Source organism: Telopea speciosissima, chromosome 9 (assembly GCF_018873765.1).
Source record: "Telopea speciosissima isolate NSW1024214 ecotype Mountain lineage chromosome 9, Tspe_v1, whole genome shotgun sequence".
NCBI classification, from domain to species: domain Eukaryota; kingdom Viridiplantae; phylum Streptophyta; class Magnoliopsida; order Proteales; family Proteaceae; genus Telopea; species Telopea speciosissima.
The window spans coordinates 58,202,255-58,262,428 of NC_057924.1; the positions used below are offsets into that span (position 1 = coordinate 58,202,255).

Below are 60,174 nucleotides of genomic sequence, written 5' to 3' on the forward strand. Positions count from 1 at the left end.
AAACAACTTTTTGATTTGTTTACCACAAAGTGCCTCCCCATAATCCCCTGGAACACTATCACTAGTTTTTTGGAACTTGCTGAACTCACAAAGAACTTTAGTACTCTAACTTTTAAGTGGTGTCATACCCCCAACTCTATGTACAAACTCCTACCCTAGGGCTGTTAATATATGGTGGTTTTTTTCATCAAAACCAAAAAAAAAAAAAAAAAAAAAAAAAACCAGCTTGTTTAATAAGATTATGAGCATAAGAAAAATATAAGATATCTAGAGGAGAAGCATTGGGATTCCAATTTATAAAAATAATGATGATATTCAAAGCTATAATAACTGTAGACGAATAAACTAATGAGTCATACTATGAAATTGTTCAGTATGGTGGTTTAATTTGGTGCTCAGAGCTAGCACCAAACCACCAGACCTAACCATAAAGCAGGAGGCATCCTTCATGAACAACCATCAGATGCCTTGCCTACTTAAAAGCACTTAAAGCATCTTTCAATGCCTCCAATAGAAACGAGCTGAGCCACCAAAGCTAGCACCAAACCACCAAGAAAGAACTACAAGAGAAGATTTCTACGATGCACCAGTGATCTGTGTAGATCTACATCTGTATACTATATATCTTCCGAGTTCGAAAACCCACCTTATCCGAGAGAAAATGTGCATCTATTGCCAACTACCTTCAATATCATCTCATTCGTATTTTTGCACAATTTTATCCCAAATAAATTATGCTCCAAAACTTGTCTCTGTGAATGCGAAGGGTGAGTTTTGATGGAAGCGGCATGTCAATACACTACACTCTTCTTACACAAAAACATGCAATTACTAAAGAACATAAGTAGGCATTTTTTTGGGTGAAATCATCTAGGCATCAACGTCAAGCACACAATGGAATGAAATTAAGGAAATCTTAACTTTGCTTAGAACTAAATAGCAGTTGTGCCTAATGCCATGGGTAGGGGTGCAAGTTGGGTGGACATATATTGGGGAATTTATAAACTTTGAAGCAAACTGAGCTCAAACCTGACTTAGTCCAACACGATTTGGTTGGAAGTAGAAAATGTTGGCATGGGTTACACCGTAACCTTGACCATTTAAAACAATTCATTGTATAAGAATTTGTAATCTTCTTAACAAGTGTGGCAACAAGTCGATTAGGGTTAAGTAATGGCCTTTACGTACGTACATTCTTTGTTGTGGTAAAAGTCTTATGCTTTGATTGTATAGCAGGTTTACCATCTCAAATTTCTAAAACTTTAAAAAATTGTCAAACTTTCCTTCACTATTTATTCTCAACCCAAATACTTTCCGCTAAACAAATGAAGCATTAGACAAGTATTACTGTATGATAGGGAAGGCTTAAACATTCTCAGGTTGCCTTTTTACCTAATAAAATACTAATGATGCCTCTCTTTTTTGGTAAAATGATGCCTCTTCTTTAACTTAATAAACAACACAATATTTTTTTTAAGCATAAAATTCAAACACAATATTGACCTAAGCATATAATTCAATACAATAGTTACCTACAACACATAATAAAGATGATAAAAATATAGAGAGCGTCATATCTTGTCTAACTATAGGAAGAGGGCTTCCCATGATGCTAGTGTGGAGGGGGGGAAGTTTTGCATGCCACACCAATGGTAGTGTCGACAATGTTATCATCTACATGAGATCCACAATTCCACATAGTTAAAGCAGGAGTGAAAAAATAATAAAGAACCTCATATGAGACGGAAATAGTACTTTGGAGTAGTTGCGATTCTTTTCCCTTAATTATATTTATACCTCTTTTCAGGCGGCTGCATTAGACAAGAAGGTTATAATATAAAGGTAGAGGCTGGTCATCCTTACCCTCCTTGTTTTTTTGTTTTTTTGTTTTTTTTGTTTTTTTTTTTGTTTTGTTTTTTGTTTTTTTTATTTTTTTTTTGGGTAGAAGAAACTTACCCTCCTTGTTTGCTAAACAAGTTTCGCTTCTCCACCCTTATCCACCCAACAAATCTTGTGTACAGGGTTAGAGGTATCAGTATTGATGACCATAATTGATGAGCACATTTATATGTTAATTTAAGCATTTATATTCTTGTATTTTTCATGCTTGAACAAGTTCTCGAGATTTTTATGTTTGGGTTTAGGTCAATTCTTGAAAGAAAGCCCAAATTATGCATAAAAGCCTTTGTGGAGCTGAAATGCAAGGAATCAAGTTTTAAAGAAGCCCATGTCCATAGACCTAAGAATTAATTTCATATATGGGCTGAACCATTGGGCCATGAAGACCCAAGCAAGCAAATTCAATAAGGGCAGTTCATATTCCCATAAAAAATTCCAAGGGTTATTTTTGTCCAAATGCATTGTTGGTGACAATTAGCATTTTCAGTTGTGGAGTAGAGCCCAAGTCAAAGCAAGTTACTCAAATCTTGGAAGATTGGAAAGATTTTCTTGATGATTTGATTGAGATCTTCTATTTTTAGAGTTGTGGATCCAATCTCCAACGCCCTCTCTATTTTTTGGATAAAAATCTCAATCTTTCTCTATTTTTCTTTTTTAAAATATCAAATTTAGAATTTCTTGGCTGGAAAAATATTGATCAAGGGAATCTCTTCCTTGGCTGGCCGAAATTCGAAAAGAGAGAGGAAGGCTGTTCAAATTTTGCAAGGGGGATTGGGGGTTGTGTGTATAAATAGGGGGGTCTCTCCCCCATGGAAAGACATTCATTTTCTCTTTAGTCTTTTATTTTAGCATTCTTTCTCTTGTTTTTTTCTTTCTAGTTTTTTTGTCTAAGCTTCAAACTTTGATGTAATTTTATCTTTTTCATTCCTAGATCTAATGTAATTTGAGATTTTTAATCTTCATCCCCTTCTTACATTGGTGTGATTCAAGTTGTTGATTCAAGGTTAAGATTGAAAATTTTTCTTCAATGGTTTAAGTTCAAGTTCTACACAAGCTAAGTTTTTTAATCTTTTAATTTTATTTTTATAGTTTAGTTTTAGGAAAAATTACTCTGTCACCTCCTGAGGATTGTACTAAATACAGAGCGACCCCCTGTGTTTTTAAATTATATAGCCACACCCCTTGAATTTCCACTCTGTTAGTTAAGTGTTACGGTACTGGTTAATTTTTCCCTCAAATGACTAATATATGCCTTTCAGGGTTTCTATTCATTTCCTCTTAGATTGTCGATACGTGGCAGATAAAAATCCGACGATCAAATCTGAGTCATGACTTTCACCCATCCAACCCTAACCTAACCCTAGTTACCCATCCTCTCTCCTCCCTCTCTCTCTACTGCAACTCCTCTCTTAGTGTTTTTATTTCTCTCTCCTCTGCACAAAAAAAAGGGAGAATGTTCTCTGTACCGCAACGCAGCCTGTGCCCAGGCACATGGATAGCCTATGAGGGGGGCAGGATGGTCATTGCACCCACCCCCAAGTGCCTGGGTGCAGGCTGGCTGCAACACAAAGAACAGCACCCAAAAAAAAAAAAAAAAAAAACAGAAGATGATGCAACAAATCCAGGAACTGCCTGACCCTCCACCTCCTCTACTCCTGTAGTTTCATGTTGTTGCGGTTGCTATTGGTATTGGTACTGGAAGCTTGGGAGAGTAGAGGTCTTTTTTCAATGGTTTTCTCGCCCCCAAACAACATCGAGGAGAGGAAAAGAAAACGACCCTGATTACCACGTCCTCTAAATAACATTGACTTCTTCCCCATAGTCGAAGGAGAAGATGGATGAGAAAAAGAAGAAGAAGTGTAAGAAGGGGCAGTCTCAGAGATGGGGAGGATCTGAGTTTGCATGTGGTATTTATCTCGGTGGATGGGGAGGATCTAAGTTTGAGGGGCAATCAAGAAAATAATCCTAATTTTGGTTTTTTTTGGGTCAATTGGGTTTAAAAGGGAAGCGTAATTTTTTTCATCTTCTAGATCTTTTGATGATGTCTGCAACAACCAGCATCCAAGAAACCCTAACTTCCCCCGGCTTTCTCATCTTTTTTATTTAATGATTTAATCTATTGAAGCACTTATCTTGTTATCCTTCAAGAAACGATCGATCCACTGCCACACCCCTTTTTCTCACTTCCATAGGTCTTACCAAAAAAACAAAAAAAAATTTCCACAGGGACCGGGATCAAGAAAAAGCCCCAAATCGACATTTATTTGTTTGTCCTCATTCTCCCTTTTCTTTTTTTTTTTTTGAGAAAACCCTAAAAGAAGAGAACATCGGCATTTGGGGGGTTGTTAGGTCGATTGTGCGACATCCGTCGTTCCTGGATTTGTTTCATCATTTTTTTTTTTTTTTTTTGGCAGAGAAGGAGAGAGAATAGAAACACTAAGGAGTTGCAGTAGAGAGAGAGAGAGACAGGGAGGAGAGAAGATGGGTAACTAGGGCTAGGTTAGGGTTGGATGGGTGACAGTCATGACTCAAATCTGACCGTCGGATTTTTATTTTCCACATATTGACAATCTAAGGGAAAATGATTAGAAACCCTGAAAGAGGTATATTAGTCATTTGAGGGAAAATTAACCAGCATCGTAACACCTAACTAACGGAGCGGGAACTCAGGGGGTGTGGTTGTATAATTTAAAAACACAAGGGGTTGCTTTGTATTTAATACAAACCTTAGGGGGTGACAGTGTAATTTTCTTTTAGTTTTAATGTTCTCTTCATCAACCCCCCTCTCCTTCCATCGATTTTTCCATTGCCAACTAAACCCTCAACTCTTGGGGTAGGATGAAGCCATGAGGGAAGGATGAGTTGATGATTTGCATGCTTATGTATTAATGGACATGTTCATTGTTTGGGTTTACAACTATTGACCGCCGCATTGTGTGCATGTCATTCTAATGGACTATATGCAATATTGCCACCGTAGCCATTGTGACACGTACCATTCATGTTCATGATTTTTAAGATCTAATTGTGTATTGAATGTGTATTACTCATAGGATATGTTAACCATTTGCGCCGCATCTCATATAGACCACGACCATGATATATGCAATGCTTTGATGTGTTGATCATTGATTTACCTTAACCTTGTAGTGGATTCCATTCCCAAAAGCCCATCTCAATTTGAATCTATCAATCTCATTCTCTTACTTTTTGTGTTAATTCTGTTTGCCCTAGTTTAGCCTAGTTTTCTTAATTTGATAGTTAATCTTGATATTTTTCTTAGTTCAAGTTTAGAGATATAAATTGCTTGTTGAGTACACTTTGCCTAAATTGAGAATAAGATTTAAGCAACTCGACCTCCCTGAGTTTGGCCCGTAGCTACAGTTGATACTGTGCGTTTGCGGTTATTTTTCTTGTCAAACAATAACATGTTTGGGTAATACTGATATTGATACAAATTGGACCATTTTACCCCTAATGCATCATTTTACTTTTTCGACGATACCAAACTACCAATCTGTATCAATATCATATTAATGTCGATATCTATAGGGAAATTTACGAAACACCCCCTGAAAATGGGTCGAAACTCGGATCACCCCTTGAAATTTGAAAATACTCAGATCACCCCCTCTACACTAACGGTGTTAGTCTGCTGTTAGTTATTGGTGTAAAAGGACTAATTTACCCTTGTAATAAATCATTAGAATTAAATTTACAATACTACCCTTTTCTATTCTTCTCATCTTGTGTTTCTTCGAACCCTAACCGACGCCCGACGGTGATACCCTTGCCCCGTTGCTCAACGGGAAAAAGCCATGAAGATTGTCTTCAACCTTCAGCCAGGAACAAAGCCAGCGGAAGGAGAAGAACTCCAATCGCATAAAACTCCTTCAGCAAGGCACAGTTGGATCTGAGATTTTGAGACAATTGTCGAAATTTCAAGCTTTCTTGAATGCAACCATCGATTAATCAACTCAATTAATATGTGAAAAGGGACATTCAACTCCTGCAACCCTAACCTGACGGTGAATACAGTTTCAAGCTTGGTTATGGTGCAAAATCTCACAGCAGAGAATGATTCTGGGGAAAAAAACTCCTAGGGCTTGGGTCTCCGTCTCCGTTCATGGTGGCCGCCACCAGGTGGCCAGGGGGTGATTGCAAGTCCAAACCTTCGCCCTTCATAGCTTCACCCCTACCCTAACTGTTGCGTCTGCCGCCCCTTCTTCTTCTCGGCTGTAGATTTTTGTTTGTTTTCGGGTAGATGGACTGGAAGAGAAGAAATTGATAAGACGTCAAATAAGGCAACAAATTGCTGTAAGAAATATCTTCGTTTGCAAAAGAGAGAAGCTCTTCGAGTACTTTTAGTGGAATCGAACCCAACCCCTGAAGCGAACTTTTAGAAACTCTTCGAGTACTGTTCCGATTGCAAGAAAAACACAGAGGTGGTCGTCGACCACTCTGCCGGCGACTCTCTCTAGCCCTACATCGACCAATTTGAAAATACTACATGTTGGGATTTAAGATTTGAAAATACTTAATGGGTCGTCGACCAATTTGGTTTTAAGATTCTTAATGGGTCGTCGACCAATTTGAAAATACTAAGATTTCTCACTGTCTCTGATTTTTCTCACTCTCTTTCCTTGATTTTTTTCTTCTGAAATCCCTCCCCCGAAATCTCTCTTTCTGTTTGGGGTTCTCGGTTAGTGGAATCGAACCCAACCCCTGAAACGAACTTTTAGAAACTCTTCGAGTACTGTTCCGGTTGCAAGAAAAACACAGAGGTGGTCGTCGACCACTCTGCCGGCGACTCTAACTCCATTCGGTTTAGCAATTTGGGGAAGAAGGAGAGGGAAAATTCCCTCTCCGATTCCTTAGACCCATTAAGAAAGAAAAAAAAAAGACTACATGTTGGGTTTTAAGATTTAAGGGTAAAATAGTAATTATTTTCTTCTCAAGGGTAGTTTAGGGTTTTCAACAAATTTAACCAGTTGACTTCATCAATTAACTAACGGTAGGGTCTAATTTGAGTATAGGGCTCTAATGCAGGGGGTGATCTGAGTATTTTCAAATTTTAGGGGGTGATCTGACTTTCGATCCATTTTAAGGGGGTGTTTCGTAAATTTTCCTATCTAATAATACCAATATATCAATATGTAACTGATACCTAAATCCATGGACTTGTGTAAGGCAGGTAAAATAATTGCTCCAGTAAAATTAGTAGCCCCCTTTTTTCTAAAATAGTAATAAAAAGGGAGAAAGTTATCTGTCCGCTCCCATGAGTCTATCTCTCTCTTTCCCATTTGAAAAGACACCTCTGCCCCCTTATTTTGAGAAGAGAAAAGATAGATACATGGGAGTGCTGGCGTAGGCCACACTCTTGACAAAAAACTACTTCCCTAATAAAAAATATATAATTGCAAAAATTCTTAATTTCATAAATGATAGATGTAGAAATACGGAAATGGTCCACTTGAGACGCCCCTGTTGATGTTTTTAAGGTTGGATTCACAAGTGTGGTGCAATTGAGAGGATGATATCCGTAGAAAATCAAACTTTCGAGGGCAAAAATGTAAATTAACTAAGATACGCTGCACCGTGTAAAAAAGCTTTCGTGGGAATCAAGTGTATACCATGACTTTATAAGCTCTTAAATTTCTAAAAATCAACGGTTCAAAGACATTCTTTAAATCCGAATCCAATGGCTGGGACCTATTGGAGGATTTGGAGCACCGCACCCGGTAGGATGAAACCCGTCGAAAATACAAACATTCGAGGGTGAAAATGTAAATAAACTAAGATACGCGGCACGTTTGAAACGCTTTCGTGGGAATCAAGTATATACCATGACTTATAAGCTCTTAAATTTCTAAAAATCAACGGTCATAAGACATTCTTTAAATCCGAATCCAATGGTTAGAATCTATTGGACGCAACGATATTAGGGTTTCTCCGCTCTTGCTCTAGCTTCGCATTTCATAATACCATATCCTCAGTCACCCGGCATTTGTGACTGAGAGAGCTTTCTTCACCTCTCGTTCTCGTTCTCGTTCTCGTTCTCTTTCTCGTTCTCGTTCTTGGCATTGCTTCTTCTCAGGTAACCTTCGATCCTTTTTTTTCTCTGATTCTTCCATTTCTTCGTTGGCTTTTCCGATTAATGCTGTTGTGTAGTTATCAAAATTATTAGATCTGGTTTATTAGTTTGAACTTAGAGCTGAGGATTTTCTCTTTTGGTTTTGTTTAATGTTGTTTGATCTATTGATTTCTATGTTTCAGTTTATATTTACGTTGTAGATTTCGTGTTGAGGTGGAATTCTTTTGCTGATCTATTACTCTGTCTAAGTTTTGTACTTTTGTAATTTTATTATTATTATTTTTTACTAGTTTTAATTTCAGGTTCTCAACAATGTTGCTGTAGATTAGAATCGATTATGCTTGTTACTGAATCTTGCCGCATTTTTATCCTGTTCTTGATAAGGCATTTTCACGTGTGTAAATGAGGTTGATGGAATTTTTTTTACGTGCATATTCTGAAAGACATTAGCTTTAATTTGTGTTTGTAGGTTAGATCTGATCTGAGTTTGTTTGGGTTATTAGGGAAAAGTTTCTATTTTATTTATCTTTTTAGTTTCCCAATCTCTGGTTACTAATCTGTTATCTTCCATTTTCTGTTTATTGATGTATCCATGCAGTTTTTGCTTTTATTTCATCGTCTTCTTGTTTTGATAACTATTTCTATTTATTTTTTTCCATATATTTGATGTTTGCTTTATTTGTTTATTCAAGGTTAATTTTAGGGTGAAGTTTTTCTTCACCATGCGGTGAAAGGAACCGTACAGCATAAAGCTGTACTTCTCTGCTCTCTATTTACAAATGGTGCTCTCCCCCCAAGTGTAGAGTGATACCCTCCCACACCTCGGTTTGAGAAGTACCCTCCCAACTAGGGATGTAAACGGATCGAATTCGGTCGGATAGTGGCATTATCATATTCGTATCCGATTATATTCGGACGGATTCCGATCATATCCTATCGGTTTTCGGACGGATTCGGATAATTTTCGGATAGTGATTTTTTGAATGCAGGTTCTCCTAAATGGATATGAATACAGACCAAATACAATTTTTCGACTATCCGTTGACATATTTACCGTTTTTATGATGAGGGTTAGGGTTGAGACTTGAGAGTTCAGTAACTACCCTTTCTTCTACTCTTCTTAATCTTTTATTCTCTTACGTTTTTTACTTTTGCTTTTTTAATAGATATGTAATTCCATGAATCACATTGCATAAAACAATATGTATAAACCAATAGCTAATCTAGAAAAAGAATTACATTATCTTAACTTATAAATTTATAAAAATAAGACAACAAAATCCGATAAGGTAACTTCAAAGGATAGGCAAACACAGAGTTATATTTCAGATATTTTATTACCGTTGGACTGCTAAACGAATCGGATAATAATCGGTCGGATAGGGGGATTATCATATTCGTATCCGATTTCGGACGGATTCAAATTCTCCTAAACGGATGCGAACTCGGATCGAATACAAATTTACGAATATCCATTTACATCCCTACTCCCAACGCCATTGACCATGGCTGAAGGAAAATCTGGTCCTTTTTTGTTACTTTTTTTTCATTTTTTTCCTAGTAAATTGTACCCTCTTATGCTTTTTATTGCAAAGATTAATAAATTATTAAAGTGTTTTCATATTAGCAGACCAGCATTAGTATATATTGGAAGTCTAGTTTTACAGCTGGTATTTTAAATCAGCCTGTGTAGAAAGTCAACCTAGGTTTTGGGATGATACCCCACATGAAGGGTTAGTGGGCTCCTTTTTTCTGATGCAGTTGCATTAGGTTATGATCTCTTATGGAGTTCTAGACTTAAAGTCTAGGAACCCCACAAGGGAAGGTGGCGATCCAATTGTCTGAAAACAAGCTTTGGGTAGTTAGAAATTGGCATTCCTGTTCCTGTTTACGTTATTTCCTAAAATCTATCTTTAGCTACTAGATCTGGTTCTATGCTCAGATTTTTCTACTAGAATTTTGATTTACCTGCGCACACCTTTCTTGTTCTCAGATTTTTGTGAAATTAAGCTGGTCAGTAGAGTTTCTCAATTATTACCTGACCTGAATTTTTAGGTCATTCCAATTTGTCCTTTACAAGACTCAAACAGTCATATGTCATTAACTCTGAATTTTCTTAGCTATTTCTCCATTTCTGATGATCCTTGGTCACAAATCACTATAATTTTCATAGCTTGGTTTTGATTTGCACTATTTTCCTATGAGATGATGTGAACAAAGTTAGAATTTTATTGATTTTTATGTGTGTTTTTATTTGTCTGTGGCATTCTAGTCCTTGTATGTTTTCTTCCAGTTAAATAAACCTTTTTTTCTTACTAATCCATGTGTTTATGACTTGATATTTCCTCTCCAATTTCATATGCTAGTTTATGAATTACTTTGTATATATATGAGACTATGTGATTGAATTCTGCAGTTGATCTCTAATCTGTTTTCTATAATATTTTTAGTCATTGTATCATGTGTGGGATAACGCTGACATAATTAGATATTCTCATTTGCATGCATTGTCAATCTATTTCTCATTTGATGTTTATTCCATTGGTTGAGTTTGTTGGTTCTTCCTAGTTGTTTGGAATCTGACACCCCCATTATTGCAAATTATGAAGAAAAAAATAGTTGGACAACGATTTTTTGAAGAACATGAAAAATGCTATTTTTTTGTTATAATGTGGCGGTTCTTTTTGTTCTCACATGGTTCTTATATGGATTGTATCGTGTCCCTTCTGATGGACTAGACTGAAGTGCGTCCTTGCATATTCCAGTGTTCAGTGTCTTTTCGATGTTGTCATTGTTGGTTAGTTTGTGATATTTTGTTGTGTTAGTGACTACTGGCTAATTATTATTTTCTGTTTATAACTTTTACAGGAACTTCTCCTTGCAATATCTTAATTTTTGAGGTTGCTAACTAAGAACAGACAAGATGGTAAGACTACTGTTTCCAAATGAGTTTGTATTTGCCATTCTGAAAATTCTTTTTCAGCCACTGATTGGGAAATTAATTTGATTCGTGCACAGGTGAAGTTTACTGCAGAGGAGCTTCGCAGGATTATGGACCTGAAACACAACATTCGTAATATGTCTGTGATTGCCCATGTGGATCATGGTATGAATTCTCTTGTAGTTAACTCTTGGCTGTCTTTTCTCTTATGATTTCCTATGATTCTCCATTTTTGGGGCAAAGCAACTCTCTAAATTTTGTTAACAAGCTCATTTTCAGGGGCATTAAAAAGCATCACGATTTTGTGTTTGATCCTTAATTTGCTCAGATCTGGTTGGATGATGTTGGCCAATCATGTTGGGGGTCAGATTCTAAAAAAAAATTCTGCGTTTTAAAGCAAATCTGTATTTAATGATTTTCATACCCTTCTAGTAGCCTCATTCAGATATTCACATCTCCCTGAAGGGGCATTTGACAATTTTTTGTTTAAAAACAATTATTAATATCTGTTAAATACATTCGGTAATTCTTCAAAAATTGTTTGTCTAGTTTTGGCACCTCTCTCTTTTGTTCTTGCTCGCTTGTTAATCTTATTTAGAAGTTATGGATGCCATTGTGTTCTGACATTGTATGTTGAACTTTGCAGGGAAGTCTACTCTTACAGATTCTCTTGTGGCAGCTGCTGGAATCATTGCACAAGAAGTTGCAGGAGATGTTCGGATGACTGATACCCGCGCAGATGAGGCAGAGCGAGGCATTACTATTAAATCAACTGGTATTTCTCTGTACTATGAGATGACAGATGCTGCTCTGAAAAGCTACAAGGGGGAACGTAAGGGGAACGAGTATCTGATCAATTTGATTGATTCCCCTGGGCACGTTGATTTCTCATCTGAGGTCACAGCTGCTCTCCGTATTACTGATGGTGCACTTGTAGTGGTGGACTGTATTGAGGGTGTGTGTGTTCAAACTGAGACTGTGCTGCGACAGGCCCTTGGTGAAAGGATTAGGCCTGTGTTGACTGTAAACAAGATGGACAGGTGCTTCCTTGAGCTTCAGGTGGATGGAGAAGAGGCTTATCAGACCTTTCAGAGGGTCATTGAGAATGCCAATGTGATTATGGCCACGTATGAGGATCCACTTCTTGGGGATGTCCAGGTTTACCCTGAGAAAGGTACAGTTGCCTTCTCTGCTGGTCTGCATGGTTGGGCTTTCACTTTGACCAATTTTGCCAAGATGTACGCATCCAAGTTCGGTGTAGATGAGTCAAAGATGATGGAAAGGCTCTGGGGTGAGAATTATTTTGACCCTGCCACCAAGAAATGGACCAGCAAGAACACTGGGTCAGCAACCTGCAAGAGGGGTTTTGTCCAGTTCTGTTATGAACCTATCAAGCAGATTATCAATACTTGCATGAATGATCAAAAAGACAAGCTGTGGCCAATGTTGCAGAAGCTTGGTGTGACCATGAAGTCTGACGAGAAAGAATTGTGTGGGAAAGCTTTGATGAAGCGTGTTATGCAGACCTGGCTCCCAGCTAGCAGTGCTCTACTTGAAATGATGATCTTTCACCTTCCATCTCCTTCCACAGCCCAGAAGTATCGTGTTGAGAACTTGTATGAGGGTCCTATGGATGATATGTATGCTAATGCAATTAGGAACTGTGATCCTGATGGACCTCTTATGCTTTATGTGTCCAAGATGATTCCGGCCTCTGACAAAGGTAGGTTCTTTGCTTTTGGTCGTGTCTTCGCTGGTAAAGTCTCTACAGGTTTGAAGGTTAGAATCATGGGACCAAACTATGTTCCTGGCCAGAAGAAGGACTTGTACGTTAAGAGTGTGCAAAGAACTGTTATATGGATGGGAAAGAAGCAGGAATCAGTTGAGGATGTGCCTTGTGGTAACACAGTCGCTCTGGTTGGTCTTGACCAGTTCATTACAAAGAATGCAACCCTGACAAATGAGAAGGATGTTGATGCTCATCCAATTCGTGCTATGAAGTTCTCTGTGTCACCAGTTGTGCGTGTGGCTGTACAATGTAAGGTTGCTTCAGATCTTCCAAAACTCGTTGAAGGTCTGAAACGTCTGGCCAAGTCGGATCCTATGGTGGTGTGTATGATAGAGGAGTCTGGAGAGCACATCATTGCTGGTGCTGGTGAGCTCCACCTCGAGATCTGTTTGAAGGATTTGCAAGAAGACTTTATGGGTGGCGCCGAGATCATTCAATCTGATCCCGTTGTTTCTTTCCGTGAGACTGTCCTTGAGAAGTCATGCCGAACTGTCATGAGCAAGTCACCAAACAAGCACAACCGTTTATACATGGAAGCAAGGCCCTTGGAGGAAGGTCTTGCAGAAGCCATTGATGATGGGCGTATTGGTCCAAGGGATGATCCTAAGGTTCGTTCAAAGGTCCTGTCAGAGGAGTTTGGGTGGGACAAAGATCTTGCCAAGAAGATCTGGTGTTTTGGACCTGAGACCACAGGGCCAAACATGGTCGTTGATATGTGTAAGGGAGTACAGTATCTGAATGAAATCAAGGACTCAGTTGTTGCTGGTTTCCAATGGGCTTCGAAGGAGGGAGCTTTGGCTGAAGAAAACATGAGGGGTATCTGCTTTGAGGTTTGTGATGTGGTGCTGCATGCTGATGCCATCCACAGAGGAGGTGGTCAGGTTATTCCAACTGCTAGGAGGGTCATCTATGCTTCTCAGCTCACTGCCAAACCCAGGCTTCTGGAGCCAGTCTACTTAGTCGAGATCCAGGCACCAGAGCAGGCACTTGGTGGTATCTATGGTGTTCTGAACCAGAAGCGTGGCCACGTCTTTGAGGAAATGCAAAGACCAGGTACCCCACTCTACAACATCAAGGCTTACCTTCCTGTCGTTGAATCATTTGGATTCTCAAGTACGCTCAGGGCTGCAACCTCGGGTCAGGCCTTTCCCCAGTGTGTGTTTGATCATTGGGACATGATGTCTTCTGACCCATTGGAGTCTGGAACCCAGGCTTCACAGCTGGTTGCTGACATTAGAAAGAGGAAAGGTTTGAAAGAGCAGATGACTCCACTCTCTGAGTTCGAGGATAAGCTATAAGCTATCAAATTCACTGTTGGTGAGGCAAGTTTAGCTATTGATTGAGTGATAAAGATAGAGAGGTGAGCATGAGCAGGAAACATTTTCCTTAGGTCATTAAAATCCCCTACCCCCCCCCCCCCCAACTCCCTTTTTTTTTTTCTTGCCCCCTTGTTTTGTTTCCTCAGTTTTCGTCTTGTAGGTTTGTGGAACTTGGTAATTGGTTTACATTTTGAAACTATTTATTCCAGCACTTAATGACGCCAGATAATTAAATATGGCTGCATATTTGCCTGGATAGAAAAGATGATTCTGAAATTTTTTTCTTTCTTTTAAACTTTTCAGACTGTTTTACTTCTTGTCTTATGTTCACTTGCAAATCATTACATGGTGTGTCTTATCTGATTAGCATCTAATTTGCTTTGCAAAAGAGCATTATTGTGGGTGGTAGGGTATAGGATAACATATATTTGGTACATTTGAGTGAAAATAACTTCTTGCTACTTCTCTGTCCACAAGTGCAGGGACGGAGAGATAGTTAAATTTCACTTTATGATGTTAATGCATACGTCACATTTGGTGATACTGAGTTGAATTCTCTTGCTGATATCTGAATGGTGAGTTGTGGTTCTAGAAGTCATTTTCCTCATTTTCTAAGGTTGCTGTGGATTGTGAAGGTTTTAAAGATGCCTTTATTTTTAGCTGATTTGATTAGGGACCGAGGTTCCCACTGGCTTGAAGGATTCATCTGCTGCGGGCTGAAGGAAGGGCTCTTAGGGTTGGAGAACCTTCACCTTGCTGAAGGGTACCTTTCTCCTGGGAGAGCATTTGACGAGATGATGGTTAAATGCATCAGAATATAAACCCTAATGGTGAAATTCTGAAAATAGAAACTACCGTTAGATGCATGAGATTACAAAACTGTAATTTACCAAAAAAAATAAGTTCTGAAAACTAATTATGATCCATGAAAACCAACTCTTTTTCCTTACTATCCCTGACCTCTTTCCACCATTTGTTCTTTAATCTTGACAATGGCATCGTTTTGGTGAACAGCCCCTTCCTTTTATAAGTTTTTGTTTGTTCATTTTTTTGGAGGTTGTTTTGTGGGGGTGGAAATGACCACCCTACCCCTTTCCTGAACACACTACCCGGGTGGGATTCACCCCCTTATTAGATAGAGGAATTCTTATCACCTGTGGTTCCCTTGCTCGGTACGGTTCCCTAGTGCCTCTAATAAAAGGGGGGTAGATCTCACCCGGGCAGTGTGTTCGGTCAGGGGGTGGAATGGTCATTTCAGCTCTCCTATGAGAGGAATTGCACAACTGTACCGGTCAGCGAACCTCAGGGGATAAAGGTCCCTTATTAGAGGGACTTAGGGAAATGGACCGGGCAGAAAGGTTAGCAGATAATTTCCATTCCAACGGTAGCTCTGTCTTTATCTCCTATGCTATATTTTCTTTGTCAAAATAGGAAGAGAAATGACGAATCTTGGCATCAGGGAATGCCTAAGCCGGACAACTAAGATCCCAAGATGGATTAAACACAAGAGAAGTGCAATTAAGCGGCAAAATGGCACTGCCTGCTATCAAATCGTGGAAAGTAGGAATGGTGTCCCCTCCTTATAAGCCTAACAGTCTCCACAAAACCAAACTGAACAAGGACATGACCCTAAAAGGAAACCGTAAGTCAGATCCAAAGAGTTGTTTCTTTGATTTCGTCCTACCTGTTTATTGATATTGACAAGCAAACAACAAGAACAGAGAGAAGCTTTGCTTTAGAAATTGAGCGAGCCATTCTGAGTGGATGATCAAAGTGATATCTAAGTAATAGAGGAAGAACACAGAGTAAGGAAAGAGGCAGAGCATAGTGCGGTAGGGGTTGCAGAAGAAGAAGAACGAAGAGAATGTATTCGTGTTCGAACAAGAGGAAAGAAAATGAGGGAGGGAGTAGGTGAAAGGGGGAAGGGGGTGGGGAGTATAACCCTTATGTATTGTTGCTGCATTGGGGCAATGCGTGGTCTTTGGTTGCTTTCATCTGAATCTTTTTATGCAAATATACTACCTTCTAGAATTGGAGAATTGGTAGAAACTCCAATTTAGCAGCTATTAGGGTTCTTCTATGTTTGGGTTTCCCTTTGTTCATTCCACTAAGAAACTATGAATCGTTATCGTCTACGGTTCCCTAGTGCCTCTCACAAGAGGGGGTGGGACCCACCAGAGGCACTTGACTGAACACTCTGCCCAGGTGGGGTCCACCCTCCTCTTGTGAGAGACACTAGGGAACCGCACCGGTCAGGGAACCGCATACGATAAAAATTCAAGAAACTATCCCACTTTCAAGAAGATTGGTTCTTTCATCCTGCTATAGCAACACCACCTTATGTGTTTTCCAGTTTTTTTTTTCTTCTATTAATAGTTTGTTTCTATTATTAAAAAAAAAGAAATTGTTGAATTGGATGGACATGGTCTAAAATGACCATATGCCAATTTTCACAACAAACCTCAAACATTTACCCCATATATTGGCATTTTCCCTCATATTTGTAGCCATCTATTTTTCCTTCTTTTTTTTTTTTTTGTGCATACAAGTAGTTCCTTAACCCCCCCCCCCCCCTCCTCCTCTCTAAGGTGAAGGTGTGACTAGATTTGTAAGACTAGGCATCACCAAAATAGGGTCATTAGAAATCCTAACTAGCTAAGGTTGCTGACATCTTCAATTCTTGAAGGATTGACTGGCAATATTGGCATTCTTAGATCAAGGAGACTCAATATGGAGTAAAAATCAATGTGTCATTTTGGCATTGAAAACCCTGTAAATGGAGGAAATTTATTAGTCCTCATTGGGAAAAGAGTACCTAAATCTTAAGAAGATCCTTAGGAAAAAGGACTTCTGAAGACCTACCTGAGGGTAAGAGAGGGCCCATTTAGCAATAGAGCAGGTCTCAAAATGACTAACAAGGGACTGGACACCCATGATGATAGAGGACACATCCATAGGGAGAACAAAGGCATCAGAACCAAACAATCTGAGGGACAATGACACATCTCAAACCGTTTTCCACTACCATCTTCAACCCAACACGAAGGACCAAGGCTTCACCAACAACCGTCGAGCTAAGGAACATATGATTAGTGGCCACCAGCACAAGCATACCATCACCATCTAAGATAAGAGTACCTAAACTCATAGCATGAAGATATCGGGAGATAGATCCATCTATAAAATATATGAAAAACCACAGAGCTAGGGCTCCCCCATAGTCTTAAGAGGCTAGGGGAGGAGCATCAGAGAGGTCAGAAGAGGAAGCAGGGGATACAAGAATTGATATTGCAGTTTTATGCTTCCAAATTTCCCAAACAATCACTGCTTGCATTGTAAAACTTATATTTTTCTCCATTTTTGTTGAATCTAGAGGACACCCCAATGAAAGACCCACTCAAAAAAAGCGCACCGCAGATGGGCTGCTGATCACATAGATTCATATGAGGCAAACCTTGCCTATTGAGCATGAGGGCAATAAAAAACGAGCATGCTAAATCTATTAGAATGAGTTTTACTTCACTGACGATGAAGAGAGAACCTCTTAATCTATTTAATCTTAACACTGATTGAACTGAGAAAAGATATTTCAGGCCTTCAACAATTCATCATTTCTGAGCATGTTAAATTCGAGAATGACAACAATACGGGAACATATATGTTCGGAAGTTAAATGGACTATATGAAAAAAAATACTTTTCAAAATCTGGCACAACAAGCATGTACGACAATGATACGATTGCTTTGTTAAAATCTGGGAACAAAAGCAACGTGTTTAATATGATTGCTCTGTTAAAATCTGGGAGCAAAAATATGGGTTTAATTGGGTATTAAGAATGAACTGAAACGGATTGTTTGCAACTAAATTCTGATCTCCCATGCTTTTATGAACACTTAAATTCAATCTGACTTTTCAATTTGAAATCATTTCTCATTCTTCGGGTTTCTACATCTAATATAAATTAAGTTTAGCCCCTAAAGAGGGTAAGAGAAAGTTGAAAGGAAGTAAAATGATAAAGAATGCAACAAGCTCTTTTTTTTTGGGTAGGAACAGATAGTGTCTATTCAGTAAAACGGATTACACACCCACTATCGACCACCTGAGGGGTAGTGAAACAGGCATCGGAATTGAGCCAAACAATCATATCCATTGATCAAGCTCTTTTAGAATCAAGTTTTTAAGAGGTCATATAAGTTACATTCAGTCCTTATGCTGCTAATTCTCAAACACAAATGAGGGGCAAAGGGCAGAAGCGCACAATGTGTCTTCCAAAATTCTTTAGGACCAAGTCACAACAATGAACTTTTATGACCATGTCTAATATTAATTATGGGGAAAGAGAATGCCACCTAGGCATGTGCTGTGTGTTGCCCCTGCACCCAGACATAGGGGTATGCAAAATAACCATCGTGTCTCGAGAATTTTCACATTTTCATGGGGGCACGGCGGTCATTCAGTGTGCACCTCATTACCTGAGTCAAGGGCAGCGCACAGCACGCGCCCAGGTAGCAAAAGTAGCATCGATCAGAAGAACGGTCGATTGGGGTTGCCGAACAGAACTCTCTCACCTTGTTCACGGAGCCAAGTTTTTAAGGTTGAATCTGGCAGATGCTCTGTTTTGATCCTCTCGACTCTATTTTCAGTAAGTAACCATACCTGGAACCTTAAACTTCTTTGTACTCTCTTTCTACGCTGTGCCAATGCCCATAAGTATTATTTTGATTGAAGGCTTCAGGGTTAAAAAACCTGTGAAGCTTTTTTAATGGTGGGAGTGATCTTATATTTGAGGTGCAGAAATTTAACAACTGATCTATAGGCTCCAAACTTAGAAAACCTTAAGTCTGAGAGTTTGCTGATGGCTTTCAATAAATCGGTGTTGCTGTGCTTGGGTGCCATAACCACTTTCTATACAGCTTGAGCCTACATTAGTGTATGCAGATTGGCCAAAAAAATGCGCATTCTGAAGCACCAGGGTTCCCAACCCCACATACGTGCTCTCCTTTTCTCAAATGCTTCGTTTTCATCTCTTAATTCTCACTCTGATGCTTTCCTCTCAGACAAAGCCTTCACTCTTCTCAAGAGGTACCCCAACCAACTCGACTCATTATCTTCCCAATTCACCCCACAAGCAGCTTCCCTCCTTCTCCTCAAATCCCAATTCGATCAAACCCTAACCCTGAAATTCCTCAATTGGGCTCCCAATCATTCCTTCTTCGATATTCAATGCAAATGCCTTACCCTTCACATCCTCACTAGATTCAAGCTCTACAAGACTGCCCAATCCATTGCCGAAGTTCTGGTTTCTGAGGAGGATGACTGCTCTTTAATTTTTGAGTGCCTGAAATCAAGTTATCATCTTTGCAGCTCCAGTTCCTCTGTCTTTGATCTGCTGGTGAAGTCATATGCTCACTTGAACATGGTTAGGAAAGCCTTAATTACTATTGGTTTAGCAAAATCTCATGGATTTATGCCTGGCATCTTGTCGTACAACTCCGTCCTTGATGCGATGTTCAGGTCTGGGGATTCGGTCTCGTCAGCAGAGGAGTTTTATGGGGAGATGATCAGATGTGGGGTATCTCCTAATGTGTATACTTATAACATTCTGCTTAGAGGTTGTTGTGGAGAAGGGAAATTGGAGAAGGCTTTTGAAGTTTTCCGTGAGATGGAGAGAAAGGGTTGTGCCCCAACTGTAGTCACATTCAACACTATAGTTGATGCATATTGTAAACTGGGAAAGGTCAATGAAGCATTCAGGATGTTCGAATTAATGTCTCAGAGGGGTTTGCAGCCAAATTTGATTTCCTATAATGTGATTATCAATGGATTATGCCGAGAAGGTAGGATGAAAGAAACACGTGATGTGCTTGAGGAAATGGATAGGAAGGGCATGGTTCCTGATAAGGTCACCTACAACACACTTGTTAATGGTCATTGCAAGGAAGGGAACATCCATCAGGCACTTATTTTACATGCGGAGATGATCAGGATGGGGGTAAGCCCGAACGTTGTTACTTACACAGCCTTGATCAATAGCATGTGTAAGGCTGGAAATCTAAATCGAGCTATGGAATTCTTGGATGAGATGCGCCTGAGAGGACTTTGTCCCAATGAGGTAACCTATACCACCTTGATTGATGGTTTTTCTAAGCAGGGATATTTGAATGAAGCAAATCAAGTTTTGATGGAAATGACTGAGAATGGATTCTCACCTTCCATTGTTACTTTTAACGCACTTATCAATGGAAGCTGCATCTTTGGAAGAATGGATGAAGCTCTGCAGGTCATCCAAGAAATGATAGCAAGGGGTTTGGCCCCAGATGTCGTTAGTTATAGCACAATTATAACTGGTTTTTGCAGAAACAGGGATTTGGACAAGGCATATGAAATCAAGCAGGAGATGGTTGGAAAGGGTGTATTAGCTGATGCTGTCACTTATTCGTCACTAATTCAAGGTCTCTGTGAACAGAGTAGACTTGTTGAAGCTTGCAGCCTTTTCCACGAGATGTTGAGCATGGGCCTGCCTCCAGATGAATTTACTTATACGACTCTGATCAATGGTTATTGCATGGAAGGGGATGTAAATAAAGCTCTCATTCTGCACGATGAAATGATACAAAAGGGTTTGCTTCCTGATGTTGTCACCTACAGTGTGCTTATAAATGGGCTCCGTAAACAAGCTCGGACTAGGGAAGCAAGGCAGCTTTTGTTCAGGTTGTTTTATGATGAGTCCGTTCCGAGTGATGTAACATATGATACACTAATCGGTCATTGCAGTAATGTTGAATCTAAGAGTATGATAGCTCTCATAAAGAGTTTTTGTATGAAGGGATTGATGGATGAAGCAGATCAAGTTTTTGAATCAATGACTCAGAGAAACTGGAAGCCTAATGAAGTAGCCTACAATGTAATTATACATGGGCATTCTAGAAGTGGGAATGTGCGGAAAGCATTTGGACTGTATGAGGAAATGATAAGATTAGGTTTCATTCCTAACACTATTAGTGTTCTTGCCCTGATAAAAGCTCTTTTTAATGAGGGAATGAACAATGAATTGAGTCAACTCATTAATGATATCTTGAGGAGTTGTAGGCTTGCTGATGCTGAGATTTCGAAAGTTCTTGTTGAGATCAACCATAAAGAAGGGAACATGGATGCTGTTTTTAATGTCCTAACTGAAATGGCTAAGAATGGGCTCCTCCCTAATAGTGAGGAAACAACAATATCAACAGGATAAAAGGTGTGGGTGTTTCTTCATTCATTGTGATTTCAAACAACAGCATTCATTAAGCATCTTTCCCACTGATGTAGAAAAAAGACCACCAAGAGCATCTATCTCCATGTATTATAGTACAAAGTGTGATAAAATTGAGAAAATGGAGAGCTTGGTCTTCAATTTTGATAGCATATGCTTTCAGGTCCTTGAATGTTGACCAAGCATACATGTCATATAACGTAAGAGTGGATATAATTGAAGAAATAGATATGAGCAGCTGTGAGAGTCTAGTGTATCTCCCAATTGAACTTTGTCAGATGACTTCTTTGGAAACACTTGATTTAAGTTTCTACTCGAGCCTAATGCATCTCTCAATTGGAAATTGTCGTGGCTTTTCTGTAAAAACTTGATTTATGTGGCTTTGCAAGTTTTGTGGATCTTCCAAATGAAATTTGTCGGCTTACTTCTTTCCAAGAACTCTATTTAAGGGTATGTAAAAGTCTAAATAAGCTACCAGAGAAATTGGGCTGCATGATATCCTTTGCAGAACTTAAGTTTATGCAAGGGTCTCGTGTGTTGTTGGTGAAGCCTGATTTGGTCCAGAAAGTGCGGTTGAGACCTTCGGAGGGCCGTTTTAGTCTCGAAACGATCTCGGAATGCCGAAAAATGGCGGGGCTCCATGCCAAAGGCTTGGAGTTGTGTTGGGCTCGTCGAGATCTTCAAAATGAGTATCTTTTGAGCCATGTGTTATGTTTTGGTCCGGCTCACTTTTTTTGGCAAGTTTTGGGCTAGGGGCATTTGTGTACTTTATGGGGTTAGGGTTTTCTTATATATTTCTCCTTATCTCTTTGAGATAGAGATATGAGGGTTTGTAACTTTTCCAGAGATAATAGGGAAACCTGTTCTACTGCTCGACCGTGGATGTAGCTTCCATACCGGAGGTGAACCACATAAATCTCTGTGTTGTGCGTTGTGTACTCTCTCTCTGTTCTCGTTTTCTTCTGCAAATCGCCATTCTGGGCGTTGTTTTCTTAACATAGTGGATCTTCCAAATGAAAATTTTCAACTGATTTCTCCCGAAAGACTCGATTTGTGAGGATGCTAAAGCTAGAGAAATTTGGTAGCATGACCTCCTTGACAAGGCTTAAAGTATGTAGCTGCAGTAAACTTGAATAGCTTCCAAATCTTCCTTCTAGTTTAAAATCTTTTGATGCTTCTTCTTTTGTATTGTTAAGATCACTCTCAATGCTTACAGGCCTAAAAAGTCTAGAAGTATTGCACCGTCGATTTTGCAAGAAGCTTCTACACATCTCAGAGAGAGGTGATTCCTATAACAAACTAAATGCATTTCAAGTACTTAAACAAATATTTTTATTCTAATTGAATAACAACATTGAATCAGATTAACTTGATTCAATAAAGTGGGTCTGAAAAAAAAAAATATATATATATATATTAACTCATCTATCACACCATGGTAATCTAAATAAAGCATTGGTCATGCTCTAAATGAAGGCCTAACTTATTGGAAGGTCATGCTTGGTTCAAGGACAGGATTTCCAATCAAAGCTGTGGATCCCATGATATGTAGTGGCTCTGATCAGGACAACATACATATCTGTAGTTAAGTTTATCACAGCACAAAATGGAGCATTAGTTGATGCAGGATCAACAAAGTTGAGCGCATTGAAGCTAGTTTGTCCATTGCATCTCTGTATAAGAATGGAAAACATCCAAAGTGGAAAGAAGAGCAATGTCACAATATGACTAACAAAATAACAAATACAAGTCAACCTGTTTTGAGAACCAGAAAGCTGATGACTGGTATGTCAACTTTTAGCCTGCAACAGCTTACAAATGATGTAGTTGACATTTTACAGCATCACCTCACTGTACAGAAATGGTCAAACAGATATTGTAATAATGTAATGACATAATAGAATTACTTACCCTCATGCATTAACATCGGCACCATCAACTTCCTCAACCTCTTTATCTCCATTTGCTCTGCAGGCTTGTTTTTTATTTCCCTTTTTTGTTCACATTCTTTATGTTTGCTGCTACTGCTTTCTTTGCAGCATTCTTTCTTACAAAAGCTAAGACACCATGTAAAGAACAATAATCAGCAATTCTAAAAGAATTCTCTCTACACATTAGATAGGGAGGATCTGTTAGAGGTCAAATTACATGTAGATTGGTAAATGATACCTTTCTGGGCTAGAAATGGAAGCTGCAAAAAAAATATCACACAAACTAAGCAAGATGCACAAATATCGATGCGATGTGGCTATATTTGTATAGGAAGCATGGTAAAGTATCCCAATACCCTTAAAACAGAAAGTTTGAGTATGCAGTCCAAATTAACAGATGATATGATACTGGAAACCTTTCTTATAGTAATATCTATCAAGGTAATTATTTGAGGACATAGAAGGAAGCCGACCCCAAACCTGATTTAACTCAAGTGCAGTTACTCATTCTACATGATCTCTCTCAAGAAAAAGTTGAATATGATTTCTCCATCCTCATGTTTATAGGAAAGTTTGGCTTCTGCAACCCTCTCTGCCTCCTGCCCTGTATTTAATAGTTACTGATCATCTTCTTCCTTCCTTAATGCATCCGCCCCATCCTAAATATATTCACTGAATCACCTTCACATGCTGGCATGGATCTCCACCTTACTCTGCTTTCGGTCTGACCTGTTACGCTAGTTCTGTACTCTATGCGAACGATGATTGACAATGATTTCATACCAATTGAGGTGTGAAACAATCAAAAGTTCATTCTTTAACAAGGTATATATTATTTTAATTTCAATATTATGTAAGGGTTACCTTGCATTGTCATGATGGATAAATAAGGTTATAAATCCTCCAAGAATCTTCCCGAAATTTATCATTCTGGTTTGGAGTTAGTTTGGGGGAGATTTCTCTCTATATAGTTCATCAACCTGTTTACTGTTTGCAATAATGTTAAGAAACAAGCCATAATGAAAGAATATAAAAGCGTCCATTTGAATCTTTGAACTCTTTCCAAGTATCTATTGTTCCTTAAAAAGAGTTTATCCTAAAAATGTAACCAATACCTAAGGAAAATATGAATTTCAAAAAAACTCCTTTTAAAAACTACAATAAAAATCAAAATTTTGGTTTGGAAGAAGATGAAACCAAATGGAAAAACAAGAACAATTTTCCTTCCAAACAAATCTGACAAGAAACATACTACCCAAATCTCTGACTACAGACAAAAAATTATATGGTACACAAACAACTGCAGTATTCTATACAGAATAAATCAACAGATTCCAGATTCCAGAGCTCAATAAAAAAGGTTATATATCCGTATGGAACCATTTGTTGTATTTAGCAAATCGTATTTTCAGCTAATACTTATTTTATTTTTTGGTAGAAATCTTCTGGTAGTACTTTACATGAAGCCTCTGAATCGTTTAGGAAGCAAGTTGGGTTACATATCTAGTTTTCCCCATGGGTTACATATTAAGTTCTACCACTTAATAGTTGAACTGAAAATCATTCATAAAAAGACTTGGTTTATATATCTTAATGGAAAGGTGTTTCCAGCCCGGTGGCAGAGGCTATGCAAGCAAGCAAGAGCCAATGAGGGCTCCCGTATCGGTTCAAATAATAGAGGGCAGAGAAGTCATGTCATGGGGAGGGGGAGGAGGAGGAGAGAGAGAGAAAGGAGCGGTGCTAGCAGAGGCTATGCCCCTGGGCAGGAAACATTCTCCCATATCTTTACATTCAACTAACAGATGGGTACTACACTTCTTAGTCAACTTTGCTTTACAGATGGTTACTTTATCTCATTAACCTCAATACCTTATAGGATTACTCAACCTTAATCTCTATTGCTTGGGTTCCTCCCCTAAGTAATCACTTGAAGATTAACTTTGATGGTGCTGTCTTGAATAGAAGTGCAGAAACTGGAATTATTATTAAAATTCTTCAGGGTTTGGTCATTAACTGTCAACTAGGTGTCTCTTATGAGTTCAATCTCTTATATGTGAGGTTATTGCCTTGATGGATAGCATTTCACTACTATAATGCTTGGTCTTCATTCTGTTAATTTTAAAAGGGATTCACTTAACTACATTAACACACTATCTTCCTCTATTGATCTTTCATGGACTATCAGTTATATTATACAGGTCTGTAGATTGATCCTCCTGAAATATCGTTCTTTTTTGGTCAATTAGAGGCCAACAAAGGTCTCCATTGCTCATGTTTATAGGCTTAAACAAACCTCTTCATGTTTCCAAATTCAACTACAATTCAGAGTTAGAAACTCCTGACTCTAATTTTATGGAGCTAGCTCTGGTTCTGTTGAAAGAATACAATTATATACTTATTTAGGGAAAAAGTTCTCTGTCCGGGAGTGTGGCCTATACCAGCACGCCCATGAGTCTATCTCTCTCCTCCCCATGTGAAAAGACACCTCTGCCCCCTTGTTTTATTGAAGAGAGAGATAGACACATGGGAGTGCTGGCATAGGCCACACTCCCGTACAGAAAACTGCTTCCCATTTATTTCTTATTGTTGCTTGTCCAGGTTATTATTGTTTGAATTGAAGTTATGCTTTTATGGGAGTTTGAACTTATGTATTGTTCCTCTTTGGGGTTTTAATGATTTCATTCCTAAATCATGAAAAACTGCTAACAGTGGCATTAGGGAGAGGAATTATTAATCACAGCTTTAAACACCAAATTGGACTGGCCAATTACACCAGATAAACCTGAAAGAGACACACACCCCTTGGGTTTCTGATTTCTCTTTTTGATTCCTGATTTTTATTGAAAATGGTTGTTGAACTCCAAAGATCAGATGCCTTTTGTTTGGACGGCAATTTGTTCAAGACAAGTTTGGCTTGCTTCTCATTAGGCACTAACAGTTGGAATCTAATAAGTGAGATTTTCAAAAAGTGTTTCCATATTCTGCTTATTACCAAAGAAATAATTCATCGAAATAATGAGACACATGTTTTGTTACGATTCAGAATCTGAAAAGGGATTCAAGAACCGTAAAGGGGAAAAATCTCACTAATTCGAGTGTAGTGAGGGACTCCTAAGAGGGGGGAAGAGAGAGAATTAACAACTGAACTAATTTCTTTTCTTTTTTGATGCCTCAATGATCCTTAGCTACTATTTATAGTAGCAATACATGTAAGTAGTACAATCTTAGGCAATTGAACAACTTGACTAACCAATCTAACTAACTAACAAATCTAACTAATTAACAAACTTCAACCCAAAAAAAATAAAAATTAACAAACAACCTAACTAACAATCTTATCCTATCTCTTGATTCCACATTCATAACATGTTTTGTTGATATGGACACACCTGAGATCACCAAATGCTCTGCAGTTCCTCTATTTAATCCCTCAATCATATATATACCCTTCTACCTAGCCAGCTCTATTTAGGTTGAAACATGACATTTGAGCAGGAGATCTTTGGGTTTATATCTGTCCCCAAAATTCCATCCTTATCCAATGTGCCAAGTGGCATAACTTAGGATGTTGATTTAGAGAATCCAGATATGCCCTCTACACCGCTGGTGGAAGGACCCTGCCCTCCCTTTAGTTTTCTAATTAATTTTTTATATGCTGTATTAACAGCCTAGTCCTTAATCTAGGTATACTACTTACATAGTACACTTTCACTTGTGTTACTGTCCACTCAAAAAATGTGCACCACAATGACAATACTTTGAAAATGATATGATGACAAGTCATTTTCAAATACTTTTGAAAACCCTATTTTACCCCTTAATAAATTTTGAGAATAAGACAAAGGGCAATCAAAAGAACGTTTCATGTTCTAAATGAAAACGTGTGCTATCATAGAAGTTGCTCTTGTCTTTATATTATAAACATAAGGAAGTGAGATCTGATGATTGGTAATTTCTCCTCCAACTAGGATAAAAGATCTCATTGAAGCGGCCAATCCCATGCATATTGTATGCACATTTGGTGGCACAAATTGCATAGTATCATAAATAGCTATTCCGGGTATTACCCATCTGCTGGGAGAGTTTATAAACAAATACAGATTTTTGGTATCATCCTCTATACTGAAATATACCATGAGTCCAATAAGTTGATTCGAGATCTTGCTATCAACCTCTTGGTCTAAAAGGGCTTTGAACCCAAATACATTATCCACAATCGAAGTAGACATGTTAGTAACAGAACCTTCTTCAAAAAGGTCTAAAGGATAAGCTACATAAGCAATATATTGATTTTATTCTCCAACAACCAGCTCAACTTGGATGATTCATATCTCCGGGCAGACGTTGATGAGCACATTGAACTATCCATGTGACTGAGAGGCCTCACAGCCAAGGCACAACGATGCAATTATCAAGGGCGCGCTCTACCACTGAGCTAATAGCCTGTTGTGCGGGCCTCCCACTGGGAACGATAATGTTTTAGAATAAGCATGGGTGATCAAATGAAATAAAGCAGCTCGATAAGACCTCATACCTTAAGCTAACATAGTATAACCCAATTGAGAGGATACTCACATGCTCACTATTGTAGTATAGCAACAAATTTATGAAACTTACACCTTGCTTTGCAAGATTTTTGAATAAAAAACTCCAAAATTTTATGAATATGTGAAAATTTTTGCTTTTTTTCTTTCACATCTATTTTCTAAGGTTTCAATTGATTCTAACTAATTATGATGGAGATCAATCTCGAATATGATTCCGAGTTTTTAAAAGCCTTGATGTAAAAAGAAACAAAACCTACTGTTCTTGTGTGGTGTTTTTTTTATGATAAAGAAAATAAAACTATTAATAGAACCGATCGTAAACCTATGATAATTGTGTCCCTAATTTTAGCAAATTTGGCTATGGTAGCCATCAATATTAACAACCTATCTTTCTTCAATAATGTTATAGATCCAATAATAGAAACAATGTTAAGAAACATCAAGTAGCAAAGAAAACAATTCCCATGACCATCATGGTCTCTTTTTCTAGGTCAAACGATCTATCAAATCCTGGCAATTAGTCTATACTTGTAAAATTTTCCACCTCATTTCCAGCGTACTTTGCATTCCTAGTTGCATTTTTCTAGTTTTCCATTTCTTGAGCGTACCTTTAAAATCCGAAATCCATATATGCCACAATAAATTGATAGTTAAATAATAAAATTGAGGCCCAACATATTTCGTTATAATTGGATCAAAATAGCCATAAAAATAAAGTATATTATAATTCTTCTTTTTTTTTTGGTAAGTGGAAATATATTATAATTCTCAATAGATAGGAGTTTGTAATCAACCAGATCTAAATAATTATAATCAAGTGCCACCTACACAAACTCTACAGGACTGATAATCTCCAAGTCATAAACCCATTTATGAATATTTTGGATGATAAACACAGGTTTAGGATGAAGATTAAGGAATGCACATTGATTATGAGTTAACCAAATAAAAATAGCAAATAATTGAAGACATTTGCAATATAATATTTCTCTCATATTTAGACAAACAAATGTAGAAAAAAGATTCAAATAGAGTAAGCAAGGATGAAGCCTAGAGGAATTCAGTTCGCAATCCTAAAGTCACTTCCACCCAAATCCGCTTAGACTACATTTGGTAATCATTTCTAGGAAGACTTCTTCTGTTCTTCTGAGTTGTGGGGGGGTAAAAGAATAACCAAAATGCATTTGGCATTTCCGGTCTGTTTGTTTGTTCCCAAATCACAGACCGGAATAAAATGCTTCCTAGGCACAGTTTTTGAAGATAACTAACAAGATATAAATAAGTGTTGATATGATTTCACTTCATTATGACAAAATGCACACTTGGGGTTCACATTCATAAATTGAAACAATATCTTCCTTGTTTTAAGAACCCTACTAAAATTCCCCATAAAAGAGTTTAAATTTAAAATGTACTTAAATTTTCCATACAATAATTTCACAACTTTTTATTTATCACTGAGTTATGGCTAAGAATGATGTTGCTGCTTTAGTAGTAAGGCAACTTGTTTTGATCAATAAACAATTCCAAAAATCCCGATATGGAGAGTTATAGAGCGGAATTTGAAAATTCTTATTCACAACATTTAAAAAAGAAAAAGAAAACAAGTAAGATTATGATTTCATTCACCATTACAAATTAACTCACTCACTCTTGAGAACAATGTGTCAGGAGGTACTGGCATCAGGGTTTTAGTAATCATTATATCGAAATGATATCGATCTAGATCGCCCAATATCGATCCAAATCTGATGGTTTTACCCCTAAATTTCAATGAAAATCAATGTTATTTACATTTTACCCTTGCTTAGGACTCCTGGATTGGTATCGTATTGATTTCTATCGATATCGATATGAATCGGCCGATATAGCCAATCCAATACCGATTCCTTGAATCATAATTGGCATAAATGACATTTAAGTAAAAAAAAAAAAAAAAAACAACACCACAATTACTTACAAGTCAAAAACATTTCTCTTTAAGCACATCTTTATGCATAAGTCAATAAGAGGAAGAAAGAGAAGGTAAGATGGAGAAAAGTGGAAGATGAAATAAACAAAAAATAAGAATAAATGTGGATCGTTGGCATTTTTAATTTGAAGACATAAATGAGACCATTGATTATTTCTAACGCTACTGGCATGGAAAAATCTCGCACCATTCGTGCCAAACCAATTAAAATATTAAAATCAATTTTATCAGTGAAACCCACATGATTAGTGAAAAGAAAGAATAACAAAATGTGAAATAGCGTGAGAAAACCAGCTCACATTGATGGTGTGGAGATTTTTTTCCTTTCTAATATAGATTTCCAAAATACAACCTAGAAATTAAAACTCAATCTTCGGTGGCCCGCTCCGTACCCGACCCGATGAATTAAGGAATGAGTTAGGGTTTAAGAGAAGACCCGACCACCCCCCCCCCCCTTCCTCTCCTCCCAAAGAGAACTAAACCCTCTATTTGTTCTCGTGGTTTTTCCAGATTTCAGCGGCTTCTGTTCTGCAGTTCTCCTCCAGCAGGCGAAGGTTCCCCCGGCACCAGCGCAGACCTGTGGTACTCTCTCTCTTTCTCGCTTTCTTTCGCTCTCTTTCGCTCTCTTTCGCTGAGGTTGAAGTTTTGTATTTAGAGGTCAGTTTTGGTTGAGTGGCTAAAAGGTGGGTGAAGATCGTTTTTGCTTTGGGGAAGTTGCCCTGGTTGCCGCTGGCTGTACTTCATCATCTTCTTCTCATCTACAAATCAGATTTATCCTTTTCTCTCTCTTGTATTTTTTTTTTTTTTAATAACTTCTTCTGATTTGGAAGCCTTTCCACTTAGGATGGTGGGTTCTTTACCTCCTGCAGCAAACATCCAATGCATCTACGCATCTATATTCAGTTCTATTTGTATTTTTTTTTATTTTTAAAATTTTATTGGTGGGTAACATGATCGTGCGTTCACATGAGAAAGAACATTCTACAGATGGTTATGAACCTTTGACGCATAATCGGTCCCTCTTGATTATTTGGGAACTCTTAGAACCCTCTAGTTTTATGCAATGGTTCTTCGTGAGAGCCTACATTTAGATATTTCACTACTTTCCTTTGCAGGTGGAACTGCTCATTTGGTGTGTGTGTGTGTGTCTCTTCAAGTTAAAACTGTTTTGCCCAATGTAGGTTCCTAATAAGGGCAGGGAGGCATTGAAAGAAGCTTTCTGTAAACTGTGGCCTATATCTGCTATTTAACAGGTTACTTGGCGCTGAAACTTTGTCGGAATGTTTTGTGCACTAGTCTCTGCGAATGTGACAAGTTTCAGCTTAATTTTTTTTTCTTCCATTTTTCAGAAAAAGTATAATGGATTAAAGTTTAATGGGAAATGTTAAATGTATTAATATATGCGACAAGGTTATGGTTGTTGTTGTTAAATGTATTAATATAAACATGTTTTTATAAGTTTTGCTATTTCAACCTGTTGGTGGGTTCGAAACTTGGAAACAGCCTCTCTTGCGAAGCAGGGGATAAGGCTGCGTACAGTTGCCCCTCCCAGATCCTGCAGTAGCGGGAGCCTCGTGCATGGGTTGCTCTTTTGTAATATGAACATGCTTTTTATCCATTAGTTTTGCCCGTTCTTCTATTAAAATGCATTTAACATTCTTAGTTGTCGGGTTCTTTCTATTTCAGAGCTTTTGAGTAGCAGTGTGTGGCTGGTCCTTTGTGTTTAGGTGCGTAAGGTTTGAAAATGCTCGTGCTATTTGAAACCCCCGCGGGTTTCGCCTTGTTTAAAGTATTAGATGAAGGAAAGATATCTAAAGTTGATGTAAGTAACCTTTGATTATATTTGTTTCATGGTCATTCTCTGTGTTGTGTTGGGTTCCACTTTTAAGTGAATAGAATTCAACATTATTGTATGCTCTGTGTTTCAGGACTTGTGGAAGGAGTTTTCCACATCAGAGTCAGCTAGACAGGTGATCTATACTCTCCTTTGCTTCTCGAAATGATACAATTTTTGGCAAATATATATCATCGTTGCTGTAGGTCAATAATTGCTGTGTATATGACATGTGGGATATGATTAGCTTTTCAAGCTTATCCTGATCATGGTTGTCAAGTTGGCGCTGCCTAGGCATCCAAGCATCTTCTTGGGTCCAAGGCAACAAATCGCCTTGTTTGATGTTAAGAAAGGAGGGCACCTTGGATGCCTAAGTGGGGCCTTGTGGGTGGCCTTGTGATAACATGTCTAATATTGTATCAGTTTTTTGATACTTCACAAGTTTATGTTGATTTATATTTATTGCTTTATTTTTTTGATGACTATGTTTATACTAGTAAACATGCACGTGCAAATGCACCTGTGGACAAGAATGTGTGTGTGAGATAGATATGTGAGGGGGGGGGGGTTTAAGTGAGATGTATACCATATGAATTGAATTTGAAGTTTTTTCCCTTAATTAGGCTGGTAATATGAATTCATATATTGGGAGTTTCCTAATTAAGATGGTAAAATTATTAATGTTTAAATGTATTAGATTATTCCTAGTAAAAGTGAGTAGAGTTACTATAGGGAACATGGAAGAGGGGGAAAGAAAGATAGATACACGGGCAGAGATGAAAACGAAGCCTCAGCCCTTGCCTGAGCTCTGGCCTAAAATACTCGACCCTAGCCCGGCCCTTGGGCTAAAATGCCCAGCTCAGAACCTGCCAGGCTCAGGGCGGGCTTTGGGCTTCAGACTCACTGAGCCATACTTGCACAGTTGCACCTGACTTCTTTTTATCTTTTGTTTCTGATTTTATCTGGGTTGTCTGACTTGTGTTCATCTTATGTTGTTTCTGATTTTATCTGGGTGCCTAGACAGGTTACCCCCGGTTCATCTGATTGCTGCGTAGCATTTAATAGGAGTGGTAATTGTCAATTTGATTTTCTCTACAAAAAACGAACCTAATAAAACAATTGTCCCATTTACAAATGTAGTAGGGATCTCATATTAGGCCATTACTAGTATAATTATATCATAATCATATTGCATTGATATGACTTCCATCTTGTATATGAGCATAATTATATAAAACTATCAATGCTGTATTACATATCATAGTTGTCGTGGCGTCTAGGCGATTCAAGGCGTTGGAGAGGGGCCAAAATCTAGGCAACACCAACTAGGCAACCAAGCCGACCAAGGCCACTGGACGCCTAGGTGACGCCTTGACAACTATAATACATGTACTGCACGCCTAGGTCGCCTAGGTGCCCCTCCAACATCTTGGGTCGCCTAATTGCCTTGACAACTATGACCTTGATGATTTAGTACCAGATATGAATAGAATTAGAAAATGATTTACCAGTGAGAAAATAAATGTGCTGATAACATTATGTTTCTGTAGACCTAATTCTTTGGTTTGTCGGCAAGAAACTGTTTGCTTGGGCATTGATTTGAAGGCCTTTCGAAATAACCTGAATGTTCCAAAAGATATATGGGAAATTATCATTAGGAAGTGAGACAGTGGTTACCTAGCTGGTTTGTGTTTTTTCCTTTGACCTCATTGGGAGGTTATCACTAGGGAGGGGTAGCTCACTGATGCAGATTCGTGGTTGAACTGACTTGACCAGTCTGGCCATCTAGACCAAGATGAACCAGGTCCCAACCATGTTCATTTTCAGTAGGATATTTAGAATTTATTTTGTTTGGGTTATGTCATATTTTTTTTGGGATAGCTATTAGACATGTAGAGAAATTTCCAGTTTGAGTGCTGTTGAGTTTCTATTTTGTTAATTTATGTTTTAGGAAGTAATTCGGAGTCTTTTTTTTTTTTTTGGTTTTATAAATAAGCATATAATCTAATACGCAGAACAGTGAAGAATGTAATATCGAGTTTGTTTTTTTAGAGCTTGTTTGTGAGGCGTGCACAGCGGTGGCTGCAAGTCCTCCCCTCTCCTTTCTTCTCCGCTCTTCCATACTCTGGTTTTTTCCTCCTTCCTCTTCCGTATCGATCCAGTCCTCTTTTCTGTCAGGTATTGTTCTTCTCATCTATCTCCACTGTTGTTTCTTTTTTCCCTTCCTTTATTCTTCTCTTGTTCCTTCATGTTATTTTTCCCTCTTACTATCGATACCCTGTTTTCAGCAGAACTATAATCACTAAAACTGATCATCGATCACCCTCATCCCTTCTTCTTTTTCTTTAATATCTTGTGTGAAGTTGATGCAGGTGCACTGTCTTGGACCAACCCAAACTCATTTGGGTATCCATGTGACGATGAACTGGGTCCATGGGTTTTTAGGTCCAGTAGGATATTTAATTTCTTAGAGTTCTTTATTAGCTGGGATTTTATCTTCTAATCTTTTATGTTAAATAGACTACTTGTGGTAGAGTCCTATCCATACTTTAGTTTTAGTAGGTTAATTAATAGTAGAGTTGAATTAGTTTTCAGTTTTAGTAAGCAATTAGGAGTCTTTATTTTCTGGGTTTTATAAATAGAGATGTAACCCATTGATGGAAGCAGATTTGATGAATTGAATTTTGATTTGTTTGTGACCAGATTGGTACAACAAGGTCGTGTGACCGTATCCCCCCCCCCCCCTCCTCTCTCTTGCATTTTTTCTTCTTCTTCGTTTCTGGTTTCTCCCCTGTTTCTGGCAGTAACAGCAGGTCCTGTTTTGGCTCTTCATTATCTCTCCACTCTGTTCTCTTTGTCCTTGCGATTTGTATCGAAGGTAACCCTACCCTGGGGGATCCTTACATGAAAACTTCGTACCCCAAAGCTTTCCTTGCTCTGAGATTCGAAATTTGGAAGAAACCTGTAACTACAGAGTTTGCCAGATCTGATTACAGAGAAGTTTTGCTTGATGAATCAACCCTGTATCATTAGGATAGTAGCTGAACTTCATAGAGCTTTGTTTTGCGATTCTGTTCCCAGAATCTTGATTTGTTTGGGCTTGCCGTGTGGAAGCTCTTCCAAAATTACTGCTCCTGTCCTTGCGAACTGGGTTTTCTCCAGCCTACTTCAGTACTTTGTTCCATCAGACAACCTCATAAAAGTGAGTTTCTTATTTAATTCCTATATTCATATTTCCAAAAATACCCTTCCTTTATCTCTTAGTTCTGTTGTTTGTCTTTTAGCTATAATTGGTTTTGTCTTATCCTTTTCCCTTGTAGAATACCCTTCTCCCCACGAATCCTTGTTGCTTTTCTTTTATTACCACTTTCCATAATTGCCCTTCTCATGTTCCTTTATTCTAGTTTGTCCTTAATTTATATACACTTCCAAGTCTACATCATTCAAGAAATCTAATTCCTTTTAGGTCCTATCTTCTTTACCTACCAATTTAACCCTTAAAAAAATTCTGGTTATTATGAAATTGCCATTGCCCTTTTATTGCTTGACTTTTGTTCAATCGGCTGGGCCCATAAGCGATCCGAATAGGGTTTCGGAACCCCGGATCTGCATTAAAATCCCCTAACCTAGACAACCCTAACCCTATGTCTCTAGTAGCTGAAGCCTTCCCTACTGAGAGAATCAAGCTTCAAAGTATTGTTGGGCCTACAAGTTTCGCCCTACCTGGTTTCAGGAATTTCTTTTTAATTTTTGGGCTTGAGATTTAGTTGTTTGTTGCATCGATTCAATAGTACTGTGGGTTAGGAGCACTCTTCTAAATTTTCAGGTTGATTACGCTTTGTTGGAAAGAGTTCTCTCACTTGAAATCAGTACTGGTTAGTGGTTACGCTGGTTTGGTTGCCTTGGTTGAGGGTTTAAGACAACTCAAGTGTGAGTTGTCTTAAACGCCTCATTTCTTTCTTTCCGTTACTATCCTTTCTTGCATTCTCAATTCTGTTTTGTCCTTTATTTTTGGTTATTGCGTAGTATGCCCTAATTCCTCTCTTGTCCATTCCCCTATTTAACTACCAATCTGCCCTTTGAAGTTTCTGGTTATTTACAGTTCTGCCACTCCCCCTTGCAAACTCGGAGTTATTTACAGAATTACCATTGTTTATCAACTTGTGGCTCTTGTACACCTGGGTGAGCCCATTGCGAACCCAAACAGGGTTTCCGAACCCTAGGACCCAACCACTCACCTTCCTTGTTCATTTTTTATTTATTTACTTATGCCAGCATTTTATGTCAAGATAAACATGTGGAGACTTATATCATAAATCTCTGTTGAAAACCTGTCTTCAGCCTAACAAATTGCTACCAGCTTTTCCTCCGCCCCCACCCCTCTTTTTTTTGGGGGAGGGTGGAGGTGGTGGATAAAAAACAGGGCTGCTCATTTTGTGTTCAGTTGTCCAAACTGTTCATTCAGTGAACATACCCAAACATTGTTTTAATTAGGCACTAGCCTAAGGGAGACTTTTTCCCTTTTTTCCATGATGTGAATGGTATAACTTACACCCATTTTTAGTGATATACTTAGTTTTAATGAAAATTTTCATCTGAAATTAAACCCGAACTACCATATGAATATTTAAAGTTTTATTATCAATAGCCAAATCTGATCAATCTTCTTGGTAAACCTTAACCATGCCGGATGAGAAGCTAAATCCTCTTTGAACCAATGGTATCTTACATAAGGAATAACACTGGAATAATGGTCAATTTTGTCTTGTCTTTCTTCCACTGTCATGTTTTTTTTATTTTATCAATGGCAATGTGTGTATCGGGGAACCTCTTCCTTGAGCTTTGTTCTTTCCTCCGCATGACCAACTTTAATTGTATTTGGTTTCACCTCAATATCAGATAGTGAAGCTGAAAGCCTTTTCCAAGTTTGAGAACACAGCTGAAGCCTTGTCAGCAGCAACCTTGTTGATTGATGGCAAGCCCACCAAGTCTCTTCGTAAATTTTTGCGTGCTCATTGCGATGGAGAGTCATTAGCCGTGGCAGACTCAAAGCTTGGAAATGTGATAAAAGAAAAACTGGTATGCTTATGTCCTTTATGTCATAGACTATTTGATTCTAGACTATCCCAAACTACTTTTTCTGTCATTCAATGTGATTGGGATCGTATTTTCTTTCAGCAAATCGACTGTGTTCACAACAATGCAGTGATGGAGCTCATGAGAGGGTTAAGAAGTCAACTAACGGAACTGATATCAGGGCTCCCTGTTCAAGATTTAGCTCCAATGAGCTTGGGTTTAGCTCATAGTTTGTCAAGATATAAGCTAAAATTTAGTCCTGACAAGGTGAACTCTCTTTTTCAAAATATTGACTAGCCTTGGATTCTGAAGTTCTTTCATGTTATATTTTTTTTGTGCTTAATATAATTGTTAATTTTTGAATTTAAACAGCATACTTTGTATTGGGTTGAATGATGCAAGTCAAAGCAAAAGACTTTTCTGGTTTTTGTGTCCGCAGAAACCCAATTACCTAATAATTAATTATCATCAATAGCTAAAAAGACAGCCTTATTGAAACTGAGCTAAAGTATATTTAATGAAGAGAATCACATATGAAACTTTGTGAAACGAAAAAGGTTTCTATACCAAGTTGACCAAGGCACCTGGAAGCCTAAGCAACTATGAATAATATAATGTAGCCCGCTCGTGGCAGGAAAATAAAATCCACATTTTCTTTTCATTGCCACTTGTCTGGAAAGTGGTCGGGCGTTGTATATAACAAATTTTTTTTTTTTTGGGAAATTAAGTGTTTCTTGATGTAAAGTAGGATCTTTTCTATTTTTTTGGGAGGTCAGTTTCCATTTTAGTCAATCTTTTTAGCAACATATGTATTGCTGTGAATGCTATAACTCAAGGTCTTCTTTCACCTTTATAGGTAGATACAATGATCATTCAGGCTATTGGTTTGTTGGATGATCTTGATAAGGAGCTCAACACATATGCAATGAGAGTTCGAGAATGGTATGGTTGGCATTTTCCAGAGCTTGCAAAGATTGTTCAAGACAACATTCTCTATGCCAAGGCTGTGAAGCTAATGGGGAATCGTGAAAATGCTGCAAAGTTTGATTTCTCGGAGGTAGAGTTTTGCTTTCCATTTTTACCATGATAACTTTAGGGACTCCCATAGGAAAGTGCGACAACTGTAAAGGAGATGATACACATGTTAAAGATGGATGTAAATTGCCATTAGATTGGTTCCCTGGTTACTTCCTTGGCCCAAAAGCTGACAGCATTGTCTTACCGGTAATACTTTGAAGCTGTACCAGTAATAAGGTCACCCTAATTGAACTGACCTAGTTGAATTGGGTCTTTAGGTTCTATCTGTTTTAGAGCATTCTTAATTGCTCCTTGCTACCCTCTTGGCAATATGAGAAAATTATGATGATCAAGAATATTTTGTGGCTTGGATGGTTAGGATCATTTGTCAGTTTTATGTTCTGAAAGTCCTTGATGTGACAGATCAAAATAGGTGCCCAGATTTGGCAAACTGTGATTATGTGTCACATTGCTAAAATTTCTGGAGATTCAGTTTCATGTTTCCTGTGACAGGATGAAGGCCGTTACTCTTTTTCTAACTGTTATGCAGATATTGCCAGAAGAGGTTGAGACAGAACTGAAAGAGGCAGCCGTGGTGTCCATGGGGACTGAAGTCAGTGAGCTTGATCTGATGAATATTAGGGACCTCTGTGATCAAGTGTTGGCTCTTTCAGAGTATAGAGCTCAACTATATGATTACTTGAAAAGCAGAATGAACACCATTGCTCCAAATCTGACTGCTCTTGTTGGAGAGCTTGTTGGTGCTCGCCTTATTGCTCATGGGGGCAGCTTGCTTAATCTTGCCAAGCAGCCTGGAAGCACGGTTCAGATCCTGGGTGCAGAGAAAGCCCTGTTCAGGGCTCTGAAGACAAAACATGCTACTCCCAAATATGGGCTGATCTATCATGCATCTTTAATTGGTCAGGCAGCTCCAAAATTGAAGGGAAAAATTTCTCGATCTCTTGCTGCTAAGACTGCATTAGCCATTAGGTATGATGCTCTTGGAGATAACCCAGATAATTCAATGGGACTAGAGAATCGATTAAAGGTAATGTCTAACTACAATTCTGAGCTCTAGTACCTTTTCTTCTGGGGCCCCTTTGTAATGTGAAATTGTTTTGTAGCTTGAAGCCCGGCTGAGGAATCTTGAGGGAAGAGAATTGGGGCGGTCCGCTGGGTCGATGAAAGGAAAACCCAAGATTGAAGCCTATGATAAGGATCGTAAGGGGGCAGGGGCATTGATAACTGCTGCAAAGGTGTGAGAATTTTAAGTCTTCACTTTTGGTTGTTTCTTTCTCGACAATGAAGTAATTGTTGGAACTTATTGTTTCCTTCTTTATAATAAAGTAATTTTTGGTACTTATTTTCATCTGTAGGCTTACAATCCTTCGGCTGATTCAACACTTGGGCGGACTATGGAAACAGCAATGGACCATCAGGATGAGGATGCTACTGAAAAGAAAAAGAAAATGGGAATTAAAAACACTGACCAGCAAGATACTGAGGATTCTGCGGTGGAACCAGGAGAGGAAACCAAAAAGGAAAAGAAGAAAAAGAAGAAAAAGCATACAGAAACTGAAGCTGATTTGGAGCCTGAGGATCAGCACATTGAACCTGAAGCTGGAGAAAAAAAGAAGAAAAAGAAGAGAAAGCATACAGAAACAGAGGAGGAAACTGAAGGGATCAAGAAAGAGAAGAAGAAGAAGAAAAAGAAGAATGTCGAGTGAATGTTAGTCAATAGATGTAGAAGGTGTCTTTGTAGTCGAGCCAACAATTTTGATACTAGGATACAAATTGATGATTTTTCATGTAAAATGTTTTTTTTCCCGTTGGTGACAATCTTAGGTAACTTATTTTATTTCCTGTTTCTTGGTTATACATACATTATATATCATTGTTACTCAACTCTGGTTGATCATTCACTTGTTCTGCTAGCCTGCTAAATTTTTTTGTCTAACTCCATAGTTGATATGAATGTTGCTCCTTATACTCTGGAATTTCTGTTGATTCAGGTTACTCTTGCATGAGTGCAGCTTGTTGACTGCAGCAGTGATCCAAGGGGTGTTTTGTTTTGTTTTTAAAAAAGTAATGAAAACCAATGATCTGGAGTTGATGTTTACAGTTCAAGTTATCCATCCCAAAGGTTTCCATGTCCTAGTCGACATGTGAAGCCATTAGGCATTTAGACTTGCAGACAATGGCCCCCTTCTAGATTTACTTAAATCAAAATCTGTTTTTTCTATGTTTACAGTGATAACCCTGGCTCCCAACCTTGTTGACCAATGCTCTCTCCAAATAAATGTCATTCTCTCTGAACCACTGAGGTTTGAATATTTATGTCCTGGACTTTCTGTATTTTCTTTAGAATCTGAAGTTGGAAGTGAAGTTGAGATTTGCATTCTGAGTACCTCTCTATGTTTTCCATCCTTCTTAAGATTTGGTGATAGGAAAATATAGTGTCAAAAATCAAAATGGGGCTGTCGGAGGAGATAATCCATGGTGTGAGTCATTATTACTTTTCCTATAGGTTGAAAGTTAAAAAAAACAAACTCCTACCCTCATTATGATCCTCATTTTATTTTCATTAATGCCCATGGTAAATGAATACCTCCTTCGCTATGAATGAATCCCATTGGCATCTTTTTCTGTCTTGTGAATGGACTAAGCGTATCTGGGCTTTTGGACCCCTCAGACTGAGAACTTAGCACCTTAGCAGTTCTTCTCTGGCACAACGTTGTGTTTCCTTCCTCGACTCTAAAGCCTTGGCCAAACCAACTGCTATTTGTTTTTGTCTGTTATTGCAATAACTTGTTATTTTATTAAGACTGTAAGAAACAAAGTATTTCGTGGGTTAGTTATGGCTAATCCCTGTGTAGTTCTATCAAACACTTTTAGATGGTTATCTGACTTAATTTAACCCCTCCTTTGATAAATTTAAATCTGTTTAATCAGGATATATCCACTCCAAATGAATTAATTGTTATCTCGAGATCTAATCAAGAGCTGCAATTCCTTGTTTTATGTTGCGCATACCTTTTTGAACCTTCAATAGGATTAACAGGATGGACATATTGCTTTTTGTTAGATGGCCAAACTGTTTTAACATCTGCAGGATTTTCATGTTCAACTGACAAACTGGAGGCTGAGGTAAATGGAATCTTGCAGGGGTGAAAACACGCTTTGAAGGATGGGATCCATCTTAAAGAAATTTGGCTTCATAGTTATAAACTAACTAGCTTTTTGAATCCCCAAGAAAAATTGTATGTTCCCTGGAACCTATTATCCCCCTACCTTGAACTTGCAGAACTAACCTCAAACTTTTCAATTACAACTTTCTTACACCAGAACAATCATTGGTTTAGAATATTACGCTCCTTAGCCCTTTTTTCAATCACAAATAGATCCCCCATTCCCCCCTTTTTGTATGATGTATAGACTTTCCTTTATCTTTAATCTATATATATTTTCACTTTCTCATTAAAAAAAAAAAAGTAACAAGTTCTTGCAAAAATTTCCAATTGCTGAGTCTGCTGAAACCCTTTTGATAATTTCTCTACTTGGATCTCATTAAGTCACTGACTGTGCATCAGAATAAATGGGCAAACCATAGCTGTTGGTTTCATGAAGTTGTACAAGAAAATAAGGAAAACAAGAAACTACAAATTTTTTTTCTGGGCAAGAGATCACTGCTTGGTTGTGTGGTCCCTGCATCAGCGTGGTGCCAATGAGAGCGTACATAAGAGCAAAATAGATGGGATTTTTGATTTTATAGAGGGTGGGGAGGTAATTTTGCTCACTCCTGTGTCTGAACGCAACCTTCTCGCGACCGGGCATCATTCTTTTTCCTTTTCTTTTTAATAATATAGAATTGGTTGATAGTAAACACCTAACATATGAAATGATGAATCTTACCTTCCCATTGAAATTGAAAGAGCTTTACTTTTTTTCCTTTGATGCTAATAAAAGAATTCTTGAATATAAAAAACTGGGAAAGGTCCTTTGAGTGGACCCCCGGAGGGTAGACTAGCACTACCTTTCACTATCTTTTTCATCTTCTTTTTTTTTTTGGGTAGAATATCTTTTTCATCTTCATATGAAATGATTTTTCATTTTGGTAAATATATATGAAATGATCTTTTTACTCCTCATGTATGAAAATATTTCATTGATGTGACCATTTGCTTAGAGAACCCTCTCATAGAATAGGTCAAGATTGTCTTCTATCGAAAATGGAACCTTCCTTGCCGGATCCTCTCATTTATAATATGATTATGTCTTTCTTGATTTTTTATTCTTTGATGATTAAAAAAATCCCATAAAAAAGAAAAAAATAACTCCACCTACTCTAAGCAACATTTTTGGTGCTTATGGTGATTGATCAATCTTTGCCTAAGCTGTTTGAATTAGGGTCACATATAATCTAACCAATTCCAGATTAGATCGGACTAGATAATACAAATTCTGTGTTTTAAAACCCTAAATCGAATTTCAATTCACCTAAATTAAGGTTTTAGTAATCGGTATCAATATTGGTCTCTATTGATATCGATCTGGATCGATACATATGTCTAAATCGATCTAGTTTAAAACCAATTTTTTTTTATATATTTTTATCTCAATCCATACCGATCCACTCATATGAAATCAGCCAAAAATCAATATTAGTCTCCACTGTTACCGATCCCTCAAACCATGTCTACAGTGAAGAGATTCCCTACATTCTTTGTGGGTCGAATTTCGTACATTAGGGGACCGACATTTTTTACCAAAGATCTCACCTACCTAAAACCTTGGTTGGTAATGAATATCACATCTTTGAAAAATATTAGTTGGCCTTCTTTTTAAGTCTTTAATTTTTATTAAGGGCCGAAAAGAGAATATAAATATTTTTTGGGAAATTACATTGCAACCCCCTAAGGTTTGTCCTAAATACAGAGAGACCTCCTGTATTTTGGAAATATAGAACCACATCCTCTGATTCGACGGTGTTAAATAATACAATGTAAAATGCCAACTTTGCCCTCTTCTAATATCATTAACATAAAATTATTAAATAATACAACATAAAATGCCAACTATGTCCTCCTCAAATCCTCTTTCCTCTCTAACCCTTTCTTCTTTTCTGGCTTCTTCTCCTCCTTCGTTGTCGGCGTTGCTTTTATCACCGCCATTCCAGCCAACCCAGCAGCTCCAGGCTTCTTCCAGAGTTCCAGGTACAGAGAACCCCATAATCAGTAACCCATTTCCATTTCTTCAACCTTCCCATCTCCTAAAACCCTTACCTATCACAACCGAAACCTGTCTTTTCATTTTCACGTCATCCTCTCCATTAAACCCACTTGACCCCCTCACCTGAAACTCCCTTCTTCTCCCCTTTCTCCTAAAACCGATTCCGCTTTTCCATTTTGTTTCTGATTTCACCAACAACCAACCCAATTTCTTTCTTCTCCACCAAGGCAGTGCCCCTGGGAATTGTGATGACGAGTTCTGTGTATATTGTTGCCGATCTCTGAAGAACTCTCTGTTTTTTTCAGCCAAATTGAACTGTTTTAAGGATTTTCATTTAAAGAAACATAGGAATTCAAGTTAAGGAAATCAACGTAATGAATATACCAGACAACATTTTCTCCCAAACATATCTTTCTACGTAACAGGGAAAGAACAAAACCCTCCAAAATTCTGATAAAATAACCATCCACAGAGCAAAACTTCACTACAAAATGGGAAGAAATGATTTCCTGCTCAAGGACCAGCATCAGAATCCCTAAGTCGAAAAGACTAAAGCCCATGTCATCATCTGATTCCTCTTTCTCTTCCACCTTCTGTTCTTTCTACGGCTCATCCGCAGCAGGTGCTGCACCACCACCGCTGCTGCCATCACTTGCAGCGACTGCAATGGCAGCACCGCCACCAGAAGGCACTGAAGCAAACTTTTCCCTTCCAGATGCGATCAACTCTGTAATATCTTTACCCTTAACTTCAGCAGCTCAATTCTATCATCTTCAGTATCAACCCCAACTGATCCAAGAATGTTCTTCAATTCATCTGCAGAAGGGCGCGCTGGTGTTTCCGCTCAGAACAGCGAGCAAGTAGGCAGCGATAACCTTCATCTCTGCTCAGAAAACCCCTTTTTTGTTTTTTGGGGTAATAACTGCTCAGAAAACTGAGATAAGTTGTCACACAGAGAGAGAGAGAGAGAGAGAGAGGCAAATGCGGCGCAAGTCTGCAACTCCCCGATCTCTGAAGAACTCTGTTGTAGGTAATTTCGAGTAGCAGGAGAAAGGGAACGGGAAGAGGAAGGGGGTGTGAAGTTCCGGCTTCCCTAAAGGGCATAATGGTAAGCTCATATCCCATTAGGAGTATATTTGTCATTTAAGGCATTAAAGGCCAACTCATCGGCAATTAACGGGAATGCTCTTAACGGATGGGGGCTGAATGTAACAAGTATCCTAAATTCAGGGTTGCTGGTTGTATATTTTTCAAAACATAAGGGGTCGCTCTGTATTTAAGATAAACCTCAGAGGGTTGTAGTGTAATTTTTCTATTATTTTTTTGAAAAAAAAGGGAATATGAAAAAGTAGTGTTTAAAATAAGGGTTTTTTACTATTACCATCCCAAAATATTTCATATTTATTATTACCCTCCCAAAAACTTTGAAACAACTATTATCCTTTCCTGTTGCATACTAATAACGAAATGGCCCCCACCATTACAGACCCATAACGGCGGGGGTTAGTCATGAAAGTATGCCGTCATCATGAATTTTTTAAGACCAAAATGCCCTTTTTGATGGTAATTGTAAAAAACTCCCACCCCATCACCACCGTCCTTCTCCTCATCCTCTTCGTCTCCTTCTTCTTCTCCTTCTTCTTTGAGTTGCAGAGGCATCAAGCCAGCGTCAACACCATCGCCTGGGCTCCGCACAGTTCCATGCTGCTCCTTTGACCGAATCCTTCACCACTTCCAGGCTATGGAGCCACAAAGCAAGAACATTGGCAGAGGTCTTGGGTTTAATTTAATGATGAATATATTAGCCATTTTTAGAAGTTCTGTGAAAAAGACATCTTTCTTGCATTGCATTAGGGTTTAATTATCGAATATATTAGCCATTTTTAGAAGTTCTTTGAAAAAGACATCTTTTTTTTAACTCTGTTGACAACCCTAAATTTTGCAGAATTTCTTGTTAATATTCTGATTTGGATTGATTTATAGGATTTCAACTGTTCCGTAGAGTTCTTCCGATCGCCTTTCCTAGTTCAAGAATGGGAAATGCCAGACACGAATGGATCAAAGAAGGAAACACTTCGTCTCGACATAGTTGAGAGATCGTTAGATAAATACAAGAATGCAGATATCATCGTCTTCAACACGGGACACTGGTGGACTCACGAGAAGACTTCAAAAGGGTATATCTTCAGAATCCTTTCCTTGTGTTCTTTATTTATTTGGTATTCTGAATTGAAACCTCTGTTTTTTAAACAAATTAAATAAAAAAAAGGAAATAAATACTCACAACTTGCAGAAAGGATTACTATCAAGAAGGTAGCCATATCTATGACGAATCGAACGATGTCGAGGCATTTCGAAGAGCTTTAACAACTTGGGCAAGATGGGTTGATGCCAATGTAAGTCCTAAGAAGACCCTGGTTTTCTTCAGGGGCTATTGTGCCTCACATTTCAGGTAAATTTGACACTTTGAGCAAACAATGAAATATAAATTCCATGATCCTCGCCATTAAAAATAAATTAAAAAGGGGTTTTTTTTTTCCCTCTCTAGTGGTGGACAGTGGAATTCAGGTGGGCAATGCGACCATGAAACTGAACCCATCAAGAACGAAACCTATTTGAAAACGTATACGCAGAAGATGACAGTGTTGGAGTCGGTATTGAAGGGGATGAGAACGCCAGTCGCCTGGAAGTGGTGAAGGATTCGGTCAAGGGAGCAGCGTGGAACTGTGCGGCGATGGCGTTGACGCTGGCTTGGTGCCTCTGCAATTCAAAAAAGAAGGAGAAGAAGAAGGAGAAGGTGGATGAGGAGAAGGGACGGTGGTGATGCAGTGGGAGTTTTTTACAATTACCATCCGAAAAAAGGCATTTTGGTCCTAAAAAATCCGTGACAACGGCATATTTTCACGATTAACCCTCACTGTTACAGGTCTGTAACGGTGGGGGCCATTTCGTTATTACTATGCAACAGGGGAGAGTAATAGTTGTTTCAAAGTTTTTGGGAGGGTAATAATAAATATGAAAGATTTTGGGATGGTAATTGTAAAAAATCCTTAAAACAATAGATTCAGTTAACAGTTGCTCGAACGGAACTCGAAGAGTTTTCGTTTCGCGATCTCTCTCCGATCTAATTTTGTGCCTTCGTTTTTGCCCTTAAATCGCAGTACTGTAATCGTCTTTGGTTTGATTGGGATCCGAGATAATCAACAGGATTTGCAGAGTTAGATTGGATCCTGTAAGTATAGTCTCGTCTCCTCTTCTGCTATTTTACTATCTTACTCTCATTTTTGACTCTAACTTGGGCAATCAGTCTATAAATTTGTTTTTTTCCCCCTTCTTTTAATTTCTGTCCATTATGTCGTCTGCAAATTAAAATTCTGAATTTTGGGGAAGCTCTTGCTGAGGCGTTAGTCATTCGAGAGGTTGGTGAATTGTTGAATTTTTTTGGGTTTTGGTAATTCTGAAGACAAGGTCTGACGGACGTGGAATAGGTTTCCATGTCAGCTTTCTAGGATGGTTTTTGGAAGAAAAGGAGAAAAATTATTGATGGGATGCTGGGAGAGGTTTTCCGCGCTCTGATTTTGGAAGTTATGGAGTTCACTCGTTGTTTAGAGCGAGAGAAATAGGTGCATTTTATCAGTTTTAACTCCTTAAGAGTACTATTGTAGAATTGGCCAATCTTATTGTCTTCCAGTGATTGAATTTGGGGTTTTAGAGGGAGTTTTTGCTGGTTGTGGTGTTGTATAGGTTTGGGGTTCTTTTTTGGCGGTTATCTTCTTTGTTCTTCTTCTTAAGCCCCAATAAAATTCTTGTAAAATAAAAAATCACCTTCCAATGCTGTATTTCATGCTCTCTTTTTCTGCATTCTACAGCTTTGTCAAATTTTATTTCCTTCCTCCTTTTAATCAATGCGTTTTGGTTGTTCATTTTGGAAAAAAAGTTCTAGTTGCTTTGATGTCTTCTTCTCTTTCCGTTTTTCTTCTCCATCTTGTGGTAAATTGTTATTCTAGCGTAGTGGTCTTGTTCTTATTGTTATTTGAGACTCAATGTCGTTCTTTCTTTGCACTGGCGTATGGAATTCTAAAGCAATTAGTTAATTAGGGGACTTAAGGATGAGTTTTTTTTTTTAAAGTTTTGAAGTGAAGAAGAAGATTGAGAAGCATTACCACAATCAGAAATAGTTCTGTTAGGAATTCTAGATTTGGGTTCTCTTTAAGCAGATGGGAAAACTATGTTCTTGTTGTCCAGAACTTCAAATCCTCATGGTTTCTCTATGTAAATGGGTTTGATTGGCTTCCATTTGCCCCACATTTTGCTGCAAAATACATAGCTGTTTTATTGCCTGTTGATAGGTTTAGCCCATGACTTTTCTGAAATAAAAAGATATTTTTGATATCTTTTTGGAAATTGAATGCAGACAGAAAATAAACACATATTGATCGAAGATTTGACCATGGTGATATAATATGTTGTTCTTCTCATTGAGGAGAATGTAATATAGACAAAAATTCCAAAAAAAATTAGAGTGCCAACTAAATTTCCTGCATGTTGTCCAATTACTTTCTACTCTTGCATCAAGTTTTAGTTGGATCACACCATGTGTCAAATAAAGGCTTGGAAAGTTATCGAAAAGTAACATGTTTTGAAAAAAATTTAAAAGACTGAAATACAGAGGAGAGAATCCAATACTTGGTTAACTGTATGGTTAGAATATTCCACTTTTACATGTAGATGATCTAGAGGATATCCTATTATCTGACAACTAAATGAGCAAATCAGCCTTCCATACGGCAAAAAATTGGTCTTTCCCATGCTTAGTAGAAGGAAGATAGAGTATATGGAGAGGAACTTTAGTAAAAAGAGGACTGAAAGTGCGATGATGAAAATTGATAATAGGAAGATACCTCAAAGTGATAATTTTAGGTACCTAGGTTCAATTATAAATAAAGAAGGATAAATCAAGGATGATGTTGTACAAAGAGTTAGTGTAGGGTCGATGAAATGGAGAGGTGCTTTTAGAGTGTTGTACGATCGATGTATTCCATTAAAACTTGAGAAAATTTGGATTATAAGACCATCAATGATATATGGAGCTGAATGTTGGCGGTGAAGAAACAACATATTAACAAACTTAGTGTAGCTGAAATGAGGATGTTGAGATGGATGAGTGGTAAAACTAGAAAATGAGATTAGGAAGGAAGGAATTAGAGCTAGTTTAGGAGTAGCTATGAAACATGATAAGTTGAGAGAAGTTCGTTTTGAGGTAGCATGGACATGTGCAAGGGAGACCTTTGGATGCACTGGTAAGGAGTGGTATGATTCAAATTGTAGGAGCTAAAAAAGCAAGGGGCAGGCATTAATTGACTCTGGGAGAAGTGGTGAGGAAAACCATCCATGTCTTAGGACTGATAACAAGTATGGCTGTCAATAGAGAGGATCCATGTAGCCAACCCCATTTAGTTGGGAGACGGCTGTGTTGAGTTGAATTGAATTGAGTATGTGCTTGGCCTTTTTGTTGGGCTTGTGGTTTATGTCAGTTTATGACTTTATGTTCTTGGTTGTGATGGGCTTTCCTTGCATATTTCTCTTTGGGCTTTCTTTCTATATTTCTCTTTAAGGTTTTATACTTCCTCTTTGTAATCGGAATTGGAAATGAATGTTCTATGTTTGTTAAAGCTTTCGATTTTGCTTCATTCATAACTGAGGAGTTAGTGTTTGAAGATGACATTTCTTATCTCTTGGAAGCAGATAATTTGATGGAAGGGTTGGCGAGCACAGGCACCATCACTGTTCAACCCTATTGTACACGCCGAAAATACATTTCCCCCCAACCATACCCTCATCATTTGACAAAGGGTTTGTTTACAAGTTGTCTTCGGATGAGCACAAAACCCAGGTTGACCACCTCCATAACTGCTTCAGTTCAGCCTATAGAATCAGCCATTCCTGCGCAATGCAACAACACTCAGCCTTCGAGAGGTTGTACCCATGAACTTCTGAAAGATTTTTAGTTCATCTGATGATCTGTATGAATGTTTAAAAGCTCAAACTTCGTTCAGAAATGGGCCCATAGATGATGGGTTTCCGAATTATCTCTGAAAAACTTAACGAATCTATTATAATGTAAGCTGAACTTTTAGAATAACTCGAATTTGCAGTTGGTACTGAGATAGTTGACCAAGGTTTGGCCCTATAATCAATGGGTTCTTAAATGATGATCCACATAGTGATCCTCGAGTCTTATTGTCATTGACCCTCTCTTGATTGTTTACTTGCAGAAGTTCTCGAGATATGGCAAAGTGCTGATGCAGTCTGCTTTGATGTGGATAGTACTGTCTGCCTCGATGAGGGCATAGATGAACTTGCAGAGTTCTGTGGAGCTGGAAAGGCTGTTGCGGAATGGACTGCTAGGGCAATGAGTGGTTCTGTTCCTTTTGAGGATGCTCTGGCAGCCAGACTTTCTCTGTTTAACCCTCCTCTGTCCCAACTCCAGGATTTCCTTGAGAAGAAACCTCCTAGGTGTGTTGCTTTATCGGTTTATCCTCTATATAATTTCTTTAAAACTCAATGATTGAATTCTTGTACTGGTGAGTTAGCAACATTATGCCATTCTTCCTATTTGATTTGTTATTGTTAGATTTTTGTCAGGCCGTTATAACTTAGTCCTTTTTTCTATAATACAGGGCTCCAAATTTGGTTTTTGCCCTATGCACTGGCTGCAATTAGGCAATTTCATATTATAGCTTGATAAAAGATATGCTAGTTGTGGTTTCTAGAACCCAAATTAAAATGTTTTTCCTTTAATTTGGTCGCCTTTGGTGCTGCCAATAGTCTTCATCCTCCACTGCTTTTCCTCCTTTCGGCATAAAATAATTTTGAGCCATTAGGTTCACCAAAAACTTTTATTTCTCTGTGCTTCTCTCAAAAAAATGGGCATGCACTATTTCACATAGTGCTCCATAGAAAAAAGCTAGAATACAGCCCTCTTGTGCCACATGTATGACATGCAAGTGATGTGCAATGCTTTATTCTCTCTTCCTTCATATGGAAATAGTCATTAGTCAGGGGTTGCTACTTGTAATGATAGAGTTTTTATAACTAATAAATATAAGCTGTTTGAAATCGCATAGGGTATTCAGAACCCTATCAATCTGGTTCTTCTTTCCTTGTCTTTTCTTCTTCTTCTTCGTTCTCTTCTCCTGCAGATCCCCTTCTCTTGGATCTGTTTTCTGTTTCAGTTTACTATTTAATGAAGTCTCTGATTCAGTAACATGGAATCAGAGCTATATTGATCAATAATTCTTTTCCCTTTCCTTTCTTCATTCAGAATTTGATAATCAAGGAGTGTTCTGAATTGATTTTTTCTTCTGAAGGTTCTATATAGAATCTGGTGTGTATAGTGCAGCAATGATTGTTGCTGCTACTGTTGTTCCTGTATGCTGAAACTCCCTTGTTAGTCATGCAATCAAAGGGACTAATGTGCTGTGGTTAAAATCTGAAATTGATGTGCTGAACTCCCTGGAATTAATGTGCTGAAATCATGTCAGGTATTTTTCGTGCGATATACATTTCTTCAGTAACCATTGTTACTTACCCAAAAAAAAAATGTAAAAATAGTTGATAGTCCAATGCATAGGGGATGCTAAAATTCTTGTTGCAATGTTTTGTTAGCCATCATGTGGACAAGGTCCTTGGTATGTTTGGGTTTGGGGTTTAACAAAAACTATTCGGAATCGGGTTTTGTTTCAATGGGTATCAAATGCGTTAGAGGTGATGATATTAAGCGAGGCTTGTATTAAATTTCTTAGTCATTGCCTATCAATCATGATTGTGGCAAATTGTTTCCCTTATTGCTAACACACATGGCTCAATTTTAATGGCCCTTTTTTAAGGAATCCATACACTTGTTCATATTGCCTTTAGAAGTTCTGATGGTCGTCATTAATTCTTTTTGTGTTCATTTTAGAAATGTGAAAGCCAATATGGCCAAGGTTCATTCTTTTTCTTTTGGATTTAGAATTTCTAAAGTTCTCTCTCTTAACCCCCAGTAATTGAGTTAGGCTTGCATACTTAGAAAGGGAGCTAATCAAGGGAATTTTGGGTTTGACATAATCTTTAAACATATTGTCTTCAATATGCCCATGTCCGTTAATGGATCGAGTGATTTTCTTGCTACATGTGGACGCGTCTTTTTTAGTTTCTCTATTCTGCTGTAGTTTCTCTTTCAACTCTCCTGTGCTGGTGTTTCTGCACTTGCTTTTGAAGTATTTTATCCCTAGTCTGTACTTTCTCTGTTTATTCTTTACTTGATAAATTCTTAATTATGTACAGAGAAGAGGAAAATGGGATATCCTTGACTCTTTTTTTGGTGAATAAAATCTATTACCAAACGCCAGGAGGGGGGCAGGGGGGAGAATAAAGGGGGGGGGGGGGGAGGTGGGAATATACAAGGAGATATCCCTAACTTATTAGAAAAGAAAATCCAATTTTTGTTTGGTCTGAGATGGCGAGGCCCTTGGGATGGGTATCCTGTTGGTTAACTTGGTTCTCAGTCTGCTTTGCTTATTTAAATTCTTGATAGTTACTCTCAGTTCTTATGCTAGCTACATTGCATTAGACCAATGGAATTATCCTTTTGCAAGTGATTTACTTATCTGGGATTTGATTTAAGATGGCTTAGAATATTAAGTAGAGCACTACATACTGTATTGTTATTACATCTGATACCCTGTGCTTCTTTGAGTTTTGCATTAGGAACAATATATTACCATGAAGAGCATCATGAGTTCCTTTGTATTATTACAGTGTTTGTCTTGTTGAATTTCTACCTAAGTGAATCCATAATTTAGGCACACTTTAGATTTGAACATACTTTAATATTTCTAATTTTTAAATTTGCAGACTTTCTCCTGGCATAGATGAATTGATCAAGAAATTGAAGGTTAAACAAACTGATGTTTATCTGATTTCTGGAGGTTTTCGTCAGATGATCCAAGTATGCTTCCCAACTTTAGAATAAATGAATCACTTTCCATAGCAACATCGTTTTGACATACTAGGCTTACTTTCCTATGGGGCTGTGCCATACTCTCTAGGTATCATGGTTTTAAAAGGAGAAACGTCTGTGTGTTTCATCAAGATGGATAGAAAGTCTCCAATTCTCCGTAACAAGGAACTGTTAAGAGACTACTTTTTTCATCAACATAGCTATAGAATGAGGAGCCTTTGGAAGTATTGAGCATCCAACAGATCATAAATGAGGAAGAAGATACTGAAACCCTTCCTCCATTTGATGAGATTTGATGGACAATTATGCCCCGTAAAGAAAATGCATAAAATTTCTTCCTTGGTGGTGTTTCAATGCCAAACTGCAACCCTTAGTTATAAATTTCATTCCGGTGACTATTTCAGTCCCCAGTGTGTGGATATATCAGTCATTTTGTTAGCTTTTGGTACTTATATTTTTTAAGGTATATTTATGTATGCACACATGCATATTTTATAGTCATATATGTATATATACATATAACTAAAGCCCCAGCTTAAACCTTATATTAGTATCAATTCTTTGGCCCTGGCCAAGAGAAAACCTGAAAATAGGGACTAGGATTGCAACTCGGGTCCCAAAACCTATGGCCATTAGGTAAATCTGGGTCAATTTCCATTTCAGTAGAAATTTAACTTTTGGAAAGAAAAAAAAAATTGAAATATTCCTAAATTTCATTTTCCGGAAATGAATTAAAAACACCCATAAACATTTCGTTAGGGGAGTGGAATGACATTTTCAGTCGAAATTTCAAGAAATTAAATGAAATTGATAATTAAGGCGTGACATGCAATATGAGGGAGAGTATCCTGTGCATGAGCCATAGATGCTCCAAATGCATGGATAAATAGAATGTAGCTGGAGATTTCTGTGAGACTACATAGGTCATGAACTATTTTCATATATTTTGCTCTAACCTTGTCCTTTTAGCAGTTTTGTTGACCAGAAAATAGGAGTTAGTGTTAAACAATTAATATCTGAAATATAAAAAATTAAAAATTAAAACATGGCCAACTCAATAAGTAGCTTTTATTCATGTTTTTTAAACTTTACAACATGTTTGTTTGAATCCAGGGGTAAATTGGATGTTGTTTCAAATGATGTGGTGTGATTTGTATGCCACAAACAACATATTTGACAGCTTGGGTCAACTTGGCAGAAATAAAAATTTGATATAATCAACTGATACTCTAGAATGATCAAGAGAAGGTTCCTCAAGCAGTAGGATCAAGCAATTGGAGAATTTTTTAATCCCATCCCACTCCCCCACTCGCCCACCCAAAACTAAAAAAAGCAAAGTTGATTGGTATTCATATATTGGTATGAATTATCAAACACAGACCACATGAACATATACAAGGATTATTTGAAATCAACTCAGCGTAAATTTGTAATTCACATTAATGATCACATCTATATGATTTACCTTCTGCTCTTATTTATAAAAGATACAATGTCATAGCAACCAAGAAGAACCAGAACCCTAACATAAAATGTATACTTGATGGGAAATATTTAGAACAACCTAATATCCTATGAATTGAAATATCTTGGTTTTCTTAAAAACTCTTCCTAATTGTTTTAGCTGGGAACAGAGAGCCTCTAAATTCTTTCTCATTTAAATGAACCATCTTCTTTAACGTGAGGCTTGATCCAATGAAATGTACTGCATGAAAACAATGTGAAGCTTGAGGAATACTTTGTAATACATAGGTGTAATGAAATTTCTCTCTTTGTATCATTGCCAACAATGGACACTGCAATAGCAAGACAGTACTAGTAGTCTCAAATGATTTTTTTTCAATTTATTTTTCTTACTTTTTTTAATGTCAAGATTTTAAGATGTATTCCTTTACTTTGGGCTTGTCCAACACTTCAACCCTATAGATAACCCAGCCCTTCCAGTTAGGATTACCTTATTGGATTGACTTTTGGCTAAAGGATGTTCAAAGTGTGGTAAATGGGTGGTTGCAATATCTATGTTTCTTTATCTATAAGGTTGAGGCCCAAGTTTTATACTTGGAAATGATGAGGACATCACCCAAGGATTTATGTAGTCACATGTTACTTCATTATGGCTAGATGACCAGCATTATGTGTAGTTCTTTTTATTATTTTATTGTATTTTTATTTGGGGCCAGACCTGTTATGTACTAATGTTGTAAGGAGTTATTACTGGAGAAGTAGTTATTAGGGAGTTATTTCCTTCCTCTTTTTTTTTTTTTTTTTTTCATTTTGGGTTTAAAAAGACTGTATTGGAGATGGAAGACAAGCAATGAACCAAGAGAGGAATGAAAGCATGAGTGATTCTATGCAATTCTTGGAGTGAATCCAAGATGGTGTGAAGCCAAGATGATCTTCTTCATTCACCGGAAAAAAAGAAGATGATCTTCTTTCTTGTCTATCTTCTTCTTCTTCTATCGACTCCTCTCTTTCAAACTCTATATCTACAGCAAACCATCCCTGTTTGATCCCCCAAATCCATTGTTGTTTATTCCATCATATTTCTCCCAACCTCCATTTTCATTTCCTAAGAGCAGCCCATTTGTTCTTTCGACTACTAATGTAGTCCTAGATTGGTAGAAGATCAACTAGGAACCAATCAACCAGGATCTGTTATGAACAGGTGAACGGCTAGGTCAAAATAGGGTGATCATGTGACCACTAACCAAATAAAAAGTAATCTACTAGCTAATCCCGTATGTAACCTTATTACCCATAGTTTAGGCCCATAAAAGTGGCCTATTACATTGAAAAACCATGGGATCAAAGGCCCAACATGTATATAACCCAACCCTAGACTTATTCCTAATAAAAGAAGCTCAGTTTGGTGATAAATCTGCATCAACTACAGCAGCTCGTAAACCCCATATACCATACTTTTGGCTAGAATAGGACTTGTTTGTGGTTTGTTGCGGTTTCCCAAATCTGTCCTACATCAGGAAAGCTAAGGTTTTATCCTGTACTGGGAGTAATTACTACAGCAGCTGTTATTACTTGTATTTTTACCGAGGGCACTGCTTTTTCTCAGAAATTTACTAATCCTAGATGCTTTGGGTCCTAAAATAGCTTTCAATGTTTTTGGTCATCCTGCTTTGCTGCACCATCTATGATTTCTCATTAGAGTGAATGGCTTTTTGTTCACTGAAATCTATGGTGGGGTAAATTGTTGGTATTTAATTTAAAGAAAATTTGTACCAGTAAAAGAATTAAAGAAAATATATTATATTTTAATTTGCAGATTTTGGGAGAATATAATATTCACTTTAGTGTTACTAACGAGTGCCTCTATCTTTTCTTTTTTATTGTTTGAAGCCTGTTTCGTTACTACTTGGAATTCCCCCTGAAAACATCTTTGCAAATCAACTGCTCTTTGGAAGTTCTGGGGAGTTCCTTGGGTTTGACAGGAGTGAACCTACTTCTAGGAGTGGTGGGAAAGCCACTGCAGTTCAACAAATAAGGGAGGTCAGTGTTAAATTTATGAGTGGATTTTTGGCTGATTAAATTCATGACTTTGGAGGATCTGCTGAGAGTATGGATTTTACAGGCTCATGGATACAAGGCACTAGTCATGTTAGGGGATGGTGCAACTGATCTTGAGGTAAGAGAACTCTTCCGCATGCACAGAGTGTGTATGTGTCTTGTGGGCATATAACACCAACACCAGGCACAAATCATTCATGTTGATAGGGCTGATCATGGGTTCACCAGGGAATAGAGAAGTATTCATGGTGCATGCATTACATTCTCACTATCCTTGCATATATAGACATCACAAGATCCCCTGCCATTGTTATAATTCATGTCTAAATTGATTTGGTGGAAATAGATACATGGCATAATCCAACTCAATTACACTCAAATAAGCCATAACCAAACTACTTTGGGTCAGCTTTGTGAATCTTGTTATGTCATTTCACTCTACCTAAGGTCATGTCTTTCATTATTTCAACCAAGTCTTTTTTTGGACTTCTCTTTGTCCTTTTAATGTATTTAATTTGCACCATATTTCCCTTTTCAACGGTATGAGTTCCAAAAAACATTTGCAGGAAACTTTCTATAGGATAATCAGGATTTGGCATGCTTAAGATTTTTGTTTTTGTTGACTAATGGGAGGCAATTGAGGGTATATTTGTAACGATGTCACCATATTGATTTATTTACCCCTTCCGAGGTTATGCACTGCCTCCAGTGTGGTCGTGTAGGAACTTTTTATCTTCTAAATTGCAATATTTTATGGGACAATTTGATGATCTAAGGGAGTTCTTTTTTTGTGGCTCTGGTCTCATAGGCACTTTTTCTTGTTCTATTTGCATCTATATATACAAAAAAAATGTTGCTATGACACTGTAATTGAAGAGTGCCTAATACTCATAATTTTTTTGGGGGAATAATTAATGGCCATGACATTAAGCGAATTTTTGGCATTACGCTTATGGATGTAACAAATATTATAAGTATATAACATGGAAGAAATGCAAAACATAAAAACAAAAGGGAGATTGAAACAAGAATATGGCATTCATGGCAATGTGCTCAATTTATTTTGAATTAGTGTTTGCATTGAACATGACATTAACTTTATTGTATTGCTCAGGCTCGTAAACCAGGTGGTGCTGACTTATTTATTTGCTATGCTGGAGTTCAACTTCGTGAAGCTGTCGCAGCAAAGGCCGATTGGGTGGTTTTCAACTTCCAAGATTTGATAAATTCCTTAGAATAATTACTTGTTACTATACATCTTCAGAAATTTCTCTTCCTTTTTATTCCTGGGGCTGGTGCTTCAACTTCTATTATTGAATACTTTGCCATCAATCTAGGGTGGAAAAGAAATTATGATATGCTAATTGTAATTCCTACAAGGTTTGTTATTATCTTTGTTATGAATGCTGTAAAATTAAGCTGAAGTAAAAGATGTTACAGGGGTATTTTAGTTTTACAATTCTTTGTTGTCAAGCCTGACTTTCTTAATTTTCCTATTTAGGTAGATGATGCACTTGGGATCCTGCGTATTACCTAGCCTAGAAAATTAAGAAGATTTACAAAAAAAAATGAATATTTTCTAAATTTTGATTTGACTTTTGTGTCTGGGCCACTATTAGATTTGCATTTTTCAAGAAAAATAAACAATTAAACTTGGATTGTTTAGAAGGATGGAATAGCTAGTTTAAATAGTTTCGGTAGAGAGGGTGACCATGAGATTGTACATATTAATTATTGTGGCACAATTCAATCATATGCCACCTTGACATTTGATAAAATGCTAAAAATGAAAAATTTTAGAGATTTGAGTGTTTTATTTTGGCAATTTCATCAAAACTCAACAAAATATACAACTTAAGGAGAAATAATATGGCACACTTGAGTTCACTCCTTTTACCAAAAAAAAAAAAAAAACAAAGGTTCACTCCTTGCGAGGCTACAACTATCAATAACATCATGAATCTGGTACTATGAAATTGGCAAGGAACCTATCCGTCATCTAACAATAATTTCAAAAAAATTTTAGGGTTTGAGTTGCGTGTCTGGTTGTTGTGTAGCATATGCTAGTACTTTCTTGTGTGTCTCTCTCTCTCTTCTCCGGTTCTCCCACAATAGAGGGCACATGGTTTCAGTATTGTATTGCTCGATACTAGTTTTGCTAGTCACTGATACCGTATCGGTAGCACAGTACAAACAAGGGGTAAAATTATAAAAAAACTCATTTTAAAAGGAGAATCAGGGGTAAAGTTGTTTGATACAGCTGATCCAGGCTGGTAACATATCAGTATTGTATCAGATTTGCAGTTTACGGATACCCAATCCGCTACCATGCACTAAGACCATGAGGAGAGAGATGTCATTTCATAGGAGAGAGAGAGACACAAGAAGCACTAGTGTACACTACAACATTCTTTCTCCTGGGATTTTATTTTCTTATCTTCTATTTAACTGCCACAAGCATGGTTTAAGTTCGTGGTATCAGATCCCAGATCAATCACCTTGGAAATTGATACAGAGTCGGATATGGGTCGGAGTATCAACATTATTATCCTCTCCAATTTCTAAAGTGTGGCAGTGCGGCAGTGCTAGGTGGAGATGTTGACACCTGGCAGCGGCCGCATCCAACAGTCCGAGCTCATTGGTATAGACGGTTGGATGCGGCAGCTGCCAGGTGTCGACATCTCCACCTAGCACTGCCACACTTTAAGGAATTGGAGAGGGATAATTTTCCATAGTATTATACAATTTTGATCAGCCAAGAATCGATGTCGGTCTCAACCAATATCGATACGAATCAACGAATACAATCGATTCCAATCCGATACTGTTTCTTCAAAAATCTCGGAAAAACCAAATAGTGACATAGGCAGTGGATGGGTAGATTTGCACTGAAACTTCACCAGTGGGACCAATGAGGCATTATCTAGACGATTGAAGGGAAAAAAAAAAATTAATAATGTTTTCATTGAGAGTTGAACTCAAGACGTCCCGCTTCTAAACGGGTGCTCTAACCAACTGAGCCATGAAAGCTTGTTGAAGTATTATGGAACCAGATTAATTAATTCATCATGATTCTTTACTAATGGAGTATATAATCACCGAATGATCTACCATTTATATATAATAGAAGGTGAATAACAGAATTTTCCCTTCACCATGAAATTATTTGATGGCTTATAGGGTTCAAAGTATGCAATTTTAAAATTCGTCTTATTTAAAATCTTTCCTCTTTATGTTAATATTTTTATTTTTATTATACAAAAAAAATTGAGTTTTAAGTAATTTCAAGTGGTTTGATAATTCCAAGACTTTTTGAATGGAATTAGTGAGATAGAGCATATGGATGCAAACAGATCAAAGACCAAGAGAGGAAGGGCATGGACTGCATTATAAACTGGGTTAGGGTTGCTCAAAAAAATGAAAGAGAGTGGGTGGGGGTATATATTTATAAAGAAAGAGATCCTTGCTTGGGCCACTAAAGCCTGCACGCGCGCCCTGGCCAATGGGAGCATGTGTGCAAGTAGGGGTGCAAGTTTGGCCCTGTTGGCCCGAACCTACCTTGGCCTGCCCTAGGCCCGAACAGGGCCTGGGCTAAAGATTTCTAGTCCTGAGGGCGGGTTAGGGTCAGAAATGCCTAGCCTTGAGTCAGGGTCGGGTCGGGTCTGTGTTGATACCTCGGGCTCAGCCCGACCCTGATTTTGGCCCTGATTTTCGGCTCTGATTTTTGACCCTGAGTTTGGCCCTGATTTTGGCCTTGATTTTGACCCTGATCTTGGCCCTGATCTTGACCCTGATCTTTGCCCTGATTTTGACCTTGGCCTTGATCTTTGCCCTGATGATGACCCTGATCTAGACCCTGATGATGACCCTGATCTAGACCCTGATTTTGAACCTGATTATAATATGATATTATATTATATAAGAAATTATTAATGTAACAAATAACAACTAACAAGGGTTCATAAATTAGACTTTTAAGTACATTATATATATTATATAATCTATAATCAGGATTGGGAAGGATGAATGTGTAAATTCATTGAACAAATAAAAGGCTGAGAGAGTGAGTGACTGAGAGGTATTAGAGGTCTGAGGGGGCACAAGAAAAAATTTGACCTCTTAAGTATAAATGCAAAGCAACATCACAATGCAAAGCAAAAACCAAATTAATTAATTCTTAGATGGAGACAATTATTCCAACATGATGACAAATATTTTGTGCAAAAAAAAAAAAAAAAAGCCAAATAAGAGAGAAGCAAATCTCCACATTCAAGGGAGTACTCTTTAGTCTTTCCCATTTGAAGAATTGTTGAGTCAAAATTTGGCATCTTTTGAATGCGATCTATCTTGAAATGTTTGTTTATTGTTGGAGATATTACATTGATGGAACCTTTTTAATGTGAAAACTAGATAACTTATTAACTGTTGACAAGTAGGTTTGATATTAATTAGCTTTGTCGTGAATAGTGGGATAAAATTTGCAGTTGGAGCGAGTGTCATTGTTAGTATTTGCTATTATGTTGATCATTCATTTGACAGCAACAACATTTTTTTTGGAAATTTTCATTATTTGATTGTTATTGTTATAGTTATAAAAGTATTAGCAGTTGGAGTTTGGTTTACTTTCATTAAATTTGTTTTTCTATACCAGTTAACAGGTAATGCATGTTGTTATTTGATAATGATAAATTTATAACTTTATATCATAAAATGAGAGAGTGCTACCTGCTTGTGTGAAAGCATGCGT

The 60,174-nt window shown here is 37.8% G+C and overlaps 5 protein-coding genes and 1 pseudogene across 5 annotated transcripts; 5 read left to right on the forward strand and 1 right to left on the reverse strand.

Moving 5' to 3' along the window:
- The first annotated feature begins 7,875 nt into the window (after positions 1-7,875).
- On the forward strand, positions 7,876-14,096 carry LOC122639466 (elongation factor 2-like). The gene is made up of 5 exons (XM_043832336.1): positions 7,876-7,919; positions 7,954-7,996; positions 10,862-10,919; positions 11,012-11,099; positions 11,581-14,096. The coding sequence occupies exons 3-5, from the start codon at positions 10,917-10,919 to the stop codon at positions 14,019-14,021; spliced, it is 2,532 nt and encodes an 843-aa protein (XP_043688271.1). The 5' UTR covers positions 7,876-7,919; positions 7,954-7,996; positions 10,862-10,916; the 3' UTR covers positions 14,022-14,096.
- Positions 14,097-18,877: 4,781 nt separating this feature from the next.
- Positions 18,878-21,518, forward strand: LOC122639287 (pentatricopeptide repeat-containing protein At5g39710). The gene has a single exon (XM_043832105.1). The coding sequence runs from the start codon at positions 18,995-18,997 to the stop codon at positions 21,275-21,277; it is 2,283 nt and encodes a 760-aa protein (XP_043688040.1). The 5' UTR covers positions 18,878-18,994; the 3' UTR covers positions 21,278-21,518.
- Positions 21,519-30,276: 8,758 nt separating this feature from the next.
- On the forward strand, positions 30,277-39,599 carry LOC122640686 (probable nucleolar protein 5-2). Its single transcript, XM_043833913.1, has 9 exons — positions 30,277-30,327; positions 31,432-31,567; positions 31,674-31,715; positions 36,479-36,658; positions 36,758-36,922; positions 37,512-37,712; positions 38,223-38,720; positions 38,797-38,928; positions 39,049-39,599. Exons 2-9 carry the CDS (start codon positions 31,490-31,492, stop codon positions 39,397-39,399), a joined length of 1,647 nt encoding a protein of 548 aa, XP_043689848.1. The 5' UTR covers positions 30,277-30,327; positions 31,432-31,489; the 3' UTR covers positions 39,400-39,599.
- Positions 39,600-43,221: 3,622 nt separating this feature from the next.
- On the reverse strand, positions 43,222-43,791 carry LOC122639181 (annotated as a pseudogene).
- A 1,073-nt stretch (positions 43,792-44,864) lies between these two features.
- LOC122639182 (protein trichome birefringence-like) lies at positions 44,865-45,597 on the forward strand. The gene is made up of 3 exons (XM_043832005.1): positions 44,865-45,078; positions 45,195-45,353; positions 45,450-45,597. The coding sequence occupies exons 1-3, from the start codon at positions 44,942-44,944 to the stop codon at positions 45,595-45,597; spliced, it is 444 nt and encodes a 147-aa protein (XP_043687940.1). The 5' UTR covers positions 44,865-44,941.
- Positions 45,598-45,999: 402 nt separating this feature from the next.
- On the forward strand, positions 46,000-56,880 carry LOC122639368 (phosphoserine phosphatase, chloroplastic-like). The gene is made up of 7 exons (XM_043832204.1): positions 46,000-46,133; positions 48,647-48,877; positions 49,177-49,417; positions 51,800-51,893; positions 55,260-55,409; positions 55,492-55,545; positions 56,542-56,880. The coding sequence occupies exons 2-7, from the start codon at positions 48,655-48,657 to the stop codon at positions 56,665-56,667; spliced, it is 888 nt and encodes a 295-aa protein (XP_043688139.1). The 5' UTR covers positions 46,000-46,133; positions 48,647-48,654; the 3' UTR covers positions 56,668-56,880.
- The last annotated feature ends 3,294 nt before the right edge of the window (positions 56,881-60,174 follow it).

Excerpts from the sequence above, each read along its gene's own strand:
- LOC122639466 (XM_043832336.1), top strand. Across the intron at positions 11,100-11,580 it reads GATTGCCCATGTGGATCATG|GGAAGTCTACTCTTACAGAT; the intron begins GTATGAATTCTC and ends TGAACTTTGCAG.
- LOC122639287 (XM_043832105.1), top strand. The coding sequence starts at position 18,995 with ATGCGCATTCTGAAGCACCAGGGTTCCCAACCCCACATACGTGCTCTC.
- LOC122639368 (XM_043832204.1), top strand. The coding sequence starts at position 48,655 with ATGGAAGGGTTGGCGAGCACAGGCACCATCACTGTTCAACCCTATTGT. Across the intron at positions 48,878-49,176 it reads CAACACTCAGCCTTCGAGAG|AAGTTCTCGAGATATGGCAA; the intron begins GTTGTACCCATG and ends GTTTACTTGCAG. Across the intron at positions 51,894-55,259 it reads GTTTTCGTCAGATGATCCAA|CCTGTTTCGTTACTACTTGG; the intron begins GTATGCTTCCCA and ends TATTGTTTGAAG.
- LOC122640686 (XM_043833913.1), top strand. The coding sequence starts at position 31,490 with ATGCTCGTGCTATTTGAAACCCCCGCGGGTTTCGCCTTGTTTAAAGTA. Across the intron at positions 31,568-31,673 it reads GAAAGATATCTAAAGTTGAT|GACTTGTGGAAGGAGTTTTC; the intron begins GTAAGTAACCTT and ends TCTGTGTTTCAG. Across the intron at positions 38,721-38,796 it reads GACTAGAGAATCGATTAAAG|CTTGAAGCCCGGCTGAGGAA; the intron begins GTAATGTCTAAC and ends ATTGTTTTGTAG.
- LOC122639182 (XM_043832005.1), top strand. The coding sequence starts at position 44,942 with ATGCCAGACACGAATGGATCAAAGAAGGAAACACTTCGTCTCGACATA. Across the intron at positions 45,079-45,194 it reads CACGAGAAGACTTCAAAAGG|AAAGGATTACTATCAAGAAG; the intron begins GTATATCTTCAG and ends CACAACTTGCAG. Across the intron at positions 45,354-45,449 it reads TATTGTGCCTCACATTTCAG|TGGTGGACAGTGGAATTCAG; the intron begins GTAAATTTGACA and ends TTCCCTCTCTAG.